The 71,555-nt window shown below is 46.1% G+C and overlaps 3 protein-coding genes and 1 pseudogene across 4 annotated transcripts; 2 read left to right on the forward strand and 2 right to left on the reverse strand.

Annotated features, from left to right (window-relative positions):
• Positions 1-20,155: 20,155 nt before the first annotated feature.
• LOC136510207 (glutathione S-transferase 4-like) lies at positions 20,156-23,252 on the reverse strand (annotated as a pseudogene).
• Positions 23,253-29,154: 5,902 nt separating this feature from the next.
• On the reverse strand, positions 29,155-30,679 carry LOC136513108 (glutathione S-transferase 4). The gene is made up of 3 exons (XM_066507103.1): positions 30,361-30,679; positions 30,187-30,235; positions 29,155-29,768 (listed from the first exon to the last, which is right to left on the reverse strand). Exons 1-3 carry the CDS (start codon positions 30,514-30,516, stop codon positions 29,305-29,307), a joined length of 669 nt encoding a protein of 222 aa, XP_066363200.1. The 5' UTR covers positions 30,517-30,679; the 3' UTR covers positions 29,155-29,304.
• Positions 30,680-40,948: 10,269 nt separating this feature from the next.
• LOC136510208 (probable ATP-dependent DNA helicase CHR719) lies at positions 40,949-45,041 on the forward strand. Its single transcript, XM_066504747.1, has 3 exons — positions 40,949-41,276; positions 43,907-44,251; positions 44,357-45,041. The coding sequence occupies exons 1-3, from the start codon at positions 40,949-40,951 to the stop codon at positions 45,019-45,021; spliced, it is 1,338 nt and encodes a 445-aa protein (XP_066360844.1). The 3' UTR covers positions 45,022-45,041.
• A 2,542-nt stretch (positions 45,042-47,583) lies between these two features.
• Positions 47,584-55,836, forward strand: LOC136514270 (uncharacterized). Of its 2 annotated transcripts, none has more exons than XR_010773597.1 (10): positions 47,584-48,072; positions 51,930-52,076; positions 52,152-52,300; positions 52,514-52,789; positions 52,881-53,005; positions 53,544-53,661; positions 53,751-53,843; positions 53,952-54,029; positions 54,260-54,334; positions 55,188-55,320. XR_010773597.1 is itself a non-coding variant. In XM_066508258.1 (10 exons), exons 1-9 carry the CDS (start codon positions 47,640-47,642, stop codon positions 55,302-55,304), a joined length of 1,536 nt encoding a protein of 511 aa, XP_066364355.1. In that variant the 5' UTR covers positions 47,584-47,639; the 3' UTR covers positions 55,305-55,322; positions 55,753-55,836. The 2 variants fall into 2 exon arrangements, 1 of the variants encoding a protein (XP_066364355.1); XM_066508258.1 differs by lacking the exon at positions 54,260-54,334 and adding an exon at positions 55,753-55,836 and having other exon boundaries at positions 55,188-55,322.
• The last annotated feature ends 15,719 nt before the right edge of the window (positions 55,837-71,555 follow it).

Consider the following 71,555-nt stretch of genomic DNA (forward strand, 5'->3'; position numbering starts at 1 on the left):
ATTCTGAAAGCGCCGGCTCTCTGTCTCCCAAATCCCCCCACGGTCCCCACGAAACCCTAACCCCCAAATGCGACCCTAGGTGCCCGGATCTCGTCTCCCGAAGCTTCCTCGAGGTAATGGTCCCTCCCCTCCTCCAATCTATCCGCGTAGATGTGCTTGCATTGTCTCTAATCATGTGGAATCATGGGTGTATGGTGTTTTGGTATATGTGTATTTGCATTTGCAAAATATATGGCTTAGGTTGATTGAGTGCATTGTTGTTTAACTGTTTTATGTGCTGAACATGTTAGGTTAGTTTGGTTTCTAGTTATTTTGGTCATTAGGGTTCTTTGTTTATTGTAGGTGTCATTAGGGTTAGTTATTTGTTGGTCATTAGGGTTAGTATGTTTTTTAGTTATTTGTTGGTCATTAGATTTCAATTTTTTATGACTTGAACATTTTGCCAAGGTACTCCTCTTTCCCCTCTTTCATTTCATCCATTTAGATTCGGTTGTTTGTGTTTTTTTTTGAACTTGGCATTATAGGTTTGGTTCATGTTCATGTCATTCGTGCAATGTATGGTGGTTCAAATGATTGAATGACCCAAATGTATGGTTGTTGTTGTATATGTTCTGGTTTATAATCATTGAGTTAAATTTTGTGTTTGTTGGGATTCAAATTTGCTTAGGGTTTGTAATGAAAAGTTTATTTGGGAGGTATGGTGATTTAGTGTTAGTAGCTTTACATTCGTTGCAAGGTACTTTGGATTGATTTTTTTTCTACGTAATATTAGGATACCAAGGCGTGGTAAAGCTCGTATTCCAAGGTAATCCCAATGTTTATTCATTATTTGTGCAACAAATAGAAAACCCTAGGTTTAGGTTTGGTTCTCTGTTAATATGACTAAATTCTTTCAATTGTAGCTATGATCGCCAGAGGGCAAATCCCTACGACCTAAAGCCTCTCCCTGAAGGTGTTCCTCGACCCATGTGCTTTTGTGGTGATCCTTGCAAGGTAGACATCTCTGAAGATGAGGAAACATATAGACAGAGGTACTGGATCTGTTCCAATTATGCATGGGAACCTACAAAACAACAGCGCCGTGCATCGATTGTGAGGAATTTTTATTGTGTGTTAATTAATTTTCTTGTGATATTAAGTATTGCTTATTTATTTGTTTTGTAACAATTTGTTTTTCTTGCAGACCGTTCCATCACTGTGTGACTTTGAGCAGTGGATTGACACTGAGATCAAGGAGTCAGACAAGCAACATCTAGAAGGCCTGAAGGAGTGGGATGCGGAGGTTAAGGAGAGGTTTGAGCAGAGACGCAGACAGGAGGCTATAGAAAAGGAGCATAAGGAAGAGGGGGAAAGAAGGCGTGTTGCTGCATACAGGGCGGAGAGGGAGAAGAAGCTTGAACGTGTGCACCGAGCGAAGGCAGCGATGGAGGAGAATCCCGATACCCAGAGGAAGGGAAAGTGGCCTCGTTGCACTCAGTAGGTATTTGGTTTATTCATGAGCGATGTCATGTAGCCCTAGACTTTTTTTACTATATTGTAATGCACTCTGCTTTTATTTCAGATGAACTTATTCCCTGGACTTTTTTTATTATGTTGTAATGCACTATGCTTTTATTTCAGATGGTCTTATGCCATGTACTTCGTTAACTATCCTAGGACTGTAGTGCTACTGTTTGTATCACTGAAAAGGCTACTTGTGCTGTTGCAGTCACTGAAAGGGCTACAAGTACTGTTGCAGTCAATGAAAAGTCTATTTGAAAACTCACTGAAAAGCCTAGATTCGTTTACTGCTGTATCCATATACGCAATGAATTAATATCAGAGTGATGTACTGCATTTAGATGAAGTGACAAAACACAGGTGTAGCCTTTTCAGATGAAATGACCAGTCATGGTTGTAGGCTTTTCAGATGAAGCATCTAGCCTTTGCAGATTCAATAAATGAGTATGCACACAAGTTTTTTGTCAAGTAGCATTCATAGTGAACCTGCCTTCATCTCTATATATAGTGCTCCATGTCTTGCTCCACATCCACATAACTTGTTTTCTGGTTTAGTTTTAGCAAATGTCGAGCGGAGGTTCCTCGAGTGAAAAGGGTTTCGGCAGAGAGAGAGGAAAGGGGGTGAGGAAGGGACCTCCGATTGTGTGGGAGGGTTCTTTGGGTCCTGATTCTTTTGAAGAACCAATAGAGGAATTTCCTTTGGAGAGGAAGAGTGACTTCACCCGTGAGAGACCTCTTAGATCATACGACAAGCGCATTGAAGATTGGCCAAAATGCCGCCACGGTTTGGATTGCGTTGTGCAGATGTACAACGACTATGACGGTGGAGGCCGTCGTTTCTTCAGATGCCCGCGAGGATTTGTATTTCCTTTGAACTCTCTCCTTTTTTAGATTTGCATTTGGTTTGTAGTAGTACTTATTGGTAGATGGGTTTTCAGGATTCAAGTTGTCCAGATAACTGTGGCTTCACTAGATGGGTCAACCCTCCTCCTATCTATCCCCATCAATAGTACATCACATATCTACAGGGACGCATCTTTGACCTAGAGTATGGCCCTAGAAGTGGTAACAGGGACAAGTCGGACGACGACAACAGCAATGACGCAGAGGAGGCACTATGTAATAATCCGTACTGCTAGTGCCCGTACCATAAGAAGCACAGGCCTCCTTCTCCACCACCACCGCCACCGCCGCCGTCAACTGGAGGATACTATGGGGAAGGCGCAACTCAGTTCAATATGTGGGAGCATTATTAGGACCAACCTTTGTTAGTCAATCCGAATGTGGAATGCTTGTATGAGTTGTTCTTTTCAATCTCCTAAGGCATGCTAGGTTTAGTTTGCAACATGCCATTGTTAGTTTTCATGTGAGTGTGTAATCGTAGTACCTTTGCAACGTCTGTATCACTTGTTTCTTTCAATCCCCTAAGGCATGCTAGGTTTAGTTTGCGACATGCCATTGTTAGTTTTGATGTGAGTGTAATCGTTGTGCATTCGCTATTTCATAAATTGCAGTTTACCTATCTCTAAGTTTCATGTACTATGGTTGATTCCCAAACTGAAAAAAAGATTTGACTCTCTCTAAAAATAGGGGATTGAAATCGAACCAACCTTCGGTTTTTCCTGCAGGAACAAACATAAATATAGCATGTCTACTCTTATTAGTATAACTCGTGTTAGTAGAAGAGGAATCGTTGAGAAAGATTTTTCATTTGAATCATGCAAATAGGATTTCAACCTATACCAAAGGTTTAGAAGACCTCTGTCTTTAATACTTTATTCTTTCTTTTTTATGATCTATAGGCTCGGCATCAAGTCAGACGACGCTGAGGTAGATGACCATGGCGTTGATTCGGCCCACGCCAACCCTAGGGTTTGGCTTGGCTGTTTATGTGAAGTGTTGGGCTGAGGCTCGGCGTTGAGTCGGCCCACGCCAACCCTAGGGTTTGGATCACCACGGCCCACGCCAGGTTTGGGCCGAACCTCGGCGCTGAGTCGGCCCACGCCGAGTCGAGCCATGCTGACGTTTGGGCCACGGGCGTCGTCGGGTCAGCCCACACGCCTACCTCGGCGTTTAATATTTTCACGCCGAGATTAACGGCTCGGCGTCAATTTATGAAACGCCGAGCTTGGGCACCTCATCGCTTCGAGGCAAAGGATTCCAGTATGCACCAGGGGTCGGCGTCAATTGACTAAACGCCGAGGTGCCCACCCTCGGCGTGTGTTCAATTGACGCCAAGCTCCTGGGTTCACCAAAAAACAATGAACTGAGCATACACATAACACATAATACACAGAATACATGACAGAATACATGAGCATACAGAATTTCACATAACAAATGACCACACCGACATACACATTCATTCAACATCCATACATACATAAGGTCCAACACATTCAACATCCAACATAGTCCAACACATTCAACATCCATACATAGTCCATACATATGCTTCATCAATCATCCAACATAGTCCAAACATAGTACAAGGTCCATACATATGCATTACATAAGGTCCAATGCATACATAGTCCATGCACAAAATATAGCATATGAAGTCTTTGGATCTTTTAGCTCGCTCCTTGTCTAATGCTCCATCATTTTCTCCTTGTCTCTCTTTTTTCCTACAGTAGTCCATTTTCACAACTTTTAGCGGATATTGAGCTAAGTTAGAAACCATTAATGAGACTACCTTCACATAGCTATTTGGTGTTTGCTAAAATCTGAGCCAAGTATCATGATTACCATATCAAAAGATGTACCTTAACGTGGACGGCGAGCGTAACGCTTTCCCCTCCCAAACGGATAGGTACCTGGAGTGTACCTGTCCACTGGTCTGAGCGTCCTCTGTGGACGTCCAGAACCGGAGGGGCCTTGAGTTCCTTGGGGTGCATCTTCAAGCTGGGACATGCCAATCTCATCATACTCATGCTCATAGTACTCTCCCTGCCCTTCATCATCTTCTCCCTGGTGTTCTCCTTCATCATCATAAGGACCATGTCCTTGACCACCCTCTGCACTAGTTGCTGCACCATGTGAAGAAGAAGTCCCACCAACATGTGCACCATGTGAAGATGAAGTCCCTCCAACATGTGTAGTAGAAGGTCCAGTACCAAGCTGTTGTGGGACTGCCACATCCAGGGCACGTCTACATCCAAGGCATGCAGCTACCTTTCGGAGGCGATGCATGGCACGCTGCATTTTGAAAGCACTATTAGTAAGTGGGGTTGGTCGCAAAACTATATAAAGATGTAACATCAACTGAATGACAGGAGACTACCTGAATGTGCTGTCGTAACATGGAGGCCTCATCAGTATCACCCACAAGAATCATCAATGCCCTTCCTTGCTCGGCCACTGTCCTCATTATCTCCGTGTTCTATGCAACAAAAACAAGAATTTAAGTCTCCATCACAGTAAAGACCTCAGAGATGGAAATAGTTGTATCACTTACAGCTCTGGCTAACGCAGGGGCGATCTCAACTTGCCTGCCTTCTCGGGTAGCTTGGTCATATGGGTTGTTGCCCTCATCCTCGCTCGTAATGTCAGCAATGTCTTGCCCCGTCCAAGCGGGCCTCAATTGAAGCCTTGTTCGTTGACCAAGCCAAACAAGGTAATCATCGAATGGCTTGTCACGATGGACGGCGTGGATACCCATGTTGTTCTGCTCCATCAACATCCACTCATCAATGTAGCGCTAGTGCTCCAGCTGCCAGTTGGTGATCTTCTTCTTTTTTTGTCTGCTGAACCTGCAAATTTTACACCATAGCGGCAATATGAAGGCCTACTCAATGATTCATTCATGTGAAATGAACAAAATATTGCATGTTACGTACTTATGGAGCTGCCAACCGGTGGAGAAATCCTCGAGCGGAGAAGGCTGCAGCCTACCAAACTGCCGTGCTACACAGTGAGGGAGATGGTACTCCACTACATAGAAACAAATAAGGGGGGTCCTCATCGTCTAGACGTCCTCGTATGCCGTGCACAAGGAGCTCAAGTTGAGATCCATGACTTGCCTCCGCCGATATGGGCACCATTCAACCTGTACACAACATCGTCATCAACTAGTCGACGCTCAATTTGTGCACATATCCTCGATTAGGCCAAAAGGGTGGGAAACTTACATGCTATGGCAAAAGGGTGTCCAGCTCGTTGGTGAAGCTAATGTACGCGTGGCGTGACACGTGGTAAGTTCCGTGGGCTCGCTCGTAGAGGTGTGCATGGTAGGGGCGACAACTACGTCTCCTTGAGGAAACCAAGGTTATGGGGGATCAAGCTGATGCGGTCTCCCAACTGGAAGCCTCTCCCACATCCAAATCTGCAAAAAAGAGTGGAAACTTGAATGTTAATCACTTTTGTTAAGAAAAAACATTGAATTGTAGTGGAAACTTGTACAACTTTGCTTTATTACCTGCAACAGTGTGATGCACCCTGACATTGTAGCGTGCGCGCCTCCAGGACGGCGGCAAGCCTCGCAAAGCTGACGGTACAGGAAGGCAAGTATAGCCGAGCCCCAAATCCTATTGCCGGCATCCTCCTAGTTCCAAAGGCACGAGATGTACATCCAGGATGCCGTGTCTCCAGTGCCATCAGGGAAGAGAACCATACCAAACATGTGTACGACGTAGGCCTGATAGTAGTATGTCACAGTCTAGGCGTCTACGTTGGGTGGGCACTCCCGAAACTGCTGACGAAGCCACCTCAGGGACACCCCACTGCTGCGCCATTTCTTGCCAGCCTCAACTACCACTAGGGGACGTCCCAAGAAGTGCTCAACCCGCTGCTGCCATCCTTCAGACTCCATGTCTCCTGTCACTGGGAATCCTTGGATTTTGACTCTAAGGATCATGGCAACGTCCTCGAGAGTGACCGTCATCTCCCCGCACGGTAGGTGAAAGCTGTGTGTCTCCGGACGCCACCAATCTATCAACGCCGTCAGCGCCGCTGGGTTGAAAGGTGGTGTGCCTCGACGACAAACACGAGCAATGGTAGCAAGGTTTGCCAGCTTCAGGAGGGGCGTGTACCTCTCATCATAGACCATGGTCGTAGAGGCCTCATGTGCCATTGGCCTCAGCACATTCAAAACCTGCAAAAAAAGACAAGCATGAAAAAGTATTAGTTCATGTCACTTTATAAAGAGCATGGACTATAGAGCAAAAGATGAACAATGCACTGTTTCATATGAATTATTGAATATACATCTCCGTTCTCGATCCTCTGAGCCCGGTGGTGCTCATCGAACCTTGGATCAAGAAGGGGGAACCGATCCATCCTACAACATAAGGAATGCCAAAGCATTAGTATAAGTTAAAGCATGTATATGTGGTACGAAGTAACATAACAATAAAAAAATCAAAAGTAAACCAATGCACTATTACACAAAGCAATTCAAGTAGCTAGCTTGGTGGATACCTGTTGTCTAAGTAGTTCAGGACATTTTCTCTTATTGTGGCCCGTCTTATGGCAACCAGAGCAACAACTTTTTTGGGTGTCCTCTATAAAATGTGTCCCAACCTTACTCATGGTTGATCTACCTTTCATGGCTCAGTCCATGTCCATCCTGAACCGCTTCCGCCGCCTAGGTCGTCTACTCTTCCAGAGTAAACCAAGATCAACCACATACTTGGGGCCATCATAAGTAGGCCATTGACTCTCGTCAAGAAATGGCTCGAACTGAGGATTCTAGGTGCTCATTAGGTTCCTCAAAGAGAACTCCGCAGCCATACGGGGAGGGACCTCAGCGTCAACACGTCTAAGGCGATAGGTTGTAATCATGTGGGAGCAAGGCCTATGGTATATGGTCGGTTTTCCACACGTACACTTGTTCTCATTGATCACTACTTTATGTTTTAGAGCACCCCGGTCTTCACCACCAATGTTAGTTCCACCACCCTCTAGAATCTCATATCCATGGTTGATCAGATCGAAATATGAACCCTTCTATCGTTTAGACTTTTTCTTTGAGAAAGCTAGTTCCTGAGATGCTAAAAGTGGCCAAGCTTTGCCTGCTATCCATAGAGACCTCGCATGCTTCTTCCTCGAAACGAACCAAGCATTCAACTTGTAGAAGGTGAATGAGGCAATAGCAGTCACAGGCATACCACGACAACCTCTTAGAAGGCTATTGAACATCTCTGCCATGTTACTAGTCATGAAGCCCCATCTCCAACCTCCGGTGTCATATGCAAGTGACCACTTATCCTTTGATGCCATCAACTCGCTCAAGAATTGCCTGCCATCAACATTTGTGGCTAACTTCAGGGCATCTAGCTTGTCTTTGAATAATTGAACCTCTTGCTGCCTGCAAACCTCCTCAAATAATTTGAAGTTGTCCTTTGTGTGATCACGCCTTATAATATTCTGAGCAAGGTGTCTGGTGCACCACCGGTGATGTATTTGGCCATAACCAGGAATCTCTTGTTCTACAGCATTTCAGAATGCCAGCATGCCTATCGGATATCACACAAACATCACGTCCCAGACCAATTACCACTTGTCTTACTAGCCTGAGAAACCAACACCAACTATCCATGTCCTCCTTCTGAACAATCGCAAAGGCCAATGGCACAAGCTGGTCTTCTGCATCTATCCCAATACAAACAAGCATTGTGCCTTCAAATTTCCCTATAAGAAAGGTCCCATCAATTGAGACGACAGGCCTGCAATGCTTGAATGCTTCGATGCTCTGCCCGAACGCCCAAAAGGCCCTTCCAAATACCTAGCTATCATTCCTTGTTTCACCCTCCTTAGGTAAATACTCGAAGTGCATCCTAGGATTTACAACCCTCATTGTGTTCAACATTACAGGGAGGCGCTCATAAGCTTCGTCCCAATTTCCAAATATTATTTTCAGTGCACGCTGCTTTGCCCTCCATGCTTTTCCATACTTGACATAGTAATTGTACCGTTGGAAGATGATCTCAACCAACGCGGACACCGTAATGGTTGGCATATGCTTCACCACGGGGCATAACTGCCTTGCAATGAACCTAGAATTGAGCTGTAGATGGTTCTCTTCTGCCTCAGTAGTGGCACAAACATGTGGTTGCTTCATTGAGGTAATCTTCCATTTGCCTGCCTTCGTCTTCCTAGCACATACTCTCCAACCACACTGTTGTTCTTCACAAGCAACAGTGTACCTCTTCTCCTTGAATGAATTGATGACCCTAAAAGGTCGGTTGTGTACAATGGAGTACTCTTGCAACCATGTTTTCAACTCATCAATGGTAGCAAACAATATGCCCTTCCGTATGATGAGGCAACCGCTAACATCAGGCACTGTTGTATCACTTGGCCCACCATCAGCTACTGCCCTGTGACCATGGCTAAGGTCCTCAAAATCACCAACTAGTGGATCTCTCCAAGGCAAGACCCTAGACAATATCTCTATTTCCCTAAAATTGAGACGACCAACAGGGCGATCGTCATCAGAGTCTTTGGCTATCTCCTCTATGAAGGATTCATCATCTCCAGCTATCTCCATATCAAAACGGTTCGTAGCCCTAGCATCACCAAAGTCTTCTTCACCACTAAGATCATCTTCGTCGCTAAGCTCATCCTCAATAGAAAAGTCTCCGCTAGCGTCGTCCAAACCTTCTTCTGCATCACCAATTACATAATCATCATCCTCTTCATCACTATCATGATTGCCCTCACCATCGGCAACCGCATTCTCCTCCTCATCTCGACCGCCCTCAAACCAACCTCCATCACGCTTGAGCGATCCAAACACTTCACCATCACCGTAGCCTAGTTGTGTGACAAGTATTTCTTCTTTAGACAAAGGACCATAACCTATGTGAGCGAGGGAAGATGGGCATGCTTCGAAGTTATCATTTCCTAAGCCGGACTCCTTACTACTAAATCCAAAGATCGCACTTCTGAGGCCAATACAACTGCCTTGTAATCATTCCATTCAGACTCGCTTGTAATTTTGAGCAACCGCTTGATCCGAGGACCCTTCGACGACCCAACATCTATGACACCTTCAAACTGAACATGCATGTCTCCTTCATTCCAGCCTAACTTAACCTTCACTCGCTCCACTAACTGGGTCAAAGATGATGTTTCAGAAAAAATCAACAACTCCTCACACATGTCCAGAAATTCCAAACTATCATCTCTTGTCCTAACAATACGGCCTCCATGATGCAACCTCACTAATTTATCCATCTATAGCCATCACACAACAAGTAGTGTCATATATCAATATATCATGCGAGTTTCAATCCAATAAGTAGAAACTAAAATATATCATTTCATCTTTTTCAACCCCAACAACATAATCATTTTTAGTCATAAAAATTTGAAATCTAATGACCAACAAATAACTAAAATACATACTAACCCTAATGACCAACAAATAACTAACCCTAATGACACCTACAATAAACAAAGAACCCTAATGACCAAAATAACTAGAAACCAAACTAACCTAACATGTTCAGCACATAAAACAGTTAAACAACAATGCACTCAATCAACCTAAGCCATACATTTTGCAAATGCAAATACACATATACCAAAACACCATACACCCATGATTCCACATAATTAGAGACAATGCAAGCACATCTACGCGGATAGATTGGAGGAGGAAAGGGACCATTACCTCGAGGAAGCTTCGGGAGACGAGATCCGGGCACCTAGGGTCGCATTTGGGGGTTAGGGTTTCGTGGGGGCGTGGGGAAGACGAACAGAGAGCAGAGCCGACGCTTTCAGAATGGAGGGAGGAAGAAGAAGAGGGCCGCGGCGCGGCTTCAAGAGTCCAGACCTCGGCGTTGAGTCGGGCCACGCCGAGTCTGGTGGCTCGGCGTTAAGTGACCACGCGCCGAGCTATTGGGCCACGAAGCGTTGTTGGGTCGCCTGGGCCGCACGCCGGATGGTGCCAATAGCTCGGCGTGTAGTCTCACCGCGCCGAGGTTGGGCCTGTGGCGTTGGCTGACACAACGCCGACGTGTCGGACCCCATGCGCCACCGTGTCGCCGTCGACCGGGGTCGTCCATGACGTGGCAAGACCTCGGCGTTGTGTCAGTCGACGCCGACCCTCATACCTTGACGTCATGTTCTAAGACGCCTAAAAATGGTCTATTTTCAGTAAACGTTTTGGCATAGATCTTTTTATAAAAAATATTTTCAAAAGGGACCAAAATGCAAAAATTTCATAGTGGCCTGCAGAGGCACCATTATCCTCAGCTGACACATTGCTGAAGCAAATGTTGGAGAGCGCGTTGGGTGGGAAAAGTGACTGCTTGAAAAGAGAAAGGCAGGAGAAAAGCTGGTGCAATGCTCCATCCATTCTTTTCAGCTCTGTAAAAACGGAGCGATGGAACTCCAGTGGCTGATGGATAGTGGTCTTAATTTTTTTCTTGCATATGTGAAGCGGAACTTTACTCCGGGGCTAACACTGGTGTATGTTTGCCTTGCTGCTGCCCTCAGCGTCTGGTCAACGTGGGCGCCTTCATGTGTACTCCCTCCGTCCCAGAATAGATGACGTAATGGGATGGATTTATAGAAAATACGTGCAACACTTATATCTTCAAATAAGTTTATTATGAAAGTATATTCAACGATCTATCTAATGATACTAATTATGTATTATAAATATTAATATTCTTTTATATATAATTGGTCAAAGTTTAAAAAAGTTGACTTCTCGGAAAACGAGAATGACTTCTATTTTAGGACAGAGGGAGTACGTGACGTCGTCGCTTGCCGCATGCAGAAATGCGTGACGCCATTGCTTGCGTGTAGGTGGTCCGCTGACCGCTGTTGGCCCGGATGCCTATCTCCTGCACACGTCATCCCCGACCTTCTTCCCTACCAATAGCCAGTAGGCCGACCATAGTGTGTCGATCACAAGTCAATAAACTGATTTAATTTCATATTTTGATTCTTTGCAAATGAAACAAGCAGAGGATGACAAGGAGGAGCACAAGTACCTCATCGGCATATCTGCCGCTGCATCTAGTCACCTTTAGTGGACCAACACCAACCATAGAATAGAGAAGAGCTAGGAGTTAGATGGAAAAAAATCCAAATCAAATCGCATGAAGAGGAACCGCCAGGGTGAATCCGACTCATCTTGAGTGTCGTGACAGCTCCGCTCCCCTAGATCCGAGTCACTAGTGGAAAATGAACTCCAATTGCCGGTGAGCGGGAGTCTGCCAGACGGACCCAAAGTCGAGACCAAGAGGGAGACGAAGAGAGATGGAGTCGAAGGGTCGAGAGAGACATGGTGAGAGTCCTAATGTTTGAACGGTCCCCTCTGACAAGTGTAATGTACGGTTGTGCACTAAGAGGCACAAGTGGCGCAACCACACCAGGCCTCCAAAATTTACAGGTGCGTAATCAGTAATTAGTCATTAAGGCCAATTAGGTTGAACCTAATTAGCCTAAGTTCTGGTTCCTTTTTTAGTTTCTTGACATAGCCCACAAGAATCAACACACAAGCATTCACCAATCACCTACGTGTCTCTATTTCAATGTTCCGACTCTTGAGTCTACCGTGACTACTCACCTTCCCCGTAACAATTCAATACACCCAGCATCGGCAGATCGTTACAGTGTACACTGCAAGCGGCATCGTTAATCTTACTTTTTTTCCTCTGCCGACATATCTTCTCAATTATCATTTCATCTAACTTCTTAATTAGAGTAATACCAACTTGTGTTCTTTCCTAGTGGTTTGGTAAATGCTTGAGAAGGATAAATACTTATTGTAATTCTTACTACTGAAAAATGTATGTCGTCATATAATGGAACCTAATTTATGTGTTGTTTGGTTCCTGCAACAGTAATGCAAATGGAAATGAAATTAGTTTATTAACAATCCCTTACGGTAACATCAATAGCTTTAATTCGATTCTCTTTACGTTACAATGCTATAACCAAACAGCACCTAGTTGTTTTATTAGTCAAGATAAGAGATCACATTTGTGTGCCGTCAAAAAAAAATCACATTTGTGGTTCCCAGGGCCACAAAATGGTAAGTACGGCCCTGGACGGGTGGACCACACCACTCGCGGTCAAAGGGAGTCGAGGCAAGGCAGAACACGTCGATATCCGTTGGATCAAATATCGATGGTGACTTTTTACCGACCAATAGTCTATCAGTCACAGTGTTAACGAGCTTTTAGGCAGCGATATCTGACGGTATTTTTATAGATGGACTCTACGATCCCAGCGAAATGTGATTCGGCGTGGCTAGTGCCACGACCCATGACGTCCGGACGCCCATGCCCACTCTGTCCGTTGCGCCCACCCTGCATGCCTGATGAGACTCATGTTGCCGCACGTGGCTGCAACTGTGCGCCTGCCTGCCTGCCCCCACATGGACCAGAACGTATGCACGTAAGCCCGTGCCTGCTGCTGCGTGTTTCATTTCGTTCCGTGCTGCGCACCCGTGCATGCAGGTGGGGACCACCTGTCAGGCCCCTAATTTAGGGCCCCTATGCATCATGTATTAGTCCCTAGATCAGTAGCTGATACGCATAATTCGAACAGGATTGATATAAAAAACCATACTTTTATTACTAATGGAGAGACACATTACATGGTTTGCGTTTACATAGCTTGGGCCATTGGCCTTATATCGTATATCAGAGTTCTAAGACAGCGGTCCTATGTTACCGTGGCTTCATTCCTACAGGCAACTTGAGTGCGGACATAACCCTAGACTTATTCCTTAAGCGTACTCCTATATCTCAATCGCCATAGTCTTAGCATAGCTCCTTCGAGTACTCGTACGGCTCCATCTTCGAGTATACTCCGGGTGTCCTATCCTCGCGTAGCTCCAGTAGTTCCATCCTGGTATGTGCTCCTGAAGCTTCTCTCCTAAAAACGTAGAATGGAGGAGGTTGAGTACATAAAGTACCCAGCAAGCCCTAAACTTTGGGTGGAGGTGAGGTGGAGGGGAAGGCTATATGTGGAGGTGGTTATGGTGGTGGAGGTGGTTGAGGTAAAAGTGGTAGGATGAAGTATTTATAATTATAGATTGGACCCTACCAGAGTATTACCATTCACACCAGTTCCCGGTGTTACTTATAATTTACCAAATTAATAAAATATGTCTTACCAGATTATCAGAGTTGTAGAAGTCTAATCATAGTATCTCTTCCAGCATCTACCCATGTGGCTATTCAAATAGATTCAATAAACTCTGTAGAGGTGTACAAATTTCCCCATAATATAGACACAGTCCGACACCATCGTCATGGCTTAGGTAGGTCTAACGAGATCCCATACCCGAATGTACGTGACCTTAGATGTTCATATAACTCTACCATGGCTTCTCAGGGGTTGAAAACACACAAATCTCGGGAAGATACCTAATCGTCTCAACATGATGATACCTAATCATCATAATAAATAAAATGGCTCGAACGCGGCCAAAGCAATAATCATGGGCTCGAACATGGCCAAAAACTTTAAAACTTAACGTGAAAGATCACCTAGCATCCACACCAACCGAACCACGGAAGATCACCCATCATCTGTGTTTGCTCCTAATATTCCGCTGCCAACACCGGCCTCCTAGTAGAAGTTATCCTTTTGTCTAACGGGGTGTGAGATCAAGTCTACCCATATAGACATGTGGTTGTACGTTGTATCTCACTAGGCGACAGGGACTACGAACCAGTCCTTATGTGACTGAGGCGAGTATCTCCCACAGGAACCCTCTCCAGGCATTCCTGCTAAGGCAATTTACCTCCATAAATTACCCCCACTCGCCTCCTATCGGGGTTTAGTCCAGTTTTACCATTTTAAGTTCCATAGTTATTATTTTCAAGTTCATAGAGCTCATATCATATCAAGGTAACCATTACCTTATCATTAATCAAATTATCATAATCAAGCTCATAATTAATAATTCATGGGTTCCAAGTAATATAGGTTAGTGGAGATGGATAGTGGAGGGTTTATTGTGGAGGCTAGCAAAATGTAATGGTTGTGGAAGGGAGGTGGTTAAAGGATGGCATGTAATGTAGAGGGAAGGAATAGGTGGGTGTTAGGACTTGCCTCCATTCGCTGACAATCATATCCTTATTCTGAGACTCTGGTTCCTGTGTCTCCTGCTCCTGTCTTCTGGACTCCATCGGGTTGTCTCCACGTCTTCTATCCTACGCGGTCTAGCGTCGACATGCAAGAAAACATAAACAAGGAAATAACAAGCAAGGCATATAAAACAAGCATAAGCAATTAAAGTGATGGAAACGATCCTGGATGGGTTGGTCATATTGGGTGATGGGTTGTTATCTAGGTTATCACTATTACGTCAATCTGAAGTAAGGTTTGGATAGAGGTATTTCATCCAAAAGGTAGGGCTTCTACGGGTTAGGTTAAGGTGGGTGGGTGGTTTGATGGAAAACTAGACAACATTATTATTAGGCTTCACTATTATGTGAACCTGAAAGAGAAAGCCTGACCAAGTCATCATATATAACTTGTCTGCCTCCTACCGGTCCACCGGGTAAGTGGCACATACGCACATGCATATGTATGTGCCTTGGGTTAGTCAGGTTAGAGAAAGGGCGAAAGATAAAGTTAGCCATACATAGGTGTATAGCCGGGTATCGAGCGTAACCATGTATGTATAGGTATCCTATTTTAGGTGATTGGGTACGGATATAGTCGGGTATGTGGCATGGTACATGCACCTACATGAATATACAGGGTTAACTACTACTACAGCGATGGGTTATCACTATGGTTAGTATTTAATTTTAATATAGGAAAGAGGGAGCAATCAAACTAGAATTTAAATGGGCACCAAATAACATGAAAAGGAGTATGAATAGATGGAGCTTGAATTTAGAAGAATCTTGGTGGTGGAATCAAGTGATTTGGAGCTAGGATGAAAAAGATATGATTTATTCGAGCTTTAATATGAAAAGGTATATGGAATATAGACTTGGGAATTAACTCTGGAAATTGGGGTAATGAAAATGGTATGAAATAGCTTGGGTAGGATCTGGGGTGTACCTAGTTTATTTAGAAATTTTCTATGAATTTTTCTATGCAGGGAAATTAGTTTTTCACTCCTCGGTGTACACTGCTTAGGGTGCACCTAGCATTTTCTCCTCGGTTTCAGCGGTTGACGCGCAGGCCAGCTCGGGCGGGGTCAGCTGCTGATGGCACTGTGCTATGTACCGGGTCTTCCACTATGTCGTAGACCGCTCGCTCCCTCTCACGGTCCACGTGAACCGAGTCCACGAAAATCGAGGGGAAGGAGAGGGCGGCTGTCCGACTGATGCGTGGGGTTCGCGTGGTGGTGCCATGGGTCACTGACACGTGGGCCACCCATTGTCTCCTCTCTCAAATGGGTGAGGGCGCCGTTCTAGGTCCGGGCCCGCTTCACAGAGAGAGAGAGATGGATGGACGGGAACGGCGACCGAGCGACGACATCAGCGCGGCGGCGAGACAGGGGAACGGCTCAGTGCTCGTCGGAGTAAGATATGTCGGTGGCGACGGTGCTCGGAGGTCACCCCCAACTAGTTGTCGGTGTCCCAGAGGTCCACCCGCGATGGTAGGAGGAATCTTCGGTGACCGTGGGTGCTCGCGGCGGCGATGGCGGCTTGCTGTAGCAGCCGCGGTGGCGTGGTGATGGATTATGGGGTGTTTTGGCATGCAAGGGTGGATGGTGTGCGGTCACGGTGTGCGTGCGAGTGTTCAGAGGCGGTTGCTTTGCTTGGTTGTGCAGTGCTAACGACGGGTAGTGGTGGTGGCAGCGCGACGGCGGATGGCTTGCGGTGGTAGAGCAATGCAGGGGCTGAGATGGTGGAGGAGGTAGTAGAGGAGCCTAGGAGCAAACCGGCCACTTCTACTGGGCAATGACGCTCTGAAGAGGGAGAGCTCAGAGATCGCGCCCATGGCGAGCGCGGCGAACCGGATTGGGGAAAACGACCTAGAGCTCGAAAGGAGGGAGGAGGAGGGAAGAGAAGAGGGAGATGGTGTGTTCTGTGTCAAGGCAAAGCTCGCTGTGGTGATGGTTGAAGTGAAAGGGCACGGGATAGGCCTATTTATAGGCGCCAAGGTCGGTTCGCACTGGCGAGATATTTTCTCGCCGCGCCTCGGTTACGCAGGCTCCATGTTACCTTCCGTGCACGTGTTCGAACCTAAGGCGGTGGCGCACAATGTGCTCTCGTCTGTCTCCTAGCTAGCAGTGGGCTGGAGAGGAGTGCGTCCATGGCGGTGGCTCCATGGGTCGATGGCTTTGGTGACCTAAGCATAGCGGTGGCGGTTCTCACGCACGGGCGCACGTGCTCGGCGGATGACGACGACGGAGGTAGGCGGTGCCGCACAGCGGGTCTACGGCCATGGCAACTTGGCCACAGTGCTGTCGTTGATGTGCTGGAGAAGAAAGAGCTGACGGCCAGGGTCCATTCGCCAGCGAGAGGAGGGAGAGGGGAAGGGCTGTTGTGCAGCTCGACTGTGTTGCGTGAGTGGGTGGGCCCGTTGCGGAAAGGGAGGAGAGGAGGGAGCGTTCGTGGGCTTGGGTTGGTGGTGTGGTGGCGGCCCAATGCTGAGAAGAAGAGGGGGAGGGAGTGGGCCGCGGTGCGGGCCAGAGAGGGAGAAGGGGTGATTTGAGCCCGTGAGCCGTTTCTCATTTATGTAGTGCCTTTTCTTTTTCCCAGAAAATGAACTAAGTACATTTGGGTGTATTTGGGTTTGAATTCTAGAGAATTTGAAAGGTGGGGACATTGGAAAATGAGGGGAGGGTCAAGGAAAGGTATTTGGTGGAGGATGCTTAGAGGGAATTATTTGATGCCAAATAAATTCTAGGGCAAGCAATCAAACAATCAAGTAATCAAGCATACACACAAGCATTCAAACAAGCAAAGTGCAGACGATGAATTTAAATGCAAAGCTATTTTCTAACCCTAGGAAGATATCTCTAGTGCTACAACTAAATCCTACATGGCATAGGAATGCATATGGTGGAGTTTTGATGCAAGGGTTGTTAAAAAATATATTTTCAAATCGGTTGTGCAGAAATAGACAGTCAAGGTTTTAATTTGTTGTAAAGTTTTAAAAAGTTCAAATTTTTAGTGTTTTTTAACATGATGCAAAACATAGGGTGTTACACCACCCACGCCCGTGCCCCCCGCATGCTGCTGCCCCCCTCGCTTCGCTTCTGTGCTGCGTGCTCGTGGATGTGCATGCAGGTGGGGACCAAATCTACATTTGCAACACTAAATCTACTTTTGCAACATCAAGATGAAACACATGCAACATTCAGATGAAACATATGAAACATACATATGAAACTCATGAAACATACTGCACCTGCTAATGGAAACACTTCCAACATGAAGCACTTGCTGCAACATACGTATGAAAGAGGCAAAACATTTGAAACATACGATTGCAATATATGTTTATAGCCACTGCAACATATGCAATATTCAGATAAAACACCTGCAACATACGTTTAAACAGGATGAAATATTTGAAACATACAGTTACAACATACGTGTATAGCCATTGCAACATGTAAAAAATACAGAAAAAACACTTGCAACGTACGTTTGAAAAAATAAAACATTTGAAACATACGCTTGCAACATACGTGTATAGCCAATGCAACATATGCAACATCTAGATGAAACATACATCTAAAACGCATGAAAACATACGGAGCTCGATGCCATGGAGTGACCGAAAAATTTGGACCAGCACTCAGCTGCCAACGGTGAACCATCACAGAAGTAGCAAACGTCACAAGCAAATGTGGGCCCGTGCTCCTCTCACAAACAGGCAAGCGGCCTGGTCGGCCCTTCAACTGGCTAATCCGGTCGGCCAAAGCAGCAACGCTGCAGGCAGCATGTGGCAGGGGCAGCTTGTCCTGGGCGTAGACAACAGAGAGAGAGAAAAGTGGAGGACGACAAGTAGTAGCAGGCCTAGGCGCTAGGCAGTATAGGGCAGGCGCGACAGGGAGGCCTGCGGCTAGGGGCCTGGCCGGCTGTTCCAGCCCACAGCGAACGCAACAGGGAGCCTCTCTCCATGGCCACACACATGCAAGGTTCCCCACACGCCACCTACACCCTGAACTCGAGTGGCCACACATACTCCCATGCGCTGCCCCGCAGAAAGTATGGGTGCAGCCCCGCCTGCCTGTAACTGCATGCCCCCGCTTTTTTCTTGGGCATCACGCGCTTAGGGTTGGTCCGTCCATTCGTCTGGACGCCCTCAACCAAGCATTACCGAATGTGATATGGTAATGCTCTTATGTAGGCGTTCGGGGATGGACAGACACGACTTTCCCACTAGCTACCTTATATGTCCGCTCGCTCCCATCCGCACCCCTTAAAAGAACTCTCGCACTCGGCCTCCACCGTTGTGGACTTATCCACCGCTCCAAAGGACCTCCATGCCTGATTCCACCGCGACACCCGTCTTCCCCACTCTGTGCTCCACCACACCGCTTGCAAGCACCACGGCATTCGTGTTGCCGCGGCCACCTCCGCTGCCCGCTTTAGTTGCCGAGCAGGTGCTCGCCAAGGGTGCGTTGGCCCAGGCCACCGAGCAGGTGCTCGACCAGGGGTGTTCGCACAGATGCTCGCCTAGGGTGCTCGCACACCTCGCGCTGGTGCCCACCCAAGCCACCGAGCAGGTCCTCGGCCAAGCGCGCACCGACGACCTCTATGTGCCGCCGCCGACCTCGTTGCCGGCGTCGAGCTATGCGATTCGTCCAAACAGCAAGGTGACATTGCGCGCTAAAAACGCATGTTGCAATAGTATGTTTCGCATGTTTCAGGTGCTTCATCCGGATGTTGCAAGTGTTTCATGTGGATGTTGCAAAAGTAGATAGGGATGTTGCATATGTTGCAATGATTGTACACGTATGTTGCAAGCTTTTGTTCTCAATGTTTCCGTTGTTTTTCCAGACATATGTTGCAAGTGTTTTATCTGGATGTTGTCTATGTTTTACATGGTTTTCAAGTGTTTTTCAGGTGTTTTTGCAAGTGTTTCATCTGTCCTCCTCAGACGTATGTTGCAAGTGTTGCATCTGGATGTTTCAAAATTAGATCAGGTGTTGCATCTCGCTCTCTCCTCGCCTTTGATTGTCTTGCTTCGGTGTCTCCACCTTCTTTCGGCGCCGATTAGGCATCCGAACCAGAGGCGCAGGCGGGTGCCGCCCCATCCCCTTCTTTTCTCGATGTTGGTGGCACGGCGTGGGATGGCGGCACGGCGGGGGACGGGCCACCGCGAGTGGCGCAGGCGGGCACTCCCTCCGTTTCGTGGTTCTGTTACGCGGGCGGGCGGGCACTCCTTTCTAATAGGCTATTCCGTGGTTCCGTAGCTGAGATCGGACGACTCCTGTGATAAGTATTGGACGGGTTGTAGCTGCGTCTGGATAGGTTGTAGGGCCGGACGTCCGGGCGCTAGTCGTCCCGTGATACGGTTAATATTAGTACAATTTCAACTATACGATGAAAAAGCTTTTCTAATGGCCCAAACGAATGTGCACTGCAGGACTGTGACACTGCTAGCAGAGATGCACTGAGCTGTGAGCAACGATACTGGCACCCCTCTTTCATATATATATATATATATATATATATATATATATATAGACGTCATTTTTTTTACGAATCACAATACAAATGCAGACACGCATATAATATACATGTATACTTAGCCCTTATAAACGTATATGCACACAACAATCTGAACCGTCGACAGTTAAAAAAATTTGACAGTCAAAAAGACAATCTGAACAATCAGATTCCACCGTAAGAACGCAACATCAGTTTCCGTAATCACAAGTGTATATATTCTCAAAAAGTGTCCCAACTACCAAAATTTGCTTTAGAATATACTTGCAGCTTCTAACACATTTGTAGAGCGATAGTACTGTCAAGGCTACCATCTGCAAACTGCTAGCGCAAACACTAGAATGTAGTACGTGTTGTGGATGACATTACAACAGGGGCGGCGACCACACTGTCTTAGAAAAATGTGCTTTATGTTTACATTCTAGCTAGATTGATGCTAGCTAGAAGCTACAGGGCAATCTGAAATGTGTGATGTAATCTTATTGCCAAATGTGATGAAATACATTAAATTTACAAACCCCCGTTATTCATGTGGATCAAAGCAGCAGCAAAAAAGTGAACAAATATAAAAAGTAACACAAACTACAGAGAGGTGCCACAGGTAGGGAAAGTAGTTTAAACACGCCACACGCATCACTTGCTTTCTCACTCCTGTTTCTTGGGTGCCCCGGCGCCGAGCGGCATGAACTCCGCCACCTTCTTCGCCGCCGGCCGGGCAGCGAGACCCTTCCACCAGGCGCTGACATGTGGGAGCGCCTCGACCAGCGTGGCATACTCGGTGGCCATGAAGTAGCGCATGATGGTGAAGTGGGTGAGGTCGGCGAGGGTCAACACATCGCCGGCGAGGTACCTGCTCTGCGCCAGGCGCGCCTCGTACACCTCCAGCACCTTCTTTAGCTTCTCCACGTTCTCGTCAATGACAGCCTGGTTGCGTTCGCGGCCATGTAGGACGGGCGCGACGATGCACTCGACGGCGATGGCGCCTGCCAGTGTGGTGGGCCTCCACCTCCACCCACATGTCCACCATTGCCGACTGCTCCAGGCTGCCGGACCCTAGCAGCTCCGGCTTGTACTTCCGAAGCACGTGCCTCGCGATCGCTCGGGATTCTGAATGAAGAAATATGTATATATATTAGAAATTTTTTTGGTGGTGGACATTCTTTGATTAAAATGCTTCTAGGGTGTTTTATGGATACACCTATTTCTCAACGAGTGAATTGCAGTTTACACCACACATAGAAGTATCATGGTTTAAGAACACCGCATATAAAGTATTTTGTTCCACTTACCTCCATATATATATAACATGTAAAATTGTTTTACTTTAGCCAACCTTTAGCTCTAGTCTCAACTCTCACATAAACCATGTTGTAATTAGATCATGGAATTTTAAAAACCCCATCTTTCTATAATGCCTCACTTATACTCATATAGCTCTGATTTGCTTATTCCTCTTTTACCCCCAGTCCGTAAATGTTGGTTAAGACCATTAGTTTCTTTGGCAATATCATCATGAAGCATTTGTAGATGAGGCAAAAAGAAATGAAATGTCGCCATGGTCATGTATATCTGGATATGTATGGGACTAGAGCTAAGGGTGTGATACAGTGAACCCAACTGGCATGTTTACATGGCCTTAAGGGGCACAAATTAAAAACGCTTTGAGGCTTTCTGTAATCATGGCATATTTGATATGCGGCAAACTGCAATACCCTCTTTTAACAATGAATTAAAACACCACTGATGCGGTCCATATATAAAAGAAAGTTACCTATATATTTTAGAAGCACTTTTCACGTTCAATTAAATAACTTGTATCTTAATTACATTGTCGATCTTAATATTTTTTTGTATGTTGATGGTAAAAGTTTTAAGAGTTTGAGCTATCGACATGATTAGAAAAAGGACATATTTTGAATCAAAGATGCTGCTAGCAAGGTATATACCTTGTACAAATAACATGGAACAGAGAGCACGTGAACGCATTCGAAATTGTGTATTTTGGTACTGCTAGCAAGGTTTCGGGTGGCCATAAAAAAAAGTAGGTTAAGGTGCCAAATGAGAGAGTTGTGAAACCAAAGTCTTATTTGTTCCCAAGAGCGACGTCCACGATTACACTTGGCCAAGTGGGGACTGGGTAAGTTTGACTAGCAAATTTGGAAAAGAGAGAAGAACCTGAACCTTTACGGTCCTGTTCGTTTCGCTGAAATTTGGATTACGCCGATGCTTATGCTGAAATGCTGTGAGAGCAAAACATTGTTCGTTCGCTGAAAAGTACTGTTGGAGTAGTGCAGCAAAACAGGGAAATTTCATCATATCAATTTAGTTTTGTAGAAAATACACAGGAACGAAAAAAAGAATCATCTGTTCCAAACAGAGCATCGAAAATCCAGAAAAATAAAAAAAACGCACAGCCATTATCTCTTCTTTTCTGAAAGTCACGCCCACTATCTTCCGTTCGTCTTTACGGGACGAAGTACTGATACTCATTTCTTTAGGCGTTAGAAGTTTTTACCAACGTTGACTCTGTTTTGATGTTGGTACTAAAAAGAACATTTATTTATGATTATAACTATCAGTTATAGCCTTTATATATCCTAGCAGCGGAAAAATTAAAACATGCATGCCTATATATAAAAATGAAACTCATTGATGGATGCGATTAGTAAGAGAGGACACGAAATGGAGTGAATCGTTGGCGGGCGTACCAAAGAGGGTGAGGTCTCCGTCCTCAAGCACCGGCACCTCCCCGAACGGCTGCAAGGGAAGGGAGACAGCATGCAAGAGAGTTAGAAATCCAAAAAGGGAAATTGAAGGCCGTCGAGTCGTAGCAGTAGCAGTAGTACGTACGTTCCTGGCGAGGTGGTCGGGGTGGCGGTCAGGCACGGAGCCAGCTGTGGGGCTAGGGGGAGCCCCCTACCACTTGCGAGCAAACGAAGTCCGTAGAGCCGTCGTCTGAAATTTTAGCCGTAGATGTATAGGTAGGAGGAACTGAGATTTGTTGAACCTCTTTTCTTGCTAATTGCCGTTATTTAGCCTCTCCTAAATTTTATCATAGCTTCGTCGGTGGTCGCCGTTGTCGCGGCTCATGGGGACGAGCTCGTAGTCAACGCCGGCCTCCTCCGTGCACAGCAACACCCGCGACACGAACGGCGAGATCGTCCACCCGTACACCTTCACCGCCATGTCTTGTCTGCTGCTCGATCGATCTCCCTCAATCCTGCTGTGCTTGTGTGCTATCGTGGGAATTGGGAATTGGGAATTGGGAATTGTGGGAATTGGGGATATATCCGGCGTGTGAACTGTGGAGCGAACGGATGTGTGCTAGCCTGCCGCCTCCGCCGCTCGCTATTTGTACGCGAGGCCAGGCCGCAGCGGGTATCTAGAAATCAATCAGAGAAGACCAGCAGAGACGATACAGTATTCGGTCAACGTGAGTGGCCTGTGACGTCTTTGCTTGCGTATGTCAACTTTGATTCAAGCGTGGCGTCGTTGCTTTCGTACGGTGAAAATTTTACATTTTAGTCCTTTCTAAAAACTACTTCTACAAATAGACTCCTCATATAACTGTTTTCATAAATAGACCAAAAGCTCGGCGTCAAATAATAAAACGCCGAGATCTTCGCATGGGCGCTATGTCAGACTACGCCAAAGTCTGCCACGTCAATGCCAACGTGGCGTGTCCAGGCCAAACCTCGGCGTATGGTCAGATCTGGGCACTTTGAAACGCGAGACCGGCGATTTGCAGACATCGGTTGGTTTGCTTCCTGGCAACTTTCTGTTTGCGCGGGCAGGGACTTCGGCGATCTGCGCTGTCTATTGCCTTCGTGCATGCATAATCTTTCCTTCCATAATGACTGATTTGACCCTTCAACCATACAAAACTTTGCACATTTAGCCTGACGAGATAACTTGCTGCGCCTGATGACCTGACACTGATGCATAATAGATTAATCAAAATACTTGTTAATGATCTAATTATCTTGTTCACAGATTAACCTAGCCATTAGATATGTTTCAGGCTTTCATAGGCTAACAAACAAATCTATATCTAATATTAAAGAGACAAAATTTCTCTTCACCCATTTTTTTCGTTGCCCAATCTGTTGCGAGTTGCTGCCTCCGTGTCCTTTGCTGGATTGTTTTTTTTCTTCATTTTTTTTCCGTTTCCACTTCCCTCACGTTTAGTATCTTGACCATTTTTTCTTCTTTTTTTGTCTCCTGTTATATTGTTATATAAACAGAAAAAATAAATAATAATGATAGTATTATGTGTCTTTGATCTCTAATTTATCGTTTCCTAATAAATAGATATTTTTGTCACTAATCAATCTAGATCAGCAGATGGTACAACTATAACTAATCTAAAATAGTTTTGTCATCCAAGCTAATCTATATCTATATATTGATGCTTCTATACCTTAACAATATAAAAAAAATGCCCAAATTTTTATCTTGTTTCTTCCTACACCCCTATCGGGATATGACTCATACGAGTTAAAATAGCTTCTAGCGATGATGAATACATGGTCTCATTCCAATACATATTGGGTTACATCCTCCATATCTCATATTTGACCCGGACTTGTGACCCCCTCTACCAACTCGCATCTAGCGATGATGCAATGTTCGGTTCATATACATATTGGGTTCCATTGCAACGCACGTGTACTTTTGCTAGTAAGCTATAAAGGCCGATGTTGGGGGGAGGTGCCCCTAGCAGGGCACCCCGTCTGATGTTTGGCCTTTTTCGGGCCCTCGCAACCTCTTCGCTGCCGCACTAACCCCTTGCGGCGAAGGTTTCCCCGTGTTCTCTTCTTTCAGGCATTCGCACGGGAGATGGCCGAGGCGAGGGTGATGCTTGATGGGAGAACACGAAGCCGGCGGAGGCCCAGAGGACCCTCGATGGGCTCTGCGACGAGCGAAAGGTTTCTCCAACGGTTTTCCAAAAAGTATTAGCCTATCATTAATTTATATTTAGTTGATTTGTTAATTATTTAAAAAGTTACTTTTTAAGATATACATATACCTAAGATATACTTTCTCCCCGTGGCCAAAAAGTATTGGGAGCACCGAATAACGGTTTCTCCAGCGGTTTTCCAAAAATCACTCCTAAAAGGTTGAAGGTGATTTTACATGATCCCGAACTATTTCTAAATCACCCTAGCCAGTTTTATACTTTGTTTCTCTCTTGTACATTTATATCAAGAACCCTGTCCTACTTCTTATTTTTTTCCACGTCCTTCAACCTTACGTTGGCTCGATGGATACGCGCGTATTTATCCGCACAACTGGGTTGATTTTTCCATGTGCCAAAAAATTGGGAGGTGTGATTAGGAGTTGTTGGAGATATATTTTTTTATGTTGCTAAAATTATGGCATGGTAGATTGTTTTGGGAATTCTTAGAGATGCTCTGATGTCTCAGAACCGAATATACTTCCGCAGGTGTCCTTGTTCTCATCAAGAGAACTACTCAAGATCAAATATCTAACTTATTTTAATCTTCTAAAAATATTTTAAAAGTGTGCACAATATTTCTTTCGGCAAGTTAGTTAGCTTGCAGGAATACTCAACAAATTTGGGTATCTACGGATCTACCGGAAGCGTTAAGAGAGAAGAAGCTAGTGAGAAATCAAGAGATCAGGTTACATACGTATCTCCTGGCCAATCCCAACCTAGAACAGCAAGTCGCCATGAAGCAAACCCATGCGCGAGTCCCCGCTTTTTGAAGTGACTGATGGCCGGCGACTCGGCGTGGTAGGACCACACGCCGAGGTCTCGTGGGGACAGGCCACGTTGGCTCTGAGTTGGTAGGCTTCGGCGCAGTCTGACACAACGCGGATACGAAGAACTCGACGTTTTATTATTTAACGCCAAGCTTTAGTTTATTTTTGCAAAAAAAAATCTGAGGAGTCTATTTATAGAAATAGTTTTTAGAAACGACTAAAATACAAAAATTTCACCTTTCGTACGCGCATCATGATTTTTGGAGGAGGAGACGCTATTTTCCTTCCCACACCACAATTAGCACGTCATGATCATGATTAGGAAATGGATAACGCTTGAACTTATCCGCTCGGCTTATCAGTCGTGATACAATGTTTTTTTTTCTCACAACAAATCAGCATTAGCCGGCTTATCAGCCGCGGAAACTATCAGCCGAACGGCTCAACTTATAGGCAGTGCTAGCGCCCGGACGTCCGGACGGACGGCCGCGCTCGGCCCAGCACGCCCCTGCCCGAGCCTGCATTTCGCGCGCCCACGCGGGGTTCACGCCGCCCGGGATGATGCCCACGCCGCCAGACCGCACGCAGGGACCGCTCGTGTCCCCTCCGCTTTTTTCACGCGCATTCCAACATGTACAACACCCGATCTACTTTTGCAACATCCAAACGAAACACTTGCAATATACGTCCGAAACAGCTGAAACACTTGCAACATACGTCTGAAACACTTGCAAAACACCAGAAAAAACTTGAAAACACGTGTGAAGTCATTGCAAACATCAAGATGAAACACTTGCAACATACGTATGAAAACACCTGAAACACTTGCATATATATGCAACATCCCGATCTAGTTTTTGCAACATACTTCTGAAACAGATGAAACATTTGGAACATACACTTAGAACATACGTATATAGCCCATTGCAACATCTGCACCACATCCCAATCTACTTTTGCAACATCTTTATGAAACACTTGCAACATTCCTCAAAAACATCTAAAACATTTGAAATGCATACTTGCAACATGCATCGTATCTCGGTGCGGCCACCTTCGCCGTCTGCATCAGGCGCTGCAGCCATAGTAGGAGACGAGGCCGGAGGGTTTCTGCACTAGGGCTCGACGCTTCTCCTTGTGCAGCGGCCTTAGTGGCTAGCTGGCGGCCGAGGGAGCGGTCACCACGTGTGGGTGCGGCGGTGCCCGCACCATCAGGCAAAGCGGGCCGCAGAGCAGAAGCAGCGGGGCGGCGCGGTGGAGCAGGGGAAGCAGCAGCGCGAAGTGACCGTCGTTGGCAGAACGAGCCGTAGAGCAGGAGCAGCGAGGCAGCCGACGGAGCATGAGCAGGCTGGGTAACCGTTGACGTGCAGAGCAGGTTCTCCTTCTCCTTTCCTTATCCAACCGGCGTAGCATAAAAGACGAACACGGATACCGTAAAAAACGAGCGGGCTCAGAGCAGAGGTTTATTGGACCAGTATACACGGACACGAAGGGGTGTCCGTACCCTGTGCGTAGTATTTCCGTTTCATTATTGTAGTAGTAACTTTATACCAATGATTATAATAATATAACAACATCCTCTCCTGTTACTAGACATTCTCTAATAGCTCATTCATATAATAGTACTTTTCAATTGAAATATCTAACCCCTTCGTTCTCTCATAGAGATTTTTGGAGCCCGTGTATTAGCTAGTTGTTACTTTATAGCTTGATGCTTTTCTTTCTTTCTCCTCTTCTCTCCACCTCAGTAATAAAAACCCAACCTAGTATCTTTTATAGCCTTTATCCGGTATGACCAGATGTTCCGCTAGAAGATAATGTAATGCCACGCATAATGATCATATTGTCAAGAACAATACGCATAACAAAAGATGTAATGCACGTCATATTCTCAAGCAATATAAAGGTGTAAAAATTCTATAATTAATCATTAAATATTTTTTTCACAAACAAATTACTCCCTTCAGGTTAGTAAAAGAAGTCGTTTTAAACGAGGTTTGGGTCAAGCATTAGAAATATAAATTATAAATAGCTTTTAAGTTGTTGAGTTTGGAAATATGAAACTATATGAATAGATTTGTCTTGAAATATACTTTTATAAAAATATACATATATCACTTTTAAATAAATATTTTTATAGAAAAATAAAGTCAAAGTTATGCTTTGGAAACCGTAACATTGTCTAAAACGACTTCTTTTACGGACACGAAGGGAGTACTAAAGAGCGATAGCCTATCGCCAGAGTGGACCGCAGCAGGCAGAAAATCAATCTAGAAGTACCAAAAAGAAAAGAAGCGCCGTGATGTCTGAGGTTGGTACGGTCAATGCGTATCGTTATCAGTTGGCCAGGTTCAACATAAATGCCTTACGCCATTGGACTTTCTTTTCAAACCAACACAAATGGTCAAATGCAATCTAGAATGTTATGTTACATAAGTATTAATTTTATTAGTACTTTAAACTAATCAAAATTTAAATCTTTAGTCTCTCTATTCATTTCGTACTACAATGCCTATTTAGATAATCTATATTCTCTATCTAGTTTGTCATAAATTTATCAATACTCTATATGTATTTGCTTTATCCCTACTGGTTTCTAATGTGTATTTAGTTGTAATCAGCTTTCATTGAATCCATTCTATGGCATCATGGGTCCTATTTGACTTTTGATCTTGTTAGTTCTTGATTTTTCATTCAGTTATTAAGTTTAAACTCTAATGCTTGTTGTATTTCTACTTAATTTTTTATTTATATTTTAGGTTCAAGGTCCTAGACCAGAGTACTATTGTTACTTCAATGGCATTTATTAATAATCATTTCATGTCGGCACCATGACACTCAAAATGTTAAATTTCTTCTATTAAAAAAATAATATGCGTAGTAGTACTATTTTATAAAAAAAGATATTGCGGCATTTAAACTATTAGTATTGATATATCATAATATTTCAGTTAAATTGTATACACTTATGCAAAGTAACAACTAACCAGTTTCTTGTAATAGAGTTTTAATACGTATAACTTAAAATCAATAATAAGTGCCATTGCATTGGTATGTGTCGCGGCCCTTGGGCGCTGGAGCAATAATGTTGTTTTTTGTTTCTTTAAATCAAATTCTAGTAATGAGTCAGGTCTCCAACCACCTCTATAACTTAATTTCTAAACATAGTTGGCAGATGACTTCTTTTTCTAGAGAAGTAAAGACAGATGACTTCTGGAGTTGGTTGAGGCTGTCGTGAAAACCACCTCTAGTCAAGAAAAAAAAATGCTTAACCGTGTGTAGTAGCGGCCATCTGCCTAATTCGATGACGATATCTGTTACACAGCGATATGAAATCCAATGAAAAATTTTTACTCAATGTGATGAAATACATTAAATTTCCAAATATCATCTATTATTCTGTGGAGGAAGCAGCAAAAGACAAATATATAAACACACACACACACACAAACTACAATACATATGGAAAAGTAATTAAACACAAAACACACATCACTTTTCATCGTCACTCCTATTTCTGGGGTGCCCCGGCCGTGCCAACTGGCATGAACTCGGCCACCTTCTTGGTCGCCGGGCGCGCGGCGAGGCTCTCCCACCAGGCGCTGACGTGCGGGAGCGCCTCAACTAGAGTGGCATACTCTGTGGCCATGAAGCAGTGCATGATGGTGAAGTGGCTGAGGTCCGCGAGGCTAAGGAAGTCGCCGGCGAGATACTTGCTTTGGCTCAACCGTGCCTCATACACCTCCAGCACCTTCTTGAGCTTCTCCACATTCTCGTCGACGACGGCCTGGTTGCGTTCGCGGCCGAGGAACGGCGTGAAGATGCACTCTACCACGATGGCGATCGCCAACGGGCTCAGCTGGTGGGCCTCCACCTCAAGCCACACGTCCACCAGTGCCGCCTGCTCCAGGTTGCCGGTGCCTAGCAGCTCTGGCTTGTGCTTGCGGAGAACGTGCCTCGCGATCGCACGAGATTCTGCAAAATATACATATCACACGCTTAGAACTCGTAGAATCAAAGCAAAATATGTAGTGTTTCAAGTGGATGTTGCAAGATTGTGTTCCAAGCCGATGTTGCGGGTGTTTCATCTGCATGTTTCAAGCGTTTCAGATGCTTCAAGCGGATGTTGCAAACGGATGTTGCAAATGCTGGCATATTTTTTTATAAACTTACTTACAGTAAAAAAGGTTGACCCTTAGGATAAAACTGTGAATTACTCCATCCGTCTAAAAACGTACACCTCACATCTCAAAGATTTAAATAATCCTAGAAAAAGAGTTAAATAATCTTAAATTTAACTAAATATATATTAAAATTAATATTATTAGATTAATCATGAAATATATTTTCATAACCAATCTGTGACACGCCCGATGGATGATGATGAACTTACCGAAGAGCGTGAGGTCGCCGTCCTCGAGCACCGGCACCTTCTCGAAAGGCTGCAGTAATTAAGCACAGGAGCGCGTGTCAGTCGGCGTCGGCGGCGAAGCGAGGGATGGCCGATGAGCGGAGTGAAAGTGAAACCAACAACAAACAAATTCATGGTGGGTCGAGAGGTACGTACGTTCCTGGCGAGGTGCTCCGGGCGGCGGTGGTCGCCGGCCTGGCGGCTCATGGGGACGAGCTCGTAGTCGACGCCGGCCTCCTCGAGCGCCAGCAGAGCCCGCGACACGAACGGCGAGATAGCCCACCCGTACACCTTCACCGCCGGCGTAGCCATGGCTTCCTCTCTACTCTCGCGAGTGCTACGACTAGCTCTAGCTCCTTGAGTGCGCGCGAGATCGAGAGCTCAGCAGCTAGAAATGGTTGATGGATGTGCACCTTCTGCCTGCTGCAGGCCGCTACTTATACAGGAGCGAGAGAGGAGGAAGAGAGATGAGAGATGACGCTGGCGCTGATGCTTGGGGGAGAGGAAGAAGAAGTGAATTGGTATTTTGGTCAACGGGAGGGTGAACGCGTGACGTCGTTGCTTACGTAGGCGGCTAGTGATTAGGTGCGAGCCCGCTGGCAGGCAAACGCGTGAGTGCACTGAGCAGCAGCTAACAAGCGTTTCTCACATCAGTCAGAGACACTTTCCTGGAAATTCTTATCTTCACTTATATCAGCTCCTACTATCATCATAGTAAGTTCGTAACATTAGAAAAAAAAAAGTTTGCTACCTAATATTAGCTGGTTTGACCCGACCAGTAAAATAGTTGTTAGTTACGTATTGGCTAAGAATTAGCTGAACTATTTGCTAGATTTGTTTGGATTCAAAGGAGCTAATTATTAGCAGCAAACTTGGATCCAAATGGGACCTTAGGCGCCTATGCTGAAACGATAGTGTCAAGGCTAGACTGAAAGCAACTATGAAGTCTAGTGCACATTGCTAAACGTGATAAAACCATTGTAAGGGCATCTCCAAGAGCCTTTCTAAATCTCACTCTCTAAATCATCATTTGGAGAGTCACTTGCATAAAAATCGCTTTCTGTATCTTTTCACTCTCCAACAGTCTTTCTATATCTCATGTGCACTCTAAAGAGTCATTCTCATCTTCTATTTTTGGCCAGTGAGAAACCCAGAATAAAAGATGGCTATATTTGGATAACCATTTAGAGAAGCTGTTGAAGGTTATTTTTTATCAAAACCTCTATTCCTAGCATTTAGGAAGGATTTAGAGAGTCTCTTGGAGTTGCTCTAAAAGCATCGTCTCCAAGAGTATCCTAAATCTTCTCCCAATCCTTGCCTTTTTTTTTTTGGCAAGATCGGAAAAACCCCCTCTTCAATAACCCCCGATTAAACTTTTGGCACTAAAACCTTCGTGCATTGTGTTTTCCGCGGAAATCAGAACAATTACATTATCTTGTGAATTAAAAATTATTAGGAATTAAACTAATAGCTCAAAGACTTAAACATTCTGAACAAAGATATTCCAAAGGTCACATTTAATTGTCTACTGAAATATCTTGGGGATTAAATTATCAAAACTGGGAAGTAAACATTGTTCTTCGGCAATAAACTTATTTGTCTATACTTAAAAAAAACTAATTCACTGAAGAAAACTAACAAAACAGTAAATACAATAAAAAACATTTTTTTGCCCTAACATAATAAATTCAACAAAGAAAAACATTTGTTTGCCCTTAGAACTGTGTGGCCCACCAGCGGAGCAAAATCATGTTCATCTAATGAGCACGCAAGCAGCCCGATAATGGCCCACTTGTGACCCAGCCTGCCATCCCTTCTGGGTTAAGGCGGGAGCGACGGTATCCATCGATCATTGACCGATTGCTAGGATCGATGACGTACCATTTGACATTTAGTTGGTGAGAAGGTGACATCAGAGGTGCTGGCTGTTCTTAATGGGGGTTTATTGCCGACAGAGTGGAATAATACAAATATCACGCTAATACCGAAAGTGAGAAAGCCAGAGCAGGTAAAAGATCTAAGGCCTATAAGTCTATGCAATGTCTTATATAAGATTGTCTCAAAGGTGCTAGCAAATAGATTGAAAGCCATACTCCCAGGGATTATCTCTCCTCCACAGAGTGCCTTTGTCCCTGGTAGACTGATATCTGATAATACCCTGATTGGTTATGAAGTTTTGCATTACATGAGAAGGAAAAAGAAGGGGGGGGGGGGGGGGGGGGGGGGCAAGGTTATGCTGCTATTAAACTTGATATGAGTAAAGCATATGACAGGGTAGAATGGGCTTTCTTGCAGGCCATGATGGAGAGAATGGGTTTTGATGGTAGATGGATAAATCTTATTATGAACTGTGTGTCGTCCGTTAAATATAAAGTCAAGGTTAATGGTGTTCTAACGGATGAGATTAATCCTGAAAGAGTGTTGCGGCAAGGTGATCCATTATCACCTTATCTCTTTCTTTTATGTGCTGAGGGCTTCTCGGCATTGCTGCAAAAGGCCGAAGATGATGGTATGATCAGAGGAGTGAAGGTATGTCGTAGGGCGCCAAGTATCACTACTGGAGGCGCATGCTTTGCCGAGGGCCTCTAGCCCTCGGCAAAGGCCCAGAAACCCTCGGCAAAGGCTTTGCCGAGGGCTGCCCTCGGTAAAGACCCCTCGGGGAATTTTTAGACGGCGAAGGGGTCTTTGCCGAGGGCCAGGACGGCCCTCGGCAAAGAAAAGAAGCCGTCAGGCGCCGGCGCCGTTGGCGGTTTCTTTGCCGAGGGCCGACCCTCGGTAAAGAAATGGTTTTTTTTTGAATTTGTTTGCCGAGGGCCGATCCTCGGCAAATAATTTTTTTAAAAAAACCTTTGCCGAGGGCCTCCTCCCTGGCCCTCGACAAAGAAATTTTCAGGATTTTTTTAAAATTCTTTGCCGAGGGCCGGCCCTCGGCAAAGAAATGGTTTTTTTGAATTTTTTTAACCCTTTGCCGAGGGCCTGCTCCCTGGCCCTCGGCAAAGAAATTGTCAGGATTTTTTTCCAAAAAAATCTTTGCCAAGGGCTATTGCTTGGGCCCTCGGCAAAGGACCCTTCTTTGCCGAGGGCCTTGGTCATTGCCCTCGGCAAAGAGGCAGAAATTTAATTTTTTTTTATTTTTTGCATTCCATCGACACAAGCATTTCATATATATACATATATATCACACAGAACCCATTTTCTCACAATATATCACAACCATAATTGTGAACCACAAATCACAATATATTACAACAAGTCACATGTTCATCATCATTCACATGTTTATTACGACAAGTTAATGAAATCCAAGCACAAGTCACAACCATAAATCACAAATCACGCTAAAGTCCAACCACATCACCTAGCACGAGTCCTCATCAAGCTAGCCTATGAGACAATGGTGAAGGAAAAGCAGGATCACCCGGTGACGCACTAGCGGGTTGATTGGAACCCATAGACGGAAGCTGTACAAAGGAGCAGAGATTGCATGTGTGAGTAATCCGGGAAAACAGTTTTGAAACTTAGAGATTGCATCTAGTATTGTAGGAATACAAAAAGATTAGACTCAATTGAAAATTTCGGCAGCACCTCCCCTGCACGGGGAGGTTTCCAAAACCTGCAAGAAACGACGGCACGAACGCCGACATCCACAACGTCACGAACGTCGACATCCACAACGGCACGAAGGCCTACATACATGCAAAGCACAAGCGAAAAGTGAACTTTCATACTTACAGGAGTAGCTGCAGGAGTAGGAGGTGGAAGAGCTGAAAACTGCACAGGTACACCCGATGCTTGCCCAAGACTTTGCATGATCACCATCATCTCCGCCATCTGCTTCTGCGCGGCCTCGAACGCGACCTTCTGGGCCTGCAGCTGTGCGGTCAGCTCCACATTCTGCTCTTGACTTTGCCTTTTTGTTTCTTGCAGCTTGACCTGCAATATTTCACTCCAATGTATCAGTAATGCAAATCTAATTTAGGTGTGTAAATATCTACGTACGATGAGTAAAACAGGAATTACCTAGAGTGCTTGGACCTGCTGCAGTGCTGGAGAAGGCCGTGGACGTATGGGCTGGCTGGAGCTCGTGCTCCGTGCTCGGATAGCGTCGAGGGAGGGAACAGTGGTGGGGTCGATGTCGCCGTCTGCAATCCACAGCCGCCCATGCTTCTTGCCTCCTCCGAGCCTCATGATCGCCTCTGCATTAATGGGCTCAGTGCGCACATTGTAATCTTCCCCATAGATCTTCCTTACCGTTGACGTGTACTCTTGGACTTTAGTGTACACGTTCGGGTCGGAGTACACCTGGGGCGGGGCCGCCGGGTCGAACGAGACAGAGGACGATGCCCTGCCCATGTGGGACATAGCCCACGCAGAGAACTCCGAGACCTCCTCGCCCGGGTGCGCAGCCTCCTGCGAGAAAGACAGGAAGATGGTGAGAAATCAAGCATAATTGAGCGTCAAAATAAATGAAAGAAATCACTTACGTATGCTTGTTTGTATCCGGGGAGGCTACGGCTGCCTTGATGGTGAGTTGGACCTTGCCTCATCAGACGCTGTTCTCGCTGCCTCTCGTGCGTGTCAACAAAGTCCTGTGATAACCACTTATCCACGATCATGGCCCAGCACTCGAGATACGATCGGCACCACCAGGGAATCACCTACAAGTCATCGAGTATTTGACATATAAGAAGATGAAATTGAACCTACTTAATATCAAAATGAATCATTATGAATGTTATTTGCCTACCTCAAGGTACTGGTCCTGGGTCAGCGTAATCCGTCTTGCTTGAGGCTTGGGGAGGGACTACCTAAGTACCGACCTGTAGTAGTCTATGTGGGCCTGGACGTGCCCATGGTGGTACATCTCAGTGACATACTTCCTACAAGCTGCGGCAGCCGCCCGATCCGCCTGGGCCTCAAGTCCTTCTTTGGCCTTGAAATATTTCTGCATACAAAACCGATGTATCCATTCATTATTTCAATAAAAGATTTAACCAATGAATGCGATGTATTAAGCAATGTTGTCCGAGAGAGACTTACCCAAAACTCCGCCAATACTCGCTCCTGCTTGTTGCGGTAAGTGTCATCCATGACCAGCGCGTACCTGTCCCAGTTGGAGGCCGGCTCCTGCACCACCGGCTCTTCGGACAGTTGCACAATGCCGGGGTACCATTTCCTGCACAAAACACCAAGGTTGCTCGCGGGGGTGCGTGCTGGAGTACCCGACAAAACCAACCAGGCCTTGCACAAGTGATTAAGAAAATTTATCAGTTTCTCTTAAGATTTCCAACATATCTTATGAAGTAGTTGTGATAACATCCATAGTTACTTACCTCTTTGCCATAGGCCGAATCACTGAGCGGTTGTGAGGAAGCGAAACCGGAGGGAGGCTCGTGGGACCTCGCTCGTAGAGAGTCCGGGTAGCGGTACCCTCTCCCTCGCCCTCGAGCGCCTCGCCTCCCTCGCCCTCGAGCGCCTCATCTCCCTCGCCCGTCTACTGACCCCTCTCGTCCTCCAACGAGGACGAGGCCGTGGCCGTCACGTGCTCCTCCTCCAGCACCTCGTCACGTGTTGAGGGAGGAGACCGCTGCCTCCTGCGGTGGCTGGCCCTGGTCCTCCTCTCGTCACCTCCTGCGGATGCTACCCCGGACGACGACCCCTCACCTCGAAGGAGAGGGCGGTCTCTCCCGTAAACCGAGGGCGTGTCACGGTGTGGACGTCTGCTCGCCATCTTTGTCCAATCACCTGCAATCACAAAGAATGAACAAGACTAATTAGTACATATATTAGAAATAGATTCAAAATATATAAACAAAACACAAATTAAAAAACCATAGTATTACATGTATTAGGAATAATCTTCATGATTGGGATCATAGGTCTCATCATCACTGTCAAAATTGTCCAAATGGGCAACACTATCCGAAGGTTCTATGTTGTCATCGTCGTCATTGCCTAGAAGTAATCGCTCAAGCATTGCTATGTCATTGGCATTTACCACCACATCTCCATCGACCTCATCATCAATCGTTTCGTTGTCTACTTCCATTTCGATTGCTTCGAGTAAGACTATCTCAAACGTGCCTGGTAGCCCATCTTCTTGATAGAACTGTCCATCATATGTGTTTGCGTTGAAGTTGTAATCATCATCGTTTGGGGCAGGTAGTTTACCATGTGGAGATACCTGGTGCACAATAGCCCAACCCTTAAGATCCTCTTTGTCTTGGTTGGTGTATCGAGTATAATACACCTGCATGGCCTGTTGAGCCACAATGTAGACATCTTTTCCAGGATAGATGGAATCTTCTCGAATCTCCACTAGCCCAAGATGAGGGTTTCGTCTTGTTGATCGAGGATTAAACCAGTGGCATTTGAACATGACAGGTTTAAGAGGTTCGTCTCCATGAAATGAGAGTTCATAGATTTCCTCAACTCTACCATGATAGTCGAGGCCATCAGTGCCGGGCGTACAAACTCCACTATTTGTGGTTTTTCGTTTGGGCTGAATCTGCTCGTAACTTGTTGTGTGGAAGCGATATCCATTCATGTCATAGCCGGTAAATGACTTCACCCTAACATCACAGCCGTTTGCAACTTGTTTCAACTCGTCGCTCATGGACGAATCGGTCTGGGCCTGCAAGGTGAATCATGATAGATCGTTATATTAATCAAACGTACGATCACCTTGGACGATCGAACGTACGAGCTAAATTGGACATTACCTTTTGTTTGAACCAAGAAATAAAATCAGGCCTCCCTGCTCCCGCACCCCGCGAAACAAGGGTGTCTTGTTCATGCGAGGTAGGATCCCTTGATTGATGCCAGAATTCACGAACAAATTCCCTGTCCGAACGAGAATCAATGGGGTTGGATGCAGAATAGTGACGGCATATTGAAATAAGTTCATTGAGAACTTACTTGATGAACGGCTGCACCTCGGTAAGGTTATTCAACACATATAGCATGATACTGCGCCACTCTTCATTTCCCAATAGCTTTGGGGTTGATCCACTTGCGCTGCCGAGTTGGCCTTGGAAAAGGCTCAGGGTCGATTCATTTTCACCAGTATTGTAACGAGAGGGTGGATTATGATTGCTAGGAAGGTTCGGCTTGTAGTATAGCGTTGTGAAGTTTGCCACCTCCTCCCGAAGGCATGCCTCTACAATGGAAGCCTCAATTCTGGCTTTATTTGTACATTTTTTGCGAAGAGTCTTTAGACATCTCTTGATTGGATAGCACCAACGGGCCTGCACGCCCCCCCCCAAATGTGCCTCGGACAGGAGGTGCACAATCAGATGTTGCATCGGCAAGAAGAAGCCGGGTGGAAAGATCTTCTCCAGCTTACAGAGCAACACAGGTGCCACTTTTTCCAAGTCCTGAGCGACGGTCCGAGATATCTCCTTGGCACAAAGCTGGCGGAAGAAAAAGCTCAACTCTGCCAGCACTTGCCAGACATGCTCAGGGACATAGCCTCGGACCATCGTCAGAAGAAGCCGCTCAATCCATATGTGGTAGTCATGACTCTTCATCCCATTGACTCACAGAGTGCCTAAGTTCACTCCCCTGCTAAGATTCACTGCATATCCATCTAAAAACATTAACATCTACATCCATTTTAGTACCTCCCTCCTTTGATCAATTTACAAGACGAAATTGACCTTAGGCCTTTTTTAGTTCTTGTTTTGGCCACTAGGAGGCTGCATCGCTTGATTCGGTCTATCGCACAACGTCGCTAGGTCCACTCTAGCCTTAACGTTGTCCTTAGACTTGTCAGTGTCCATGAGAGTTCCCTAAAGTGCCTCGACGATATTCTTTTCAGTGTGCATTACATCAATGTTATGTGGCAGAAGAAGGTCATCGAAATAGGGGAGCCTCGTCAAGCTGGATTTATGAGTCCACATATGTTCCTCACCATATCCCACAAAACCACCTTCTTCATTGGGCACGAGAGCATCTATCTGAACACGAACCTCGGCACCAGTCCTCAAGTGCGGTTTAGGGTCTGTCACTTTGACACCTTTCGTAAAGCTCTTGATGTCTTCTCTAAACTCATGGTTTAGAGGGAGGAACTGACGATGCTGGTCGAACGACGAATACTTGCCACCCTTCTTCAACCAAATGAACCTCATGGCTTCCTTGCATACTGGGCATGGGAACTTCCCGTGAACACACCAGGCGGTGAATAACCCATACGCCAGGAAGTCATGCAGGGAGTAGTGGTACCAAACGTGCATTTTGAAGCTTGTCTTTGTAGCTCGATCGTATGTCCATACCCCCTTCTCCCAAGCGTGGATCAATTCATCAATCACAGGCTCCATGAACACACCCATATTACTCCCCGGGTGTCCAGGAATTATCAACGACAAGAATACGTTATGCCGTTGAAAGGAGATGCCGGGAGGGAGATTGAGGGGGATAACAAAAACGGGCCAGCATGTGTATGGGGCAGCCATCATTCCATAAGGATTGAACCCATCTGTTGCCAGCGCGACACATACATTATGAGCCTCAGCTGCTTTGTCACGATGTTTGTCATTGAAATACGTCCATGCTTCAGCATCAGACGGATGTACCATCTTCCCAGGATTGTACCGTTTGCCATCTTTGTGCCATGTCATCTATTTCGTGGATTCCTCAGTCATGAATAGCCGTTGGATCCTCGGTAGGAAAGGAAGGTGACGTAGCACTCTCGCGGGGATCGAAAGCTGCTTCTTCTGACCATCACTAGAGTCTACCTCCAGGTACCTAGAGGATTTACACTTCAGATAGTAATTTGCATCCTTGTGTTCTTTCCTAAATAGGACACACCCCTTCGGACAAACATGTATCTTGTCATACAGCATCTTAAGCATACGAAGGAGTTTCTCTGCCTCGTACAAGTTCGTCGGCAAAGTGTGCTTCTCCGGTAGCATGGTGTCAAACATGGTCAACATCTTATCAAAGCCTTCTCGACTCAGGTTTAACTCGGCCTTCAACCCCATTACGCGTCCAATCGCATCTAGCTGAGAAATCATTGTACGCTCATGAAGGGGTTTCTGTGCTGAGTCCAACATTTTGTAGAAGTCCTTTACGGATTCCTCCATCTCCTCCTTCTCATGTCATTCAGCGAAGTGAGCTTGGTGGGCGTCATCTAGCATGCCTACTACCCCGGCATCATCATCAAAAGCCTTGAGGCGTGCTCTCACCACCTCCGCTCTTATACGATCTGCTTCACCATGGTAGATCCACTGCTGGTAGCCAGGCGTATAACAATTGAACACAAGATGTCTACCCATGGTCTTCTCGTCTACTTTTCTCCTGTTGTCACATTTGCTGCAGGGACACCAAACTAGAGAATGTCCTCCTGCTCCTGGGCCAAATGCATGTTTCAAGAAACCATCTGTCCCCTTCACCCATTCATAGTCATAGTCACTCCCGCTTCTCCAGCCCGTGTACATCCACTGACGGTCCTCCATCCTTTAACATTTACAGCATAGAGTATTGTGACCATCAATTGCATCTACGCAGTGTTCCTACTGTCTAATAGGTGAGGATAGGTCCTAATCCCACCCACGAATGCGTAGATGAGGTCAGTTTCCATGCTCCGCTCCTCTCCGAGATAGAATTTTGGTAGCACCTCCCCGCTGTTCTCCCGATACACGTCCTGCAAGGGAGAGTGTGTATCCGGAGAACAACAGGGAGGTGTTGCCGAAACTCCTTCTCGGACCGGAGCGGACCATGGAAACTAACCCATCTACGCATCCACGGGCTGTCCAAAAAACGTGGACAATCCGAAACAGATACGGTCGCAGATACACAAAGATCCGCATACCTACGACCGTATCTCTTTCGGACGGGAGACGCCTAACTGGGTTACGCGCGGGCTACGACAGACATGCGCAAAAAGAGGTTATTTATACCTAGGGTGTCGGTGAAGTAAGGCTAGCGGGGCAGTGGCGAATCGACGCAGTGGCGAGGCAACGCAGTGCAGGCAGAATCGCGACGTCGACGAAGATGATCGGGGTCCTCCGAGTCCCCTCCGACGTACTCTTCTCCTGCATAAAAAGACAATAGGTTATTTTTTGTTCAAAATTTCGGCAGCACCTCCCCTGCACGGGGAGGTTTCCAAAACCTACAAAAAAAAACGACACGATGGCCGACATTCACAACGGCACGAAGGCCGACAACCACAACAGCACGAAGGCCCTCATATCAACTTACGGCATGAAGGTCCACACAACCACATACGGCACGAAGGCCGACAACGAGAGTTTTACCTAGGGTTGCGGTGGAGTCAGGCGTCGCGGTGCGGGGGTCACTTTCTTCTCCGGTGAGGTAGAGCGGCGTTGGAGTACTCCTCTCCCCCTCTTCCCTTTCTTCTCTCCTTTTCCCCTTCTTCTCCTTCTCTTCCCCATCCTCCTTCTCCTCTTCTTCTCCTTTTCTTCCCCTTCCTCCTTCTCCTCTTCTCCTTCTCTTCTTCCTCCAACTTCACCCTCTGCCTCCTCCCCTCCAACAGCAGCCGGCCGACGGGGGCCGGCTGGGGGCTGGGGTGCTCGGGGCGGTGGAAAGCCGGCGAGGGTGGAGCCGCCGGAAGGGCCGGCCGGGGACGGTCGGACCCTCCCCTTTGCTCGACGGAGACGGGGAACGGGATAGGCAAGGCGCGACCCTCGGCGCCACTGGGTTGTGTGGTGCGGACGGTGCCGCTGGTTGACCAGGCGAGGGGCGCGATGGCGAGCCGAGCGCGGGGCGGTGGGGGCGAGAGGGGATGGCGCAGGCATGCAGCGGCGGCGCGAGCGGCTTGTGGCAGCGGGGTGCGGGCGCGGCGGTGGAGGCGCGGGGCGACTGGGGTGACGGCGGCGGTTGGGGCGCGCGGGGCTGCCGGCTCGGGGCGGGGGGGCGCACAGCGGCGGACGAGGGCGGCGGGGCGCTCGTACGGGGGTGGTGGGAGGCGGGGGCGGCCGGGGTGCGGGCGCGGGGCGACGGGATCGGCGGAGCGGCGGCGCGCAGCAGTGGGGGCGCTCGGCGGCGGGTGCGCGGCGGCGGCGGTGGACTCGCGGCGGCCGGCCGCGAGCGGGCGCGTGGGGAGGGAGATGGTCGAGCGTTTTTTTTTCACAATTTCCGATCGGGAATTTGGGCTGCGGCCCGATTTAGGGTTCGGTCCTTTGCCGCGGGCCCAGATCCACGGCCCTCGGGAAAGATTTTTTATTTTTTTTAAATTCTTTGCCGAGGGCCACGGGCCAGGCCCTCGGCAATTTTTTTTGGTTTTTTTAGCCCAGTTTTTTTGTGGTGCTACAATACATTGTTTTGAACTCAATTTTAAAATTTAGGCCAATTTTGATTTTGTTTTGTATATTTCCTTAATTTATTTCGATTCTTTGATTTTTTTCGAATATGTCAAATTTGAATTGCAGGTGCATGGAATATTGCAATGTAGTGTTTCAAAAAATGTTATTCATGTTAATTGGTGCATGTTGAGTCCCTATCCACGAACTCGCATCAAATTTTCACGCATCTTGTTCGCGTAACATGACGACCGACTTGCCGGAAAAGTGTTTTAAAATTATATAAAATCCATACGAAGTCCGAAAATCATGAAACTTGGTGAGATGTCATGTTATCGCATGTGTAGGCTGTGGTAAAAAATTGAGAAGGCTTCGAGCGAGTTGCGACGTCGGATGCCTGAAACCCAGACATCTCCACATGTGATCGGAGATGTCTGGGTTTCAGGCATCCGACGTCGCAACTTGCTCGAAGCCTTCTCAAATTTTTACCACAGCCTACACATGCGATAACATGACATCTCGCCAAGTTTCGTGATTTTCGGACTTCGTATGGATTTTATATAATTTTAAAACACTTTTTCAGCAAGTCGGTCGTCATGTTACGCGAACAAGATGCGTGAAAATTTGATGTGAGTTCGTGGATAGGGACTCAACATGCACCAATTAACATGAATAACATTTTTCGAAACACTACATTGTAATATTCCATGCACCTGCAGTTCAAATTTGACATATTCGAAAAAAATCAAAGAATCGAAATAAATTAAGGAAATATACAAAACAAAATCAAAATTGGCCTAAATTTTAAAATTGAGTTCAAAACAATGTATTGTAGCACCACAAAAAAACTGGGCTAAAAAAACCAAAAAAAAAAAAAAAATTGCCGAGGGCCTGGCCCGTGGCCCTCAGCAAAGAATTAAAAAAAAATCTTTGCCGAGGGCCTATCCTGGCCCTCGGCAAAGGGCTTCTTTGCCGAGGGCCTAGCCTCGGGCCCTCGGCAAAGGCGATTTATAAAAAAAAATTTTGGCCGAAAAACTGGTTTTTAAAAAATCTTTGCCGAGGGCCTGGTCAAGGACCCTCGGCAAAGACTTAAAAAAAATTTGCCGAATAACCTGGTTTCATAGAAAAAAACCTTTGCCGAGGGCCTAACGGGTGGCCCTCGGCAAAGCTTGACGGGAAATGGCCGCCGTGACCCAACAGGCCTAATTTGCCGAGGGCCGCGGCCCTCGGCCCTCGGCAAAGATTTGATTTGCCGTGGGCTTGTCTTTGCCGAGGGCCGTACCCTCGGCAAAGGCCTCTTTGCCGAGGGCCGTTCTTTACTGAGGGCTCCTGTGGCTGGCCCTCGGCAAAGAGTGTCTTTGCCGAGTGCCCGAGATTTGGCCCTCGGCAAAGCCTCAGGCCCTCGGCAAAGCACGCGTTTCCAGTAGTGTATCTCTCATCTCTTTTTTGCGGATGACTCGCTTATTGTGATTCTGGCTCTGAAATGTAACCTGAAGACAAGGGGGATGGAACTTGATACAATTTGTTTTGTTTGCCAGAGGTTTGATGAGGATGGAGGCCATCTCTTTTTCAAATGCAAATGGTCTAAGAAATTGTGGCAGGAGTTGGGTTTGGAGGATGTCAGACTGCGGCTGTGCACCTTGCCGGACGCCAAACAGTGCATAGAAGCCGTTCTCCGTCTGAAACCTGAGAAGAGTGCGTTGGTAGCTATTTTGTTGAATAATTTATGGTGGGAAAGAAATAAGGTGAGGGAGGGTGATAGTGGAAGGGAGCAGCAGGAACTTGCTGGGATCACCTGGCGTCAATTTTGGGAATTCAGACAGCTGGTGGAGCCCAAACAATTGGCGCAGCAAGGCCACGCCCGAGCAAAATGGATCCTGTTTCCGAGATTCCAATTTTCACTAGTCCACCTATATAATTTTTAGAATTACACAGTACAACACAGACACTCACAACACACGCACACTCACCCCCTATGAACATACGTACGCAAACCCTACCCCTATGAGCACCTCCGAAGGACTATGAGCCGGCAGATCACGAGATTCACAAAGTCACCACCGACGCCTCGCTCTCGACGAGGACGTCGCCTACCACTGAAAGCATAACGCCGTTAAATCCTGGAATAAATCCAGAAAAATGCGAGCACTCGTGCCAAGTCGAGGACTTGAACCCGGATAGGCAGGTTCTACCATAAGAAACCCAACCAGCTGAGCTATGATCAGTTCGCTAGTCCACCTATATGAAAGTGTGATACTTTATTATATTAATACTATTATGTGCTAGTTCTTGATGTTAAATGCTTTAGGGACAACTTATGTAATTTTTTAGTGAAATTAGGTATTTTTTTGTTTTATTTTTGACTGAGAAATTTTTCGATAAATCCGATAAACCCGTTTATTGGTGACCTCTGTTATTTTTTTTGCTACCGATAAATTGAACCCTGGATGGATCCACGAAGACCGAAGAACGAGGGAGGTTACTGGCAGATTTTAATAAGAAGGATTCAGAATATTTCATGTTTCTCCTCAGCACACATGCTGGAGGCCTTGTGTTGAACTTGCAGACGGCGGACGCTGTCATTATCTTTGATAGTGACTGGAACCCTCAAATGGACCAACAAACTGAAGACCGTGCCCATCGTATAGGGCAGAAGAATGAAGTGCGTGTATTTGTTCTTGTTAGTGTTGGCTCAATTGAAGAAGAGATCCTGGACTGTGTAAAACAAAAGATGGGTATTGATGCAAAAGTTATCCAGGCTGGGTTGTTTAACACAACTTCCACTGGTGAGTTTGAATGCTTTAATTCCTATTTTTTTAATTTTTGTCTACTACATGTAGACTTTGTACTGGAACTCACATGACATATTTTCATGTTCATTCCCACTACAGCACAGGACAGACGAGCATTGCTGCAGGAGATCCTCAGGAGGGGGACAAGCTCGTTGGGAACAGATATCCCCAGTGAGCGTGAGATAAATCGTTTGGCTGCACGAACTGATGAAAAATTCTGGTTGTTTGAGAAGATGGATGAAGAAAGGAGGCTTAGAGAAAACTACAAATCTAGACTTATGGATGGGAATGAGGTTCCAGACTGGGTGTTTGCCAACAATAATGATTTACCCAAGAGAACCGTGGCAGATGAATTCCAGAATATAATGGTTGGTGCGAAGCGACGTAGAAAAGAGGTTGTCTATTCGGACTCTTTTGGTGATCAGTGGATGAAATCTGATGAGGGATTTGAAGACATTCCAAAGGCGACTCCAAGGCCGAAGAGGACTGCTTATTCATCTGACATCCAGGTTGAGTTTAGTGAGAAAACGCCTAGGTCTGTAGAAAACAACGCAGATGGTGCAAGTAACCCAACGTGGACACCTGACAAAAAAAGGGCTGGAGTTTCATCATACAGCAAGGACGAGACTGGAGATGATGGCGAAGACGAAGTCATTACTAGCGGCTTACAGAAGGGAAACAGTTTCACATGGAATACCCTTGGAAGAAGAAGGTCAAGCCACTTCAGTTCGTCGTCGGACTCGAAGGGGCGCCCATCATTCTAATGTCAGCATACATGAATGTTATGGCCTCGACCTGTTTGTTTGATGAAAGTCCTTCAACACTGGAGTACCCTGTAGACTAAGGTAGCAGGACTATGACTACGACTGAGAAGTACGTTCAAGCTTATGAACTTTATTAGAATTACTAGTATACTGTATGGACTTGTTGGCATAAATTTGTAGAACTCCTTTATTAAATATTAATTTCGTTACACATCAAACCGACATTGGAGGGTTTTTCTATGCACTTAGATATATATGTTATGTCTAGATACATAATAAATTTATATATCTTAAACGTTTAAAGTGTCTTATAATTTGAAATGCAGAGAGTATCTCTAAGAGCTCCTTGAATCTATTTCCAAAAACATCCAACAACTCCCTACACTTATAATCTCCCAATCAACTCCACACATTCTTACCCTCTAACTCTGCACAACCCTCATTCCCTGCACAGTTCAATCACTTGACCAACTTTGTGCATTTGTACCAACTTTGTCCACGATTCAATCTGCCAGGGAGGAGGACGCCGCCGTCTGGGGCCACGCCTCCTGCTCCGGCGACGAGGCGGGTGGCGCCACCGTAGAGCATGAATCACACTTGACGCGCTTCTCTACCTGGTGCGCCAGCTGTCGCGCCGCGGGGTCAAAACTGTGGCAAGCATTGTTGTTCATTGGGTGTCACTGACTGTGAGGTCTCCGGTGACTCGGGTGGACTCAAGAACACTAAGAACTCAAAGATCACACGGGAGACACTGGTTCGGGCTATCGGGGCCTAGGGCTCGATAATGAGCCAGCTCGGCTCGGCTCGTTCTGGCTCATTAAGATAACAAGCCAAGATAACGAGCCAGAAGGCCAGCTCAGCTCGACTCGTTTATGAGCTTGAGTTGGGTCGTTAAGCTCACGAGATGTGTATAAAAAAATACACAAATATAATATTTATATTTATCTAAAGCTCGAGAATAGTAATAATACAAAATTAACTATCCAACAGCTTTAAATCGAATAAAATATTCATATGTGCTAACATATATGCAAGTATAATAATATACTATAGTATTATTAAACCATACATCCATGGTCCACGCTCCATACCATACAAATGTGTCCATAAGAATCCATACATCCATTAAAAACAAAATGATAGATTCATAATAATCTCAAGTTTATAGAGTCTAGACCAGTCATCAACCAATTGTAAAGTGCAAGACATGAAGTAATACAAAACTAATATAAGTTATGCTACTTTTTCTGGCTCGTTTCACTTGCGAGTGGCTTGCGAGTTGGCTCATTATAGCTAACGAGCTAAAATCTTGGCTCGGCTCGTCTCGTTATCATAACGAGTCGAGCCAAGTCGAGCCAGCCACGAGCCGAGCGAGATAACGAGCTTTGAGTTTTTCGTCCATCCTTATAGGAGCCCTACATCCAGCAGTTTGATGATCCTTATATTCAAGAGCACCCAAATCGAGGGGTTACAACAAAGTGTAAGAGATTTGGCAGGGGATCGCTCGGTGCTGATCCTAGGCTCATTGGCGGTGAGGTCTCCTCCTTGTCGGAGAGGAGGAAGACGATAGAAAGGGTGGAGGAGCTCTCGGTACTCCTCTCAGGGTGGCTTTGCTATTAGTTTGGTCGTGAGGACTCGAATGATTTGTTCTCTGGTTCCTGGGTTCGTCCTCTGTTCGTCCCCTCCCCTCTGTACGATCCGACCTCCCTTTTATAGATCGAGGTAGGTCGGGTACATGGCAATTGGGGGAGTCTACTCTATGGTCTACATGCGCCGGAGTCCAGGAGGGCCTTGTAGCGGCACGGATGGACCTTGGCGTTGTCGTGGAGCCGGAGAAGCTATGGTGTCATCCGACTGCTCTGTTTTGATGCTCTGACTGTCAGGCTTTGTCGGCTTGGACTGGCCTCCACCAGGTGCATCTTGTGGAGGCTTCCTTGGTGGCGAAGGCATCCGGCTTGAGGGGCTAACAAGCGGGCCCGGGAGGCCCCGAGCCCCTGCAGCCAGCGAAGGGGTTTTGTCACCTTGTGTCACGCCACGTGTGTGACACCGTCAGGGGAGTGGTTGACAGCGCTGCACTCGCTGTGCTGAGCTGGGGAGCCCTCGAGCCTTGGGTGCTCGGGGCGCCTGCCTCCAGCCCGGGCCTTGGCTAGCGCTAGAGGCTGGGACCAAGGAATGGGCTTGGACTCGTCGATCGAGAGCTTAGGGCTCGAGCGAGACCCCGAGCCCTGAGCAGAGGCAGAGGGCGACAGGGCGTGCTCGGGATCAGCCCAGTACTTGCTCGAAAGGCATGTGCGAGGGCATATGTGGGGTGTAGCCTCGAGCCGTCGGACGATCCTGATAGGATTGGTCGGTTCCTTCGATCGGAAAAACCAAAAGTTAACGTACGCTCGTGTTAGGATCTCGTCAACTGCATATTCCTGCCCTGGCCCAAGTGATCCGAACGGGCCATGGTGGTCCAGGAAACAAACACGGCCCTTGTCGCCCGGCCCATTCATCCTACATCCCGACCCATCGGATGCAGCTGTGGCGTCGTGCACGGATCAGGTCTCCCTGACTCCGCGACGGAGGCGATCTTGTGGTCGGCCCAGCCAATCAAACAAACACTAACGAGCAAGGTCATGGCGCCGACCACGCACGACGCGGTGGAAGAGGCGTCGGGATCTAGGTCGAGGGCAGAGCGGCGGCGGCAAAAGCAGCGGCGGCGGCACCGCCACGAGCCCGCGGTGACCGATCACCTGTCGGGGGCCATCCAACCGGAAGCTGAGCCGTCATCGCAGCAAGGCAAGAGGAAAGCCGCCCTTGAGCAGTCCGAAGGCGAGGGGCGGAAGAAGAAGCGTAAGAGAACCCAGAAGAGCCACAGAAAGAAAGCCGCTGCCTCAGCGTCAACAGGCGCGCATGCCTCTGACTCTGAGGCCTCCTCTACGGTCAGCCCTCCTCTGCGTTTTCCTCGTATGCCCAATCCCGATGACTTCGGTGGACGGGATGCACCTGGCTATCATGCTGCGAATGATGTCTATTTTGACTTGGTGGGGAAGTACCATGAGAAAATGAGTAAGTTTGGGAAACTTCTTTGCCCTTTTGTGTTCAATCTGCAATACTTCCGAAGGCATGCATCACTGAATGGGTTTGGGAAACTTGTTTGTGCTTTTGTGTACTATCTGCAATACTCCTATAGGCGTATCTTACTCAATGCTGCTAGAGAAATAGATATGGTAAAGAATTGGATATGAACTGAGGGTATGCTATTGGCCACATCTATAACATTTAAGTAGGCATGCATGACCAACTATCCCTAGAGAACAGTGTGATGTGGGGGGCGCCAATATCAAAGGCGTCCCAGGGCTCGAGACTTGGCCAGAAGGGCCAGAGCGGCATCCAAGGAGGTACCAGCTGTAATCAGTAGCAATTAATTATTATGGGGAAGGGATTAGAGTAATGAGAGAATGATTAATGGGGAGAGAAACGAGGAGACAGAGCTGGGCGCCTAGGGGCCGGGCTGCTCTATATACTCTGTAATTAGCTTATAATGAATCAATCAAGAAACAAGTTATCTCCTAATCTACCTCTGCTACTCAATCTCACCTCCTTCACCATAGGGCGTCCAGGGAACCCTCCTATTACCCAATCAAGCTACGAACTCCGGAGTCGGGGACCTGCTGTCTTGGGCACCAACGCCCTTGACAATCTGGTATCGGCTTAAAGGCGTTCTTCTTCCTCCACTGCACCACCACCAGCCCACCCAGCCGCCGCCACTCCATCTGTTCCTACCTCACCTTCATCTTCCACTACCTCCATATCATCACCCATGGCCGAGCCAACCACAACAGACTTGGCAAAGCTCATCCAAACCCTGACCGCCTCCATCAACGAACTCCAGGGCTAGGTCGCCGCGCTGCAGCAGGAGCGGCTAGCAGTAGGCTCCTTCTCTGGATTGAGGGGCTCAGGCCACGGCGAGAACCACGGCGATCGCCCACATCGGTTCTAGAAGCTCAACTTCCCGAAGTACGATGGCAAGTCCGATCCACTCGCGTTCATCAACCGCTGTGACTCATACTTTCATCAACAGCGGATCGCCGTGGAGGAGCAAGTCTGGATGGCGTCATACAACATGGAGGCCGGTGCCCAGATGTGGTTCATCCAGGTGCAGCAAGACGAGGGCACCCCCTCTTGGCGTCGCTTCAGCAAGCTTCTGAACCTCCGCTTCGGGCCGCCGATCCGTTCCAATCCGCTGGGCGAACTCATGGCGTGCAAGTGAACCGACTCTGTAACGGAGTATCAGGACTGGTTTGAGGCCCTGCTGCCTTGCGTGGGCATGCTGACGGAGGCGTAGAGGGTACAGGCCTTCATGGCCAGGCTCCAGCCACCAGTCAGCCTCGACGTCGAGATTCACAACCCCCAATCTCATCGTCGCCATGAGCCTCGCCCGCAAGCTGGAGCAACGCGAACAGTGTGTTGCAGTGGCTGCACCTCCGCCTGCGCCACCAAGAGCGTCGACGTGCGGCCTCCTTCCAGGGCCGCCTCCTCAATTGGCGCTTCTGACTCCCCCAGCCAGGGCTGGACCATCCATGGTCTCCGTCGAGGGCCGATAGGTAAAACGTCTTTCGCAGACTGAGATGGAGGAGCGTCGTCGCCTCGGCCTATGCTTCAACTGCAGTGAAAAGTTTGGCTGGGGCCGCAACCACGTCTGCCAGCGCATCTTCCTCCTCGACTTGGCAGAAGATGATGAAGCCCACGACGTCCAGGACGCGGAGCTTGTGGCAGCAACTGAGGTGGTCAATTCGCACATCTCGTTGCTCGCCATGGCTGGTGTCCACACCAGTGAAACCATGCAAGTGCGCATCCAGCTAGGCGGTGCCTCCCTCCTCGCGCTCATCGACTCCGGCTCGACCCACAACTTCGTCTTCGAGGAAGCCGCGGCTCGCATTTCACTCCAGCTCCTCCCCGTCTGAGCATGCACCACATGCCAATGCTACAAATCAGAACACCTGCATCTAGTAGGCCTGCTCCTTCCCCTCCTAGTGTCGTCGTCGGTTTGGACCGACATCAGGATGGACTTCATCAAGGCGCTTCCCTGGGTTGGCGGCAAGTCTATCATCCTCACTGTTGTCGACAGATCAACAGATTCAGTAAGTATTGCCATTTTATCCCATTGGCGCATCCATACTCGGCGGAGTCTGTGGCGCAGGTGTTCTTCACCGACATCGTGCGCCTGCATGGTATCCTGGAATCCATTGTCTCGGATCGGGACCCCGTGTTCACTTGTATCTTCTGGAAAGTGCTTATGCGCCTCGCTGGGGTCAAGCTCCACATGACAACGACGTTCCATCCTCAGTCAGACGGCCAGACCAAGGCAGCCAATAAGGTCATCGTCATGTACCTTCGTTGCCTCACAGGTGATCGTCCTCGATAGTGGCTGCGCTGGCTGCCATGGGAGGAATTCATCTACAACACTGCCTTCCAGTCCGCCCTCAAGACGACGCCGTTCCATATCGTCTACGGGCGCGCCTCCCTCCTTTCGCTCCTATGAACCAAGCGAGACAAGGGTGGCTACCGTGGCCAAAAGCATGGCTGAACGTGACGAGCTCCCCACAGATGCCCACGCTCGCCTGGAGCAAGCCCAAGCGGTCTAAAGCGCTTCTACAACAAGCACCACCGCGACGTTCGCTTTGCTGTTGGGGACTGGGTCTGGCTCCGCCTTCGCCACCGAGCCCTAGCCTCCCGGAACGTGGTCACCAAAGGGAAGTTACGACCCCGTTTCTATGGGCCGTACCGCGTCGCCGCCATCATCAACGACGTCGCCTACCGCCTCGAGCTTCCTCCTCACGTCGGGTTGCATGATGTCTTCCATGTCGGGCTGCTCAAGAAGTTTGTGGGGATTCCACCAACCACGCCTCCAGCGCTGCCCCTCACCCACCACGGCGCAACGCAGCCTGTTCCAGAGCGCGCCACCCGCACTTGCCTGGCCAGAGGTGTGCGGCAGGTGCTGGTGCATTGGCAAGACGAGCCTGCAGCATCGGCCACCTGGGAAGACCTCGACAACTTCATCGACCGCTATCCAAGCTTCTAGCTCAAGGACGAGCTGTTCGTCGAGGGAGGGAGAGATGTGATGTGGGGGCGCCAATATCAAAGGTGTCCCAGGGCTCGAGATGTGGCCAGAAGGGCCAGAGCGGCATCCAAGGAAGTACCAACTATAATCAGTAGCAATTAAGTATTATGGGGAAGGGATTAAAGTAATGAGAGAATGATTAATGGGGAGAGAAACGAGGAGACCAGAGCTAGGCGCCTAGGGGCTGGGCTGCTCTATATATACTCTGTAATCAGCTTATGATGAATCAATCAAGAAACAAGTTATCTCCAAATCTACCTCTGCTACTCTTAACCTCACCCCCTTCACCATAGGGCGTCTAGGGAACCCTCCTGGCGCCATTACCCAATCAAGCTACGAACTCCGGAGTCGGGGACCTGCTGTCTTGGGCACCAACGCCCTTGACAAACAGGGACATGATAGAAATCTAAATATGCAAGAAGGGTATGTTATTGTCATTTTATCTATGGTAATAACCGGATATGCAAGAAGGTTATGGTCCTGTTTTTTTATCTATGGTAGCGAACACCTCAGTGAGCATGCATGGTTCAATGCTGTTATACAGACTTAGATATGGTAGAATTAGATATTAAGAGAAGATATGGTTGAGAGTCGTATTAATTGTTGAAAGTTTGGCCGGAACTAGGAAACGGCTTTCGTGCGTAGAATTCTCTTGTACTCACTTTTTTTTTGCTTTCATCCCATCTAGCAAAAAAAAAACAATTTCAATAATGAATGAAACATACTCCATATTTATTTTGCATACTATGGATTTGAACACAATAGACTGATTCAGCATGTATTTATATATGATAACGTGCAGAGCGCCAATGTGAGCTTGTCACACTTGATACTTCTATTCCTTTCTCGTCGTTGGTAACAGAAGGTCAATTGAGGAGTGTTCGTGAATCCGCAACAAAAGCGGTTCTCCAAGTAGCTAAAGTTATTCTTAGTCTCTCATCCTATATCGGTATGTAACATATTGCCTCTATTTAGTTTCTCTCTATCCTTTGTTTTTTTCACTAATCTATTATTGCATTTACAGATGGTAAACTGATGGCACGTTCATCTGGTTTTCTTATTGGTTGGGATGAGAAGAGTAGAGAAGACACTGTTTTAACATCAGCACTTATAATCTGCTCAAAATATACGAGCCAGTGGTCAGGTACAGATGAGTATTCACCTAATGCTAAGGTGAGTTCAGAAACAATTGCCATTTTGATATAGACACACAGCTTATGCCGCTATCACTTTATCCTGTTTATATTCTAAATAAGTGTAATACTCGTCTTTTGTATCCGCAATTAGGTTGTTACTCATTTGTTGGATGAATACTAGTATTATTGTTGTGATTGTATCATGTTTCTTAAAAAAACTGTAATGCCTATCTTTTGTATCTGTATTCAGGTTGTTGCTCATTTGTTAGATGAAGATGAGACTACTGTGCCTGCACACTTGCTTCATTATGACAAGCACATCAATATGGCTCTGTTTACAGTTGGTATAGAGTCATGTGCTAAAATTCCTGAATTCAATAGTGATGTGAAATATGGTCAGGAAACATTTGTGATGGGTAGAGATGAAAATCTAAATTTGACTGTTGATTATGAGTTTGTTGGATTTCATGGCCCAAATCTACATGAACGTCCTCACTATATGTTCACTGGTGGTGCAATTAGAAAGGTATAAATGATATTTATCCTGACTTTCTCATAAATTATTATTGATTTATCATCTTGTTTATATTTCTAAATGTTGAGTTTAAATATTTTAGTCTAGCATTGGAGGGCCAGTAATTGACTTCAGTGGGGAAGTTTTGGGGATGGCTAACTTTCCAGGATCAGCTTTTATTCCTTCCTCTATTATATCGAGGTGCTTGGCTATGTGGAAGAAATATCAGTAAGTTCTTGTTTTGCTACTCTAACTGTATGATTTTAGTGATGAACAAATATCTTGAGGAAACATGATAGATTTTGTTGTGTACTTGTGTTAATTAATATATTAGTTCTTAGATTGATAAGTCTCATTTCTGTTGTCTTGTCTATTTTGGACACACATTCGCGAAAATTGCTTTTGTTATAAAACTTTTTGTTTTCGTGCACATTTGCCTGTAGCTCAACAGTGTTCGTACTATTCACCTACACTGTTTTGCCTTTTGTTTTTTCCCTGCTTTCTACTCTTGCTCCTTTCCCTGCCATGTAACAAATCGCATGTACATCTACAGTGCTTGCGTTTTTTTTTGGTTCTCCCTCCCTGTTTTCTTCCCTACCAGTCAACAAATTGGGGTCCTTTTACACGTACTACCTCACCACTACAGTAGTTCTATGAGCCTGTCTTGATTTGGTTTTGCATGCCAAAAAAACATGGCTTCGGAGACTCCGCTTAGTAAATATACTATTCCTAGTTTCTGGAATCTGATAAATGATAATTTTGCAAGGTGTATCCCTCGGCTGCATTTTGGGATGAAGTTTTCACCCATTAAATTTCTAGATCCGATTCATGTGGAGAGGATCTTTCGTAAGTGCAATGTTGATTCAGGTCTAATAGTTGAAGAGGTATATGCTGTGCACTGTTTCTTGTTATCTTATACACTTTATGCTTTTTCATTATAATATTGAGTAGTGCATGACAAATTGAAGTGTAGGTGTCTAATGGATCAGTTGCAGAGGGGCTAGGAGTTAGACGTGGTGATATCATCTACTCCGTAAATGGAAAGTGCATTGCTACCACTGTTGAGGTATTTGAGTAATAGTTGTAAATGTGTTATGTTGAGAAAAAAAATATATATCTCATGTTTATGATCTTCTTAATAACTCACATTTACTATTCTTATTACTGCTATTAGTTGGAAAGCTTAAATATGAGCATATGCGAGAATCATCTTGATCAAGGAGGAACCATCGGTTCCTGGATAGACATACCGGTAAGTCCATCAAGACCAGCAGTTTTATTAGATTTCATTTGAAAAAAGCCTTCTTCTTAGTTTCTTCGATAAGAGGCCTATCTAATTCAACATAATCAATGTTTGATAGTCTCTGTCTCTCTGACCTGCTAGAAACCTGCGTTAGTTCTAACCATCCTTCATAGAAGTCAGTAGTCTGTAGCATTTTTATGTGAATTCTGCCCCATTAATGATTTCTTCACCATTTTCAGATTTAATATTCTCTCTTTCTTCTATTGAAAGTATTCTGCGCTGTTATCCACGTTCAAACAGCCAAGAGTTTTTTGGTACCAGTATTCTTCCTCAGAATGAAGTTTTTGGCACTCAACTTGAATTTGCTTTTGTTATAAACCAGCATAAAATTGAATTGGCTCATGTTTAAATAACTATTACTCTACTAATTTTCCTAGCTAAACCCACAGGCACTGGTAGTGCATGGTCCCCACATGGATTGAGCCGCAGGTTGTGCACCACAGTCTTGAGGTTTTCTAGACTTAGTTACAATGTCGCATGTCGTCTTAGCCCACTGGAGTTTTTTTTAAACAACCCCATCCTTGATAGCTGAAAGTACTTTGAATTTTTATCTTTTATTGGTATTTTATCAATATCAATATTATCTTAACCTGAATAGCTTGTGCCAATTTCTCTTAACTAAGTCAAAATCAGGATGTTGGAGCAAATGCAGCTCAGATTTGAATTTAGGTGGGGTGTTCTAACTGAGATGTATCATTCTTTTTTCATTTCTGCATGCACGCTTTCAATCCCAGAAAGAACCTATTGCTTTGTTTTTTACCCTTTAGACTTTGTGATTTAGGGGTATATTCCTTTTTGAAACTTCATATTATATTTTTTCCCTAGAGCACTTTTTCTGTGAACTCAAAAGGAATACGCTTGTCTACAAGCTTTTTATACCATTTCAATGACTTGGTGAGATCTCAGTCATCTCTTATATTAGCACCCATAGATCTAGCTTTTCTGGAACTAGTCTGTTAGTCTTTCAGCAAGGCCCCCTTTGTAATGCGGGATTTTTTTCCTATTTCTTGCTTCTTTTTCCTGTGAACTGAACTATGAAATTCATGTGAAATTCTTGTGTTCCCTTTTTACCACCGTCTTTATCATTTGAAAATTTTCAATTTACAGGTTGGTATATTGCACACGCGGAAAGGTCATAAAGGTCCAAGTCGCACTTTAAGTCTGAGATTAAATGTATCAGATGGCATAGAGGTGTTCGCAAGTCTTCTGACTCCTTTCGACTAGTATGAAACTGCTGTCCAGGTGAATGTCTTGTCTTCTGCTGTCAAGGTTGTTCGATGCTAATATCAAGTGTGATCTTGCCTGGACTGAGTATCTGATTACTGATAATCTGATTCAGTAGCGTTTGTGTATATTCAGCAATGAATAAAATAGCTTATGTTTTCAGTTGATACCCTCTGTTTTAAGTACACAAGAGATTGAATTTCCAGAGCACATGAACTATGATCCAATTGTCTCTGAATTGGTGAAATAATCATCCCTTTTAGTTTTCCTGGTGATGTACTGCAAGTCTGCAACCGTAAAGGCCTTTAGCTTAAGCAAATGATTTTCTTTGCCTTCTTATTTCCATCTTAGTCAACTGCCAATTAATTAAATAGTCTAATCCTTGAGCTTACATATACGACTGCACTATTTGTGATGCTGGCAAATATATAATCCTCTCTTGGTGCAGGATTGATATTGGACGTGTGCAAGCGACTGAAACTGAATGGAAGACCAATTCCTACAAGCGAAGCTTGAATTATTATTATTTTTTTGGGGTTTTTTTTTGGGGGGGGGGGGGGGGGGGGGGGGGTGACGAAGCTTCAGTTATCTTTTTTTGTGTTATTTTTTACCATAAAGACATCTTCTCATAGCTGAATGTGTCATATGCAAGTGATATTTAGCATTTCTTTTGAATACTAATATTTAATATACAATTGGCTGCCTCGAATTTATTTTTTATGATGCTTTACATTTAACAAATTTTTAAAATTAACCAAACATATCCCCTTTTGGTTTTTTATTTGTTTTTCTAGATGTCGCAGTGTTAGCATGGACAATATACTACTCCCTCCGTTCCAAATAATAAGTCACTTTGACTTCTTTGGTTCATCTATTTTGCTATGTATCTAGACACTATTTATGTAGATGCATAGCAAAATAGATGTACCAAAAAAGTCAAAGCGACTTTTAATTTGGAACGGAGGGAGTAGTTTGATTAGGGTTCTTTAATCACTTGAGAAGTTAGAGAAATCAGAGAAGCCACGTTTAGGTGTCTTTATATCATTTTAATTTTAATTTAATAAATAACAGTTTTTCTCACTACTTTCGTAGAGTCGTTACATGAGTTAGCGTTTAGCACTAGCAGGACTTCGCCCAGAAAACTAGAGCTAAAACTCCTCCAAAAAGGGAACCTACATCACTCCTATCTCCCTTCTACGGTTCTAAACTTCTACCCACACCAAAAAAGTTTGGTGAGTGCTTATAGCGGTGATTCTTATGTTAGCACCTGGATGTTCTTCTTCATTGTTATGCTTCCATATCTTAACCCTATGTATGATGATTTTTATGCCCAAGAAATACAGATGTAGCTTATGCTCCCTCTTTCTTGCTGCTACTTGGCACCAACTGTTTGCTTTTTCTTTTACCTTTTCAGCATTTGCATGTGGTTGTTCAATTAGTTCGACCTGTTTTATGTCCATTTTGATTGTATTTCCTTATATTACTAAAAAAATAAATTGTCCATGTTATATATTCTTCCTCAGCCATTATTACTCATCCTTGATAGCTAACCTTTTGTACAACCTTTGCCGCCTAAACTGTTCATGATGTACAGCCCCTAACACGAGTATGAAACCAAGTCAACATTCGAATGTCATGTATACCAAATCTTTTGATGATGTATCAAACCGCTGTTCTCAGCCTAGGCAGGTACTCCCATTGTATAGTTTTTCCTTCAAACAGATCTGCCTACAGGGCTGCAGTTAATTTATTCCCTGACACGACTCTTGCTATTTCAGGTTTAATCTACGGGCTGTTATATTCCATAATACATGCCTATGACGTGAATCCTTTCCTAGAAGGTCATTTTTTTGCCCACAATTTCTTCATAATATCTCCGGCACCGTTTATGAACACAAGACTCTGTTTCTTAATTCCTAAAACTTTTTGTGTAGTTTTTTATACCTTCTTTTCCATACCTACATAACAATTATCAGTTTCTTTAGGTGCAAAGGCTAGAGACTTGATTTCACAAACCTTTTGGTAAATACATATGCAATATTAATTTTCCCTGCCACTCCTGTCTGTCCTTCATAACACTAATAACATTCTGTGTTCCTCAATGCAACTTTTGCTATATTTTCATTAAAAAAATTCTGTATTTGCCTCATGTCAACTACAAAATTGTATTTCCCTATTTGCCTGGTATTGTATTATGCTGCTGAATCTTTCATACTTGATAGCTATATGTTTACTGCACCTCTACCTGTTTAGGTGCTCAGTAAGGCCTCAGTTGAGTAAAATGCAGTATATGTAGAAACCAAGAATGTGAACTATGTGTAGTTCAACATAAACATAACAGAATACACTCATAGTACCTACCCGCGCGATCTCTTATTTTTGTGAGCCACACTACAACATAAGACAGCCAACAATGACACGTGACGGGTGTAGTACCACCAATGCCAACATGGATTAGATAGACAGTTTTCTAAAAAAAATACTAAATATTACGACAAATAAGTACTTGTCGTAAAATTCACCATAATATGCTATGACGATTTTTGGGTTGCACTCTGTGACGAACACAACATTTTATTTTTACGTTATGCTGAACTTGCTCTAGAAAAACATCATAAACTAAACGGTAATGCTAAGGGGCGGGCGTCCGTCCGATCGGCCACCATCTTCCTGGCCTACGCGGCCCACCAAGCCTGCCCCCCTTCTCTTTACGTCTCACACCCTCTCTCTCAAAAAATATTTACCACTTGCTCGCCCATCGCACGCTTCACGGTGCCGTGAGGCCGTCCGTCCGCCCCACTCTGCATTTGCCGGCGTGGCCATCTCCCCGCACGCGCCCACCCTGTGTTGTTCGCTTCTCTCTCCTGCCCATTGCGCGCACCCACCAGTGCCTCTTGCTCCTGGCTCCTGGCTCCTGCAGTCCCACCCGCCGCGCGCCCACCCGCGCCGCTCGCTCCTACACTGTCAGGCACACTGCGCCACCTCTGCTGGTGCTCGTGGTGCCGTCGCGCGCCTCAGGTCGGTCCCCGGCCAAGCCAAGGGCACCAATGAGCACGACCCATGTTGGTGGTTCTCGCGCCCCGAGGCAGTAATCAACCGGCCCCGACCTCCTCTCCTACATGTTGCAAATGTATGTTTCAAGTATTTCAGATGTTTCAGAGAGTATGTTGCAGGTGTTTCGTACAAATGTTGCATAAGTAGATCGAGATATTGCACATGTTGCAAATGTTTCAAAGGCACGTTACAAGCGTTTGTTCAAATTGTTTCATTTGTTTTAGACATATGTGGCAAGCGTTTTTTATCTGGATATTGCATATGTTTCACACCTATGTTGCAAGAGTTTGTTCGAAATGTTTTAGCTATTTCAGTCGTATGTTGCAATAAGTGTCTTCATGTTGCAATTTGCAAGTGTTTTATCTGGATGTTGCATATGTTTCACGCACATGTTGCAATTGTATGTTCCAAATATTTTATCTGCTTCAGTCGTATGTTGCATCCAAGTGTTTCATGTTTCAGAGGTAGAGAGTCCTAGGGGCATGGCCTGGGTGCAGGGGGATGGGGCGCGGCGAGCCGTGGGCTAGCGGTCGAGGCGCGCAACGCACCTAGGATCCTGCAGATGGGGCGTGCTCGTCCTCATGCTGGCTCTTGGGTCCTGCCTGCTTAGAGATAGAGGAAGGGGTAAGGGGGAAGGGACTCGCGATCATGGAGAGAGAGGAGGGGGCCAGGGGAAAGGAGCGGCAGGCGTAGCCTTTTCCATGGGCGCGTGTGACGAAGGTGGCGCGGGCGTCCGAACATGCGCTTTTGTCCGGACGTTTGGGCGCTAGTTGCGATGACATTTCGTGAATCTAGGTAACCGAAATTGGAAATCCTGGTGGCGTCTTGACAGGAGTCATTCCCGTTTGGTTCCCGTGACTAAACTTTAGACCTTGTCACATCAGATGTATAAATACTAATTTGGAGTATTAAACATAAACTAATTACAAAACTAATTTCACATACCTATACCTATATATTATATTAGATATTCTATGTATTACCCTGGGTACTGATGCCGAGTCCAAATTACCGAGCCCAAATCGCAGACCCGAGCCAACCACGGGCGCTCCCCGTATCAGTTCCCCCCGCTCCCACCTTAGACCTGAGGCAGGCGCTCCCTGCGCCGGTTCCCCCTCCCACCTCTTTTATTGTATCGTATCGATTTTTTTCTATTTTATAATTCCTGATGAGATCATGGAGAGGAGACGCCGGTTTCGCCCAGCTCGCTGCCCCCTCTGTCGTGCCTGGCGTCGCTCATGACTGAAGAAGGAGATGGCGAGCGTGAAGCAATATTCAGGAGTTGTCATATTCTGTCATTTTACGTTTCTTGATTTCATTTCTGTCCAGTGGACCAAAGTGGTCAGCATCTGTATCATGGCTTAAGAGCCCTAACCCTGTATCGTGTTGGACATTCAAACATTTGCTATTTAGTGAACTCGCCAAGGCGTAGGGGTTAGCCTCACTGGCGTCATCGTATCCGTGCCTATCTTGCTTGTGCTCACGTCATCGGTGATCACCGACGACCAGGGGTGTGACAAGTGGTATCGGATTCGTTCTATCCTCGGTGTGGATGATGAGCAGCCTCCCCTCTTCATCACTGCCATCTATCCCGGCACTCCGCACGCTTTCGAAGACCTACCGGCGGCAGATCTAGTGGTCCAAAGCCTCCTTCCACATCGCCTCCGTCCCAATCCATCGATCCCTCACTAAATCCACAAATCCGGGCTTACCGCGTCAATCTCTCTTGCTTCGATCACGATCGTAATTCTGGTGGGCAGGTTGATCTTGGTCTGCGCTCTTGCGGTGTTCGACTAGAGGTCCCAGAGGTCCCTCCTTTGGTTGATCGGGTTAGCAAACAGATTCAGCGGCGCCTTCCACCAAATCCACCAAACCCTACCATCGTCATCACCATCTGCGGCGCAAGTGTTCGACTAGGGGACTACACCGACAAATCAGGTTCGGCGGCGAGAACCAAAGTGAGCAATCTCCAATTTTGCTCCTTACTTCATCTCTTAGCACACTTGGGTGAACGACGAGGGTTGCGAGGCAGCTATCTTCGCGTAAAATTCCATAGTTGATTCACTCAATTTGGTGCGGTGGTGTTGGCGGGAGAGTGTCCGTGAACTCGGGTTGCGAGACATTTGTTCTTGTGTAAAATTCCAAGGTTCTCCCTCACTCTTGGGCGACGGTGTTGGTGACAAGCAGCAATCGGGGAGGAGTTGTCCAAACTGGTTGTTTGATCCACCTTTTCAGTTGTCTTACCATACAGTGGTCATCATGGCTCCAGTCAAACCATCCAAGCAGACTCAAATCCTGCTGGACAACATGTCCAAGAGCATGGATGAGAAGCAGTTCATGGATCAAGTGATGGAACATTTTGATCTCTTGTTTACCAGAGTCTATGACATTGGGGAAGTACAGCAACAGATGAAACAACAAATGGACATCAGGGGAGCAGCAATGGATGCCTATTCAGCTGAACAACATCTGATAGCACAGCAAGTCAAGGCTAATGGTGCAGCTATAGCTCAACTCATAATGAGACAATTTGATCATGAGGACCAGTTTGAGGATCATGCTTCTGAGTCTATCATATTTTATGATGAGCAGCCCCACTTTGAGAATGTGTTTGCTTCCAAGAAAGATACTTTCAAGCCTAGGTCTTCCAAGACTAAGAAGCCACCACCAAAGCATGAAAGAAACAAGGAAGAAAGAAAAACCACGTTACCTAACCAGTCTATGCCCAAGATGCATGTTGACGGTAGTTAACATTCATCACAAACCATCAATATACCTTGGATAAATGACTAAAATGGATCACCAACATAGACTTAGGGGTTTAAACTGACAATTTCCATGGGTTTTGGTGAATCTATGTTTTCAGCAGGATTTAATCAGAAAATCATCAAGGAGGACCTATTCATCAAAGGAAATCAAGCTAATCCGCGATGGTACCTACGTGGGTGAAAGGATCAAGATGCCCAAGAGGGGGGGTGAATTAGGCTAATTCAAAATTTCTTTGCAATAATTAAATCCTATGGTTAGCCCAATTAACCCCTTGTGCCTAGAAAGTGTTCCTAATTGTTCTACCACACAAAAGACTTGCAACCTAAGTTCCAATCCTACTCTAGCATGGCAATTCTAAGAATGTAAAGACATGAAATAAATTGCTCAAAGTAAATACTCAAAGTAAATGCTCAAAGTAAATAGAGAGAAAGGAACGCGGCGCTGTTTTGCCGAGGTATCGGAGAGTCGTCACTCCCCACTAGTCCTCATTGGAGCACCCGCACAAGGGTGTAGCTCCCCCTTGATCCATGCAAGGATCAAGTGCTCTCTAAGGGTTGATTCTTTGACACTCCGTCGTAGTGAATCACCCACAACCGTTCACAACTTGAGTTGGGTCACCCACAAGCTCCGCCAGGTGATCACCGAACTCCCAATCACCACCAAGCCGTCTAGGTGATGGCGATCACCAAGAGTAACAAGCATGAACTCTCACTTGACCATGACAAGCCTAATGAGAAGGTGGATGCACACTTTGCTACTCTTGATCTTCACTAATGAGGGCTCTCTTTGGGATTCTCAAATCTCAATCATCTCACTAGGACCTTGCTCTTCTTGGCACTCTTTAAGGTGTTTCTCAGCTGTAGGAATGAGCAAAAGTACCCCCACACATGAGCGAAGGTTGTATTTATAACACCGGCTGAAAAACGAACCGTTAAGTGCTTCTGCGGGGTGCTCGGACGCTCCGGTCATGTTGACCGGACGCACCGGTCAGTATACCTCGAGCTCTAGTGGTTATGAGTTGACCGGACACTGGCAGCGTCCGATCAACACTGACCGGACGTGTCCGATCACGTTTTCCCCTCACTAGAACCTTACTGATGTCGATCGGACGCTGGACCTCCAGAGTCCGGTCACTTGTTGAGCAGTGTCCGATCAATAACCGGAACCTAATCAGCGTCCGGACAGCATTGACCGGACATGTCCGATCAGGATTCTCCCTCTTTGGGACCTTACTGGTGTCGACCGAACGCTGGCCCTCAGCGTCCGGTACCATGACCTCACAGCGTCCAGTCATTTCCAGACGATTTCACCTTGGTCAAATGAACTAACTGAACTCTGAGCTAGCGTTCAGTCACCCCGGAGCCAGCGTCCGGTCAGTATTTGACCCTCCATTCACTTTCAACTCTCGAACATACGTGAATGAAGTTTGCTCCATTGGATCAAAGGGCTGTTGTGGAGCTACCTAGTTCTAGTTTTAACAAGTGTGCACCACACCTAACTCACTAGACTCACCTAGGTCAAGCTACCCGTTCATACCCCCCTTAATAGTACGGCCAAAGGAAAAAAACAAAGTCCTAAACTACTCTAAGTGTCTCTCCAACTCCAATCGACACTTAGAACTAGTCCATCCTTAACCTTGTCGTCCATCCTTTGAAAACCGAAACGATTTCCATCGTAGGGGCATGACAACCATGATTGCCTAATCGATCTCCATTACCGTGACCTAACTCAATTGTTTCTGCAAAACACACGTTAGTCACAGTAATCACGTATTGTCATTAATCACCGAAACCCAACTAGGGGCCTAGATGCTTTCAATCTCCCCCTTTTTGTGATTGATGACAATACTACCTCGAGTATGTGAAAGAGATGAGATTTTTAACATGCTTGGTTCATATAAGCTTTAGGCAATAAGAACAAAAGTGTTAGACAAGCTTATATGACCCAAGCCATCATGATGTACTCAAAAGATATGAAATAAGCATGAGTACAAGTAATAAAGCTCATTTGCATCGGAGTAAAACGTGGAAGCAAAGGCAAATGAGCAAAACACAAGTGATATGACATATAAAGAATTCAAAGTAGAGAGCACACATGTCATAAATCACGATCACGTAGATATCACTATCACATAGATATAGTAGTAAACATGAATGCATAATGTATCACACACACAAAAGCATAATAGTGTATCTCAGAAATAGAAACTCCAAATATAAATAGATAAGCTAATATAATAACTAAGCTCCCCCTATATAAGTAGCTCCCCCTAAGCCTAACATACTCGAACCCTCTCCCCCTTTGGCATCAAACACCAAAACCTACGGGTCGGTCGGCGGGGCTGCAACGGACGAACCGGGCGCTGAGGTACGAGGAGCAAGGTGGAACTAGGTGCCATCATCGTCTGATCTAGAGCTCTGGGCTGTCTGACCCTCGGAAGCTGGAAGTGATGCAGAAGCAATCTGGGTTAGATCAGGAACTAGTGCTGCTGTAGGCTAAGCTGGTATAACTAAAGTAGCTGGCTCTAATGATGCCACTGAGGAGGGGAGCGTCTCTGTCGTCGCTGTGATAGGTGCAGCCATAGAAAGACCTGGAACATGCAGGTATGGAGGAGTGGGCTGCCCTGTCAACTCATTGAAGGAGGCTCCAAGACTCCTAGAGACTGAAGTGTCTGGCTCAAGTGGCGATGACGTCTGTGCCGGTGTGAAGCCTGTCTAGAGTGGAGTGAACTGCGGGGCTACCACTAGCGAAGCGAACCACTGGGACACCTACTCTGTAGGAGAAGCATACTGTGCTGGTGGTTGTCCCTGACTCTGAAGCCCACGAGGCTATAACGCTGGAGTCATCGAAGTGGTAGCAGGCTGACCAAGCTGGGGCAAAGCCTGTGGTGGTGGAGCCCCAATCACTGTCACTACATGCTGCATGAATCTGAGAAGCTGCTACTGCATGAGGATCTGCTGCTAATGCATAGCCTGCTGCTGCTGAATAACTAGCTGCTGGCGCTAGAACTCGTCCTGCCGAGTCTAGAACTGTGCAAGTGTAGCAGCTGTCTCCTGAGCCTGTTTGGCCTGGTCCTGCCTCATCCGCTCAAGTATAGCCAGAAGAGCGGGGTTAGTCTATGGGGCAGGTGGCATTGAACTGGAGCTACCGGCCTCAGCATCATGTCATCGTGGAGGCATCTGTGGAATGGGCTGGTAATCATCATCAGAACTGTCACTTGGCTCACTAGTGTCCAACCCCTCCTGCAGAGAAAGCTCCTCCTCCTTTGTAGCTGCAATACCCCTGATGATATCATCCTACTGGGCTATAGTCTCTGGCACCTCTAGACGATGGCATGGCTAACTCGGTGCCTATGGGGTACTGTGGCGGATCATCTGAGACAGGTTATAAGCAGGGAACTCTATCGTGGCACCACTATACTTAGCAATCATCTCAGACAACTTAATAGAAATAGCTCTGTGGATAAGGAACGTGACCTAGTGAGCATAGGGTAGCTGCTTGTGACCTCTAAAGCCCTCATCTATAGTGTCCTCCATCTCTGACAGAAGAAGATCCCAGATGTCAAAGACTGTCTGCTGCATGAGAGAGTTTAGACGTCATAGCTGAATCTGAGTCAATCCCTCTCTGTATCCCATCCTCGGGAGTAAAGTCCTCCTCATAACAGCCTCAAGCACATGAGCAGTGGGCATGAGATCACTGGGGTTCCTCCTCGACCCCTCGCCAAAGGGCTCTGTAAAGTAGTGATGTACCAAGTCTATAGGGGGTACCATGCCACCATGAGGGTGTCTAGAGGGTGCAGTCTGTCCATAGCACACCTCATGGAGCCTGATAGGCTGCTCCTAAAGCCTGAGAATCTCCCTAGCCCTGGTGCTCATCAACCGATAGTCTCTGCCACCGAATGCAAAGTGAATAAAGTTATGGTGTGGGTGAATAAAGAGAGAAGCATAGAACTGCCGAACCCAAGATGAAACATATAATCCGGTCCATCCAATCAGATCTGTCAGCCCTGGCAGATATGCAAGGTAGGGGCAAATGTGCTCTCCAGCTGCTGCAACAATAGACTCTATGTTGCACACTCTCTATGGTCTGAAGACTGCTCTAATGTTTAGATAAGCATTATAGAAGTCCTCCTGTAGGGGTGTATAGAATCCCTCTAATGCTCTCTCATCCCTCCTGGGTGGAAACCACACCTCAAAGTCAACAAACCTCAACTGCTGCACCTGCTTGGCCGTGGCGGCCCTTGGGTCAAGATGGGTCACTAGAGGCGGACCCTGTGGTCGAGGTGGTGGACGAGAACCCCTCCTCTGAGTGACTGGCCTCGGTGAAACTAGGACATGAGTATGACCAGAGCGACGTAACTGTGGCTATGGTGCCGGCTCTGTCTCCTCGGCCTGCTAGACCTGCTCACCCTCCTGAGACTGCTGTGTCGGCTGTGCCTCCTGTGTCTGCTGAGCTGGCTGAGGCTCCTGAGTCTGCTGTGATGGCTGAGGCTGCTACTATGGCTCCCCCTGAGGCTGAACCTCGTCAATGGCAACACGCCGTCCTCCAATCATGAGGGTCCTAGCTGGACCACCATGAAGACGCTCAACACGCTGAAGTGTAGCCATCGCCTCTGGTGAAAGTGGATCGGCAATCCAGACTCCACTACGAGCGCCTCCTCTCTCGGCATGCTCTGCGGCCTCTGCAACTACGGCGGCTCTCACTATATCTGCATCTGGATACTTGCGCTTCCTAACTGCTAGCTTCTTGGTCGCCTTGCCTTTAGGTTCTGTAGGCTGACGAGGAGGGGGCCTCGGATCCTCATCACCGGGACCACCACCGACATTCTTCACACGAGCCATCTGATAATCTAAAGAAAAACTGCTGTTGACAAAGAACAACTGTCAATCTGTCACTTTTGACGCTTGGCCTCGATCCGTACTCGCAAGCTTGGCCCCGAGTTAACTGACAACTACCACACGATCTCAACAGCACCGACTCGCTGCACGATGAAATAGATAGGATATACAAATAAATATGATATATCCAATAGATGCGAAACCCTAGGAAGCAAGCAATTTAGATACGAAATTGAAACGACTGGCTTGCTACCTGACGAACCAGCGATCCGATGAAAAGATAAGAGACACGCGGGGAACCACTGAATCTAGGGTTAGGGTTGCGGTGAGCAATGAATCGACGGCCCTAAATGAGATTGAAATCAGTGCTGTGATGAATAGCAAGGTCACGGCGAAGTCGCGATATGGATGTTAGGGCATGACGGTAGGGTCTTACCGGCATTGTGCAGAAGCTGGGGCTAGATCAATGCAGAGCTAGGGCACAGCATAGACGTCGGTGCTGGAGTGGGGCAGTGGCAGCGTAGGGGCGTAGCGCGGAGCGCGGGCGAGCGGCGGCGGCGTGCGGGCTATGGTGACGGCGCAAGGGCGAGCGGCGGTGTCACGCGGGCTGCGGTGACGGCGCACGGGCAAGCGGCGCAAGGAGCGGTGGTGTAGGGAGCAGCGAGCGGCTCACTGTGCGACGGCGTGGTGCTCGAGCGTGTGACTGCGGTGGCACAGCGGCGAAATGGCATGGCGCTCGGTGGCTAGAGTAGACGGCGGCAGAGAAGGAAGATAAGCTCTGTTAGGGCACACACGTGGATTATATGAGGGTCCCCCGGTGGATCCGAAAAGGAAAGGAGAAAAGAGATCGTATGTAGCACAAAATCTATTGACCGGACACTCTGGTGGTAGCGACTGGACGTTGCCACCCAGTGTCCAGTCGATTTCAGAGAGGTCCAAATCCTCTGGAATCGCGACCAGACGCGTCCGATGGACACTGACCGGACGTAGCCAGAGTCCAGTCACCTAGCCTTGACGTTTTTATCATCGACCGGACGCTGAAGCTCCTTCTGACCGGACGCTGGGAAAACACTGTTTCAGCGTTCGGTCACTCCTTTGGCAGCAGGTTCACCTCCTGTGAACTGACTGGATGCTAGACATCAGAGTCTGGTGCAGCGTCCGGTCACACTTTCTTCAGCGAATCTTCAAAGTCCTTCACGCTGCCTGTTCCCAATCAAGTCTCAACTCCAATAAGATCCAAATAAATACCAATTGGGACTGATGTGAGTGACCTCTCTCTAACCCTCAAGTTTTTCAAAATATTTTGCCTTAGGCTATAATTCTTTTTAGGAAATTAGGCAATATGAGGGTAATTTAAGATAAATGACAAAACAACATTCATGCATATGCAATACTTGAATGTAAATCTAGTTGCTTGTCAAGTTTGATCCAAGGTTAAGCTTCTTCACACGCTTTTCGGCGGTTATCTTAACCATGTTAGACAAGCCCTATATGCATTATAAAGCATTAAACATGTTGTATATTACAATGCAATGCAAGGGACAACACAAACTCAATTTTTAGTGAAGTTACTAAAATGAAGCACATTTAGTTCATTCTGCAATCTACAAAATGTTGCCTCATCTAGCGGTTTAGTAAAGATATCCACCAATTGATCCTCGGTCCTTATACCTTCTAGTGATATATCATTTTTAGCAACATGATCCCTAAGAAAGTGATGGCGGATATCTATGTGCTTGGTGCGAGAGTGTTGAACCGGATTATTTGCAAGTTTTACCGCACTTTCATTGTTGCACAAAAGAGGTACTTTATCTAGAACTACACCATAGTCTAGCAAAGTTTGTTTCATGTAAAGTATTTGTGCACAATAAGCACCCGCGGCAATGTATTCCGCTTCGGCAGTGGACAAAGCCACACTATTTTGCTTCTTGGAGGACCAAGACACAAGTGATCTACCAAGCAAAAGGCACCCTCCGGATGTGCTCTTTCTATCAACTTTGCAACCGGCATAGTCCGAATCGGAATAGCCAACTAATTCAAATAAAGCTCCTTTGGGATACCAAAGGCCAATGCTTGGTGTGTGCTTAAGATACCTAAGGATTCTTTTTACGGCAATTAAATGAGTTTCCTTAGGATTAGCTTGAAACCTAGCACACATACACACACTAATCATGATGTCGGGCCTAGATGCGGTCAAATATAACAAGCTACCAATCATAGAACGGTAGAGAGTTTGATCAACCAGGTTACCTCCCTCATCTAGGTCGAGATGTCCATTTGTTGGCATTGGAGTCTTGATTGGATTACATTCATCCATCTTGAATCTCTTGAGAAGATCATTAGTATATTTCTCTTGAGAGATAAAAATCCCTTCTCTCATTTGCTTGACTTGAAAACCAAGAAAGAATGTAAGCTCTCCAATCATTGACATCTCGAACTCCTTTGACATCAGTTCACCAAATTCTTTGCATGAATCTTCATTTGATGATCCAAAGGTGATATCATCAACATACACTTGACAAATGAAGATATGCCCATCAAGCTTCTTGGTGAATAGTGTGGTGTCAACCTTCCTAATGATGAAGCCCTTCTCAATAATAAAATCCCAAAGGCGCTCATACCAAGCTCTTGGGGCTTGCTTAAGCCCATATAATGCCTTGGACAACCTATAAACATGATTAGGATATCTAGGGTCTTCAAATCCGGGAGGTTGATCAACATAGACTAGTTCATTAATAAAGCCATTTAAAAATGCACTTTTCACATCCATTTAATAAAGTTTTATTTCATGATGTGATGCATATGCAAGGAGGATACGGATGGCTTCTAACCTCGCAACCAGAGCAAAGGTCTCTCCAAAATCCAAATCTTCAACTTGAGAGAACCTCTTTGCAACTAGTCTTACCTTGTTCCTCACAACAACACCTTGATCATCTTGCTTGTTTTGGAACACCCACTTTGTTCCAATAACTCTTGCACCTTTTGGCCGCTCTTCAAGAGTCCAAACTTCATTGTGGGTGAAGTTGTTCAACTCTTCATGCATGGCATTTATCCAATCCAGATGTTGAAGAGCTTCTTCTACCTTAGTAGTCTCAAAGCAAGAGACAAAAGAGTGATGAGCAATAAATGAAGCAAGTTTTTGAGATCGAGTCATTACACCCTTTGATGGACTCCCTATGATAAGATCTTATGGATGATCTTGAAGTAGGGGTGTATTTCTTCTATTGACCACTTGAGGGGGAGGTTGTGGAGCATCAACATCTTGTGCTTGTACCACCATTTGTTCATGGGAGACATGAGTATCTTCATTTTCTACTCTCCCATCTTTTTCATCATCTTGTGGCACACTTGATGAAGAAGGTGGATCAATCACTTATACATCATCTTCATCATCTTTAGGCTTGATGTCTCCAACTGGAATGTTCTTCATAGCCTCCCTCAATGGTTCATCACCTACATCATCAAGATTCTCATGTGCTCCTTAGGAGCCATTAGATTCATCAAATTCCACATCATATGTTTCTTCAACCAAGCCGGTGGCATGATTAAATACTCTATATACTTTGGACTTTGATGAGTAGCCAACAAGAAAACCAATATCACAACATCTTTGAAACTTCCCTAGATGTTGCCGCTTCTTGTAGATGTAGCATTTGCAACCAAACACCCTAAAGAAGGAGACGTCCGGCTTCTTCCCATTGAGCAACTCATAAGGTGTCTTGCCAAGGAACTTTTGAAGGAATAGGCGGTTGGATGCATAGCATGCGGTGTTGATTGCTTCCGCCCATAGAGGTTCGGGGGTGTTGTACTCATCAAACATTGTTCTTGCAAGAGAGATCAATGTCCGGTTCTTCCTCTTAACTACACCATTTTGTTGAGGAGTATATGTTGCGGAGACTTCATGTTTGATTCTAACTTCATCACAATAAGCTTCTATGTTTGTGTTGTCAAATTCTTTCCCATTGTCACTTCTTATCTTCTTGAGCTTCACTTCAAATTCATTTTGTGCTCTCTTGGCAAACTTCTTGAAGCAAGATGCAACTTTGGATTTGTCATGAAGGAAGAATACCCATGTATACCTTGAATAATCATCAACAATCACAAGAGACAATAAAGATTTCCTCCCAAGCTCTTGTATGTTGTTGGTCCAAATAAATCCATGTGAAGGAGTTCTAGCACTCTTATGGTTGACATGAAAGCTTTTGTTGGATGGGTATTTGCAACTTGCTTGCCGGCTTGACATGCACTACAAAGCTTGTCCTTCTCAAACTTCATATCCTTCAACCCTCTCACCAAATCATTCTTCATAAGCTTCTTGAGTGAGCTCATCCCAACATGAGCAAGTCTTCTATGCCATAGCCACCCAAGTGTTGTTTTGGTGAATAGGCATGTCTTCAAGTTTGCATCTTCGGAGATGAAAGTCCACTAGATATAGGTTGTTGTATCTAAACCCTTTGAATATCACATGATCATCATCCTTCTTGGACACAACAACCTCCTTCTCAGTTTGAATATCACATGATCATCATCCTTCTTGGACACAACAACATCCTTCTCAGTAAACAAGCATTGAAAGCCAAGATCACACAATTGTCCAACGGATAGCAAGTTGAAACTCAATGAAGCAACATATAGCACATTGGAGATGGAATGATCATTTGATATTGCCACTTTGCCCAATCCTTTGACCTTGCCCTTTGAGTTATCTCCAAATGTGATTCTTTCTTGCCCATCTACTTCTTCATCTAGTGAGGTGAACATACGAGGATCACCGGTCATATGTTGTGTGCAACCACTATCAATAACCCAATGACTTCCACTGGTCTTGTAGTTCACCTACACACAAGAGATCAAGCTTTAGGAACCCAAACTTGTTGAGGGCCCTTCACCTTCTCAACAAGTGACTTTGCAACCCAAATTTTCTTAGGCCTATTCTTATTTGGAGGTCCTAAGAACATCACTTTCATCTTTCCACTAGAATCCTTTCTAAGCATATAGTGAGCATTAAAGGCAAAGGGTCTAGCATGCTTGGGCAAGGGTTGTGGTGGTGGAGTTTGGCACTCATGGGCAAAGTGGCCTTCTTGTCCACACTCAAAGCATCTCTTTGGCTTTGGCTTTGGCTTTGATTGTTGTTGTTGAGCTTGAGTCTTCTTCTCTTTGTTTTCCATGTACCTAATGCCACTTCTATCCATCTTCATGATGGTGTTCATTAGAAGCTCACTTTGAAGATACTTGCCTCTAGTGAACTTGCTCAATCCAATCTTGAGATGCTCCTTTTCCAACTTGAGCTTCTTGTTCTCTTCCTTGAGTGCAACATTGTTTCTCTCTTCCTTGAGTTTCTTGTTTTCTTCTTTTAGCTTCTCATTCTCAAGAATCAAGTCACCATCATGATCAAGAGTTTCTAGCACAATGGTGTTGCTGATTTTGAACTCTTCACACTCTTTCTTTAGCTTTTCATTGTCATGCTTGAGCTTGACATACTCATCATAGTCATTGCACTCAACCACTTGCTTGCCTTTGCCACTAGATCCTTGCTCAATGCTCTCATCAATTAAGTCATCACATGATGTATCTATATCAATCTTAACAA

Source organism: Miscanthus floridulus, chromosome 16 (genome assembly GCF_019320115.1).
Source record: "Miscanthus floridulus cultivar M001 chromosome 16, ASM1932011v1, whole genome shotgun sequence".
In the NCBI taxonomy this organism is placed as follows: domain Eukaryota; kingdom Viridiplantae; phylum Streptophyta; class Magnoliopsida; order Poales; family Poaceae; genus Miscanthus; species Miscanthus floridulus.

Excerpts from the sequence above, each read along its gene's own strand:
- LOC136513108 (XM_066507103.1), bottom strand. The coding sequence starts at position 30,516 with ATGGCTACGCCGGCGGTGAAGGTGTACGGGTGGGCTATCTCGCCGTTC. Across the intron at positions 30,236-30,360 it reads CGGAGCACCTCGCCAGGAAC|CCTTTCGAGAAGGTGCCGGT; the intron begins GTACGTACCTCT and ends TAATTACTGCAG. Across the intron at positions 29,769-30,186 it reads CGGCGACCTCACGCTCTTCG|AATCTCGTGCGATCGCGAGG; the intron begins GTAAGTTCATCA and ends TATATTTTGCAG.
- LOC136510208 (XM_066504747.1), top strand. The coding sequence starts at position 40,949 with ATGGCGCAGGCATGCAGCGGCGGCGCGAGCGGCTTGTGGCAGCGGGGT. Across the intron at positions 41,277-43,906 it reads GGCGCGTGGGGAGGGAGATG|CCCTGGATGGATCCACGAAG; the intron begins GTCGAGCGTTTT and ends CGATAAATTGAA. Across the intron at positions 44,252-44,356 it reads GTTTAACACAACTTCCACTG|CACAGGACAGACGAGCATTG; the intron begins GTGAGTTTGAAT and ends TTCCCACTACAG.
- LOC136514270 (XM_066508258.1), top strand. The coding sequence starts at position 47,640 with ATGGCGCCGACCACGCACGACGCGGTGGAAGAGGCGTCGGGATCTAGG. Across the intron at positions 48,073-51,929 it reads GAAGTACCATGAGAAAATGA|AGCGCCAATGTGAGCTTGTC; the intron begins GTAAGTTTGGGA and ends GATAACGTGCAG. Across the intron at positions 54,030-55,187 it reads GTTCCTGGATAGACATACCG|GTTGGTATATTGCACACGCG; the intron begins GTAAGTCCATCA and ends TTCAATTTACAG.